The sequence below is a fragment of the Mustela nivalis genome (genome assembly GCF_964662115.1).
Source record: "Mustela nivalis genome assembly, chromosome: 16".
In the NCBI taxonomy this organism is placed as follows: domain Eukaryota; kingdom Metazoa; phylum Chordata; class Mammalia; order Carnivora; family Mustelidae; genus Mustela; species Mustela nivalis.
This window is the reverse complement of record NC_139035.1, coordinates 110,562-181,212: the sequence shown is the minus strand read 5'-3', so window position 1 is coordinate 181,212 and position 70,651 is coordinate 110,562. Positions and strand designations below refer to the sequence as shown.

The 70,651-nt window shown below is 51.3% G+C and overlaps 2 protein-coding genes across 4 annotated transcripts in view; one reads left to right on the top strand and one right to left on the bottom strand.

The window, feature by feature from the left end:
• The window catches only part of ADCY10 (adenylate cyclase 10), a 68,835-nt gene extending 66,952 nt beyond the window's left edge, over positions 1–1,883 (top strand). Inside the window, exons 33-34 of the mRNA XM_082702618.1 lie at positions 621–809; positions 1,479–1,883. Coding sequence (XP_082558744.1) covers positions 621–809; positions 1,479–1,640 — 351 coding nt within the window. The 3' untranslated portion in view covers positions 1,641–1,883. The remainder of the gene's footprint in view (positions 1–620; positions 810–1,478) is intronic.
• Positions 1,884–17,239: 15,356 nt separating this feature from the next.
• MPZL1 (myelin protein zero like 1) lies at positions 17,240–70,416 on the bottom strand. 3 transcript variants are annotated; one of them, XR_014303884.1, is made up of 7 exons: positions 70,230–70,416; positions 35,510–35,676; positions 31,676–31,889; positions 30,844–30,976; positions 29,587–29,684; positions 28,351–28,453; positions 17,240–18,882 (listed from the first exon to the last, which is right to left on the bottom strand). XR_014303884.1 is itself a non-coding variant. In XM_082702619.1 (6 exons), the coding sequence occupies exons 1-6, from the start codon at positions 70,318–70,320 to the stop codon at positions 18,781–18,783; spliced, it is 810 nt and encodes a 269-aa protein (XP_082558745.1). In that variant the 5' UTR covers positions 70,321–70,414; the 3' UTR covers positions 17,240–18,780. The 3 variants fall into 3 exon arrangements, 2 of the variants coding, with proteins under 2 accessions (XP_082558745.1, XP_082558746.1); XM_082702619.1 differs by lacking the exon at positions 29,587–29,684 and having other exon boundaries at positions 70,230–70,414; XM_082702620.1 differs by lacking the exons at positions 28,351–28,453; positions 29,587–29,684.
• Between the last annotated feature and the right edge of the window lie 235 nt (positions 70,417–70,651).

Here is a 70,651-nt window from a genome sequence, read left to right as displayed (position 1 = left end):
CTTTCTTTCCCAAATAAATAAATTAATTAACCCCCCCCAAAGCAAAACTATATATACTTCACAAAGAAGTCTTGGTTAAGCTGGACACGGTGCATTCAAACACTGGGATATTCGACATAAAAATTCTGAATTTCCGATTCTTTTAAACACTGGTGTATCTGGTGAGTCCAGGCCCACATTCCTAGAGGGCAGCCGTTGGCCGGGACTGAAAGATGACACGTCTCCTGTCACCTCTGCTTCCTACCAGGCTCCATCCAGCCTGCTTGCTTTGTTTTCAGAGACGGGGAAGGACGGAGGAACGAGTGGGGAGCCGGTAACCCAGCGTGACAACGCGCTCTTTCTGGCTGCTAGGCTTCCGGGCGCTCTCAGGCTAAGCTCCGAGTTCCGAACAGTAACTTCTGCGGCTTTGGTCATCAGAATAAGAGTATTCTCAGCGAGCCCCCACCTCTCACTCTCGGTCTGGCCGTCAGCTGAGACTCCCCCCTGCGCGTGTCCCCTCCTGGCCGCGGCTTCCACGGAGGCCTCCGGAACGCACCTGGCCGGAAGCTTTGGAATGTTCCAGGTGGTCCGGGCCGGAGCCGCGACCGCTTTCTGATTCGGGTTTGCCGTGTCTCCTTCAGAGCCTGGAGAGTCTGGTGGCCCAGAACACCACCGGCCCCGTCTTCTACCCTCGGCTCTACCACCTGATGGCCTACGCGTGCATCCTGATGGGGGACGGGCAGAACTGCGACCTGTTCCTCAACACGGCCCTGCAGCTGTCCGAGACGCAGGGGAACGTGCTGGAGAGGTGCTGGCTGAACATGAGCAAGGTAGGCGCGGCCGGCCGGGACGGGACAGCCGCCTCCGGGGCCGCGGGAGCTCGCGGCGGTCCGGCTTCCCAGGCCCGGAGGCCTTCCCGGCCCGTGTGGGCGCGGCGGGCCCGTGCGCCACCGCGTCTTTCCCTCGCGGCCCGTGGAGCGTCCCTCGCCCTCCGTGGCCCTCGCCGCGTCCCCGCCCTGCCCCCGGGCCCGTCCCTCCTCCGGAGCCCCACGCGGCGCCCCCCCGAGCCCTCCCCGGGCTGGTTGCGCGCGGGCGGCCGGGCGGGGTCGGCGTCTGTCGGTGGGCGCGCGGGGCCCCGAGGCTCGAGGGCCCGGACCCGCGCTGACCCCGCGCTGACCCCGGCCCCCCCGCGCTGACCCCGACCCCGCCCTCAATGACCCCCGTGCTGGCCCCGTGCTGACCCTGCCCCGCCCGCGCTGACCCTGCCCTGCCCGCGCTGACCCCGGCCCCGCCCGCACTGACCCCCGTGCTGACCCCGGCCCCGCCCTCAATGACCCCCGTGCTGGCCCCGTGCTGACCCTGCCCCCCCGCGCTGACCCTGCCCTGCCGGCGCTGACCCCAACCCCGCCCGCGCTGACCCTGTGCTGACCCCGGCCCCGCCCGCGCTGACCCCGTGCTGACCCCGGCCCGCCCGCGCTGACCCCGCCCCGCCCGCGCAGGAGCGCTGGTACTCGAGTTCGGAGCGCACGGACGACCGCTGGCCGCAGACGCTCGCCCGCCTCCCGTCCTGGGAGAAGGTGGCGGCCGGCGAGGCGAGCGCGCAGGACGTGCAGAAAAACAAGTTCCTCATGAGGGTCAACATCCTGGACAATCCGTTCTAGCCCCGCGGACGGCAGCTCCGGCCGGATGCGAGGACCCGGTCCGCCGCCTTCCCCGCTGCCGGTGTCCCCAGGTTCCCGCGTCCCCCGCCGCTCCCTGAGGGTCCGCAGGGCCCGTGGGGTCACGCCCTGCCCCCCTCGCCCAACCGCCCCTCGTCCCCGGCTCACCCAGCTCACTGCGGCCCACGCAGCCCGTGCGGGGACAGACACACTCCGGGTGAACCCATTAAACCGACGGTTACTCACGCGTCTCGGCGTCCGTCTGTTGTGCGCGCAGCAGCCGCTCTTGGTGGAACCGGGTTTCGCTGCGGTTGAAACACCAGCGGCTCCAAGGTGGGCACAGGCGCAGCTCAGAGCCCGCTTGTTTGACCTAAGAAAGTGACCGCGCTCGGGCGCCGTCCGTGGGTGAAGCCTCTGCCTTCGGCTCAGGTCATGGTCTCAGGGTCCTGGGATCGAGCCCCACCTCGGGCTCTCTGCCCGGCAGCGGGCCTGTTTCCCCCCGGCCCTGCCTGCCTCTCTGCCTGCTTGTGATCTCTCTCTGTCAAATAAATAAATAACATCTTAAAAAAAAGGTGGGGGGAGGCGGTAGCACTCAGGTGCGTGTCCCAGACGCGGGGAGCCACCTGCAGACAGTCTCTCTCCTGCTGGCAGACAGAACAGTTGTTTTGTATCAGCTTTTCACAGAGAGTGAGCGAGAGCACGGCTTCGGGGATCCTGACCTGAACCCGGCGCAGCCCCAGGGGCGCCACAGACAGCAGTGTTCTCAGTGGCATTTCGTGCCCCTGCGTGTGTGGGACCCATGGAGACCCAGCCCACCGCGGCACGGCCCAGCCGCTGTGCCGGATCCCCCCACGGGCCCCAGCGGCAGTCTCAAGCAGGTGCCCCAGGATTTCCACTCGTGGGTTCCAGCCGTCTTCTGGTCCCGGAGCAGGTTCCCCTGGAACCTGTACAGGAGGGACCTGCCCTCCTGTCGTGCGCGCCCAGATTTCTCCCGGTGACTTCCACGGCAGTGCCCCCAGGCCGGTATCTCACTGTCCTGCTAAGTGAGGGTATGTTTTTCATCCTGGTGGCACAGCTGTGCTGCAGAGGCCTGGGGGCCTGGGACGGTGGGAAGACGAGCAGCCCGGGAAATTACAGGGTTGAACTCCAGCCGCTCTGCCGCACTCAAGCTCGATTCCCGTGGCTTGTCTCCGAACCTCCCTGTCTCCGCACACGTGTGAGGCTCGCCGGTGACAGAGGGGAAAGGTGTTGGAAAAGGCGACGTGCCGTCCAAGTAAAAAACGTTATTTGACAGAGGACTGCTTTTAAAATAAACACATCCAAGGGTAGGGGCGCCTGGGTGGCTCAGTGGGTTAAGCCTCTGCCTTCGGCCCGGGTCATGGTTTCAGGGTCCTGGGATCGAGTCCTGCATCGGGCTCTCTGCTCAGCGGGGAGCCTGCTTCCTGCTCTCTCTCCGCCTGCCTCTCTGCCTACTTGTGATCTCTCTCTGTCAAATAAATAAAATCTTAAAAAAAAACCCCACACATCCAAGGGTAACCTGCATGGGAGTATCATCCCCTTCAAAGCTTTTGGGTCATCTGGAAGCTGGGGACTCGCTACATAAAAATTACTTGTTTTCTTACTTCATGATTTCGTACATCATTGTATTCACTCACTCACCCAACCAACACGTCTCGACAGTCCCAACGTACCAGGAACGGATTATGGAGGGGAGGCTGGGACACAAAGACATAAAGGGCCGATCCTTGCCCTTGACCAGCTCATGAAGCCGCTAGAGGAAGCAGGCCACCAGTGAAGCCCCCGCCGTGGGCAGGGTAAGAATCGAGTGGTTGGGAGCAGCACCCAGGAAAGCCTCTCAGAAGGCTTAGCTGAGCTGCCTCAGAAAGGAGTCCTTTGGGTTCCATTGTCTCTTCCTGGTGTAAGGGCCCGCCCCTCCCAGTGCAACGTGCTTGTGGACCCCGGATGTAGGGGCGGGGCAGGCCAGGTGGAGATGTCCAATCGGTGCGGCATGTGTATATCCACTAGGGTGAATTGAGATCCGATTGGCCACCTGTGTAGGGGCGGGGCTCAACTAACCCCATAAAGGTCGCTGTGTGAGGCTCGCAGGAGAGGAGAGCTGTAGCGGGAGCAGAAGGAAGAGTGGGAGGAGTGGAGGAGCTGTAACAGCTCTTGTAAGAGCTAGAACCGCTGCCAGCGGTCCCGCCACAAGTGGTCCCTGCGCCCGCAATCTCCAGCCGCCTGCAGCCCGGCCTCTGGTGGTTCTGCCTCCGGTGGCCCCGAGCCACAGCCTGCAGCTTCCAGCCGCCTGCGGTCCTGCTTCTGGCAGTCCCACCTCCGGCGGCCCCGAGCCGCCGCCTGCACCCCGCAGCTTCGAGCCACCTGTGGTCCCGCCTCCAGCGGCCCCGAACCACCTGCAGCCTTCAGCTGCCTGCAGCTTCCAGCGGCCCCGAGCCACCGGCGGCCCTGCCTTCAGTAGCCCAGAGCTGCAGAGACACCAGCGGTCCAGCGGTCCAGTGGTCAGCAGTCCCGACACCTGCAGCCCCTAGACGCCAGCGGTCCTGAGACACCAGCAGACCGCAGTCAGCGGTCCCGACGTCTGCAGCCCTGGATGCCAGCGGTCCCGAGACGCCAGCAACCCTGAGATGCCAATGGCCCCTAGCCACCAGCAGCCTCGCTGCAAAATGCCTCGCCACCCTGAGCCATGAGTGGCCTTGTCTGCAGCAGTGGCTTCCTCTGGGTGGCAGCCTTGTCAGAGTGGCATTGTGAGGAGCAGAGTCTGTGTCATCCGGGTTGTCCTCTGTCATTGTCGCTGTCATCGTTGTCTCTGTTGTTGCGAGCGGCCTCATCTGGGAAGCAGTCTTGTCCAGAATGGCCTCTTCTTGGGAGCGGCCTTGTCCGGGGAGCAACCTCATCGAGCAGCGGCCTTATCTTGGGAGTGGCCTCTTCTTGGGAGTGGCTCCAATCATGGAGCGGCCTCCTCTGCAGAGCAGCCTCATCTAGAGCAGCCTCGTCCAGAGCGGCCTTCTTGGGAGTGACCTTGTCAGGATCATCGTTGTCACCTTTTTGTAAGAGATAGTCCTGACTGGTTGATTCTTGATGCTTGGTGTGAAATAAAGTTTAGTTTGACCTTTGCTTTGTATCAGTCTCGTTCCTTTGATCACGGACCCTAACATTTGGGGGCTTGTCCGGGATCAAACGATGAGAACTGAGCCAGCATCAGAATTTTTAGGAAAAGCCTCTGGAGGTATTGGGATCAGAGGTATTGGGATCGGAAACATTGGGATCTGAGGTATTGGGGATCGGAGGTATTGGGATCGGAAGCATTGGGATCTAAGGTATTGGGGATCGGAGGTATTGGGATCCTATCTGTCTGGTTGGAGCTCCAGGGTATAGCCTACCGGGGAGAAGCTGGATGCAGCCATGCTCCCCAGGGCTAGAGTGGATGCAGGGATGCCCCATCCCTCTGCTGATAGATCGACAGGGGGTTTGAGTCCCCCTGGGCAGTCGGGGGGTTTGAGTCTCCTGGACAGTTGGGGGGTATGAGTCCCCTGCCTAACCTTAGACAGTTGAGGGGTTCGAGTCCCCTTAGGCAGTTGGGGGATAAAGATAGCCCCCACCAGTGGCAAGTTCTGGGTAGGAATCGCTGGGTCTGCAGTTGTTTTTGTCTGGTTCTTTTGTTTATTGTGTGGTTTGTTGTGTTTGCAGGGGACCAAGAAAGTCCCCCCCCCCCAGCAGCAGGCTCTGGATGAGGACCACTGGGGTTGTGGTTGTTTGGTTTTGTCTTTTTGTTGTCTATTGTGTTTGTTATGGTTGAAGGAATGTGGCAAGCAGAGAGTAAGGGGACGTTGGCTTTCATCTCTCTGTTCCTCATAATAGATGTGGGGCTTCTCCTTCACTCATTTCGTGTGTTAAGGGCTATAATGAGCCACCTGGAGTTAGTCAAATGCCGGGTTGAGGTGTCCAATGCTGATGCTCATTAGAGCCGGGCGTGGAATATGAGTGCCTAGTGGGCCACTTTTGGTAAGCAGAACTGGCACTGTGGGATGGACCGACCTCAAGACCGACTGTAAGGAATATTCCCAAGCAGCTGCCGAAACTCCCTTTGTTTTGAGGAATTCCTTGTCTTCTCTGGCCTGATGTGGACTGCCTGGCCCCTCCCCCTTGCTGGCAGGGAAAGCATGGCATCTGAAGTGGAATGGGCCCAGGTGGAACATGAGGTCTGTTGGTGAAGGGATGGCTGGGCTGATGGTTAACGGTCTCAAGGTTTTAATGAGTAATTGTTAAAGTGGCTTCTGAAGTCTTTGGTAACCTGAAACTGTTAAGGGTTGCTTGAATGACAAATGGGGTTAAATTTGTTGGACATGTAGGTCTTAACCAAATGGGATGAAGTGCTAGGGCGCTGGTTGCTGGAACTAGGTTTGTACTTTTGAAATCTGCTGGTGAACACATTCTGTGCTTAACTGATAAATTTGCCATCTAAAGAATTCTGTTGTAACAACTCACAATTGGTTTATATTTAGTCTTCAGTAGAGGTTAAGGTATTTCTAAGAGTACAAAATTCTGTTAAATGTAATTAAGACTGATGGAAATGAGAAAAGCAACTCCGTATGTAAAAAGTAGGCGATATGTAAAAGTTTGAATCTGGAGAGTGCCTGACTGTGAATGTATCTCTGTGGCTCCACCGCTTCTGCTATGGAGTCTGAATGGACTGCACCCTGAATCTCATGGGGCGTCATGTGGCATAACGGTCATCTACTCCACGGAGTAGCCTGGTCCAGGGTTTATACAGACAGACCTTAGATAAGATGGTCCTAAGTTCCCACAAGGGACGCGAGCAGGACAGCATCCAGGGACGGCCCTGCTCTGATGGCAAAACAGACCACAGCTGTTCTCTCTGGGCTCCTCCACCCAGAATCTGGGAGATGGAACAGGGGAAATTCTGTGCAATGAATTTGGACTCTGGCTCAGCACCCAGCAGAGGTGTGTAGGCTCAAAGGTGTGCCTACGTGCCTTCGTCCATCGTCAGGAACTTGGGATCAGTAGCCAGCAGCAGGGCCGGGTAGCCTCCCCTTGCTGAGTGTTGCTGCTCCTGGGAGCACAGCCTGGGGAGTGGGCGGTGTGGGTTCAGGCGAGGCAGCACTGCTGCCAGGTGGCCGATACCCCCATGCTAGAGCATGCATGCCCGTGAGCCTCAGCACCTCTGTGTTGGCTTTCAGACCTAGAAAAATGAGAGTCTGAGGGTCCACTTTGAGTCTAGGAAGCCATCTTCCAAGGGGAAGAAAACTCTCTGAAGTTCCATGAGCTGCCCGTCCCTCTTCTCTGATGTCTGGACTTGATGGGTCACACAAGGACCCATGGGAGGAGCTCGGGAGTCAAGGCTTCAAATCTTGGCCATTGGAGGCTGCCAGGGACCTGTCCCGAGTGATACACGTGCAGCTGCTGGCACGTTCCTGAATATGCTGGCTCTCTGCAGCCTCCATCTTTGAACGACATGTCCATCTGTCTGAAACATCATTCTGTTCCAAGCACTTAGAAACCCTCCACTACCTCCTCCTTTGTACAGAATGGGTATGACCACAAGGCATCAGTAGCCCAAGAAGGCCAGGGACAACGTAACTGTGAACAAGAGAGATATGGTAGCTAACCAAGCCTAGACAGATTAAGGGAACAGTAAGGTCTGAGAAAGTTCAGCTTCCTCCAGCAAGGGGAGGACGGTTCCATGTTACATAGTGTGTCGCATACACTCATCTGAAAATATATGGTAAGACCTTATGATTTCTACGGCCATACCACCCTGAATGTGCCCGATCTCCTCTGATCTCGGAAGCTAAGCAGGGTTGGGCCTGGTTAGTACTTGGATGGAAGACTGCCAGGGAATACCGGTTGCTTTCGCTTTGATCTCCAAGAGGGAATTTCTTGGGAACGTGGGCTACTGCTGGCTGTGGATGCTGCCTTCATGGAGATGGCACAACCTCTCTACAAACTGGCTAAGGGAGGACTCACTATGGTAGAGTGTGGACAGCTGAGGCAGAAGGAGCATTTTGGGAATTACAAAGATACAAAAAGCCTTACTGTGTGCCCCAGCATTGGTCATCCCAGATGTTACCAAGTCCTTCCACTTCTATGTGGATGGAAAGGCAGGGCTGACTAAAGGAGTTTTGACTCAGACTCTGGGGCCTTGGTGAAGGCCAGTGACCTATCTTAGCAAGAAACTAGATCCAGTAGCAGCTGGGTTCCCCCCTTGTTTCTGCATAATTGCTGCCATGGCCCTCCTGGTCAAGGATGCATGCAAATTGACTCTGGATCAAAATCTCATATTGACTACCACCCACGTTATCGAGGGCCTTCTCTGGACTCCACCATACCGGTGGATAACAAATGCCTGAGTCACGGGCTATCAGGCCCTCCTCCTGAACGAAAAAGTGATCTTCCGGCCCCCGACAGTGCTAAATCCAGCCACATTGCTACCAGAGGTGCTGGCTGACCACCCACACAACTGCAGGAAGGTCCTAACCCAAGTCATGGGGAGAAGGTTGGATCTCAGAGACACTCCCCTCCCGGATGCGAAAATGACTCTGTTCACAGAAGGGAGTAGTTACATGGTCAGTGGAAAGAGGTATGTGGGGGCTGCAATGGTTTCTCCTGAGCAGGGACTCTGGACAACAGCCCTGCCACACAGGACCTCGGTGGAAAAGCAAAGCTGATTGCATTCACCAAGGCGCTACAGATGGCCAAGGCCGCGGGCACTAATTGGAAACTACAGTGTGCCTACTGGCTCCAGAGCTCTGAGCAAGGAGAGAATGAACCAGACTCTCGAAGAGACCTTGACAAAGTTAATTCTGGAGGCTGGCAGTGGATGGATGGATCTCCTTCCTTTTGCTCTCCTCAGGGCACGATGTACACCCTATTTAAACAAGGTGACCCCCATTTGAAATAATGTTTGGGAGGACACCTGCCCCCCCGCCCCCGCTCTGTCCTAGGCTACAGGAGGTTGCCCTAGCAGAAATGACTGATCAGTCTATACCCCAGTCACTGCAGGCATTACAATCTGTCTTAAAAAGAAGGGATCCAAACTGCCCACACTGGGACAGAGACAGTGGTGGAACCACATCCCAGGGACTTGATTTGGATACGTCACTATCAAGTGGGGAACTTGAAGCCTCGCTAGAAGGGACAATTTACTGTTATCCTAACCACCCCCATGGCAGTAAAAGTAGAAGGTATTAGGGCCTGGGTTCATGCGGGTCACGTCAAACGAGCCGAGAGTAAGGATGCCCCCCAGAGATGGCAGCGGCAGCTGACAGACCCTGTTGACCATGGACTAAAAACTAAGACTAAAAAAACTGTAAGTTTATTGTTGCTATACTAAAGAAAATTGGGGCGATAAAATGTTAGTTTTATATGTTCAATATAAGATAGAACTATCTGAAAAGTCAAGGATTTGACTAATCTCCAAAGAAAAGGGGAGAATGTAAGGGCCTGCCCCTCGCAGAGGAATGTGCTTGTGGACCCTGGATGTAGTAGGGGCGGGGCAGGCCGGGTGGAGATGTCCAATCGGTGTGGCATGTGTATATCCACTATGGTGAATTGAGATCCGATTGGCTACCTGTGTAGGGGTGGGGCTCAACCAACCGCATAAAGGTCGCTGTGCGAGGAGAGCAGGAGAGCTGTGGTGGGAGCAGAGGGAAGAGTTGGTGGGAGCGGAAGAGTCCGTTGGGTGGAGGAGCTGTCACAGTGGAGCACGTGGGGGGCACATGGGTGGGTGTCCAGGACAGCCTCGCATGAGCCCCTCTGGGCCAGCAGACGCTCTGGAGCTGCCCCGCCCTGAAGTGAGCCAGGCCCCCCTCCCTAGCCACCCCCCCTCCCCCTTGCAAAGATGGGCAAGGCTGGGAGGTGGAGCAGGTGGACAGGGAGAAGGCAGGGGTTCTTGGAGGTGCAGCCCCGGAACTCCCAGACCCCGCTGGGAAGATGCGCCGTGGCACTCACGCAGCCCAGAGGGGAGTGTGTCCGGCTGTACAGGAACCCTGCACTTCCGGCCCCCAGCCTGCCTCAAACCAGTTATGTGACCTTCCTGTCACTTTCCCCACATCCAGAACACTCACACTGGGCGCCGTCCGGGCCTGCTTCCCACCCACAGGACGGGCGTGGGCACGTCCCCTCTCTGGCCAGCAGATGGCAGCGCCGCTTTCCGCTGTGGCCGCGGTCGCAGCGTCCCCCCCCCCCCCCCCACCTTCTGGTCCCGCCCCGGCTCGCGACCCTTTGAACCACTTCCGCGTCCAGGGCAGCCCCCACCCCGCCTGCAACACCACGGGAGCCGGTGTGTCCGGCCAAGAGTTCCCCGGAGAAGGCGCCGAATCCCTGAGGCTTCAGGAGCGCAGGGAACGGACAAGACCGGACATCCGCTTCTTTCTTTAAGCACGACCTTTGACCCCCCTTCCCTCTGCAGGTCGCTGGAGGCCGGAGCTCTGTCCCCCTCCTCCACCGCCAGGCGGGGGGCGCAGGGGCTGGGCGCGCGGGAAGTGGGCGGGAAGAGCTCGCAGATGGCGGGAGGCGCTCGCGTTTCCACAGGCCCCGGAGAGGTTTGACGCGTCGTGCACTGAGCGGGTGAGACGCGTGGACCCTAACGGAGATGAGCGAAGGTGGCCCGCAGGGGCTCTGGGCTGGGGCCGCGAGGACAGGCCCGTGAGGACCCGTCTGCCTGGTCGTTACCGACGCGTGGGTCCAGGACGTCTCTGAACGGGATCCCCGCACGGCCAGGCGCCCGTTTTGTGTCCTTGGGCAGGGTCACCTCTTCGTGGGCAGTTCCCTTGTTTTTATTTTTTAAGATTTTATTCATTTGACAGACGGAGACCACAAGTAGACAGGCAGGCAGAGAGGGGGGGGGCAGGCCCCCTGCTGAGCAGAGAGCCCGATGCGGGGCTCGATCCCAGGACCCCGGGATCATGACCCGAGCGAAGGCAGAGCCCCCAGGCGCCCCCGTTCCCGTGTGTTAAACGGGGACGGTAACACCGGCCGGCCTTGCGGGCTGGTAGGAGTTAGTTCAGGGAAGCTCCCTGCAGAGGGAATAAACAGGCAATTAAACCCAGGATTTGGGGGAGAACCACACAGGGCTTGTGGGAGGACGACATGGAGAGCCGCGCACCCTCACGGCTTGCGACGTTTCTCGGAAGCTTCCTGGAAGACGGCCGGCCGCCGGGGGAGCCTTGCCAGGCGGGGGTAAGGTGTTCAGGCTGGGGAAGCGGTTGCGGAAGCCACAGGGAGCCTGGGCCTCCCTCAGGGTCTGCACCGAGCTCGGGAGCGCGCGGGACCGACGTCGCTCGAGGCCGAGGACCTGGCGGCTGAGGGGCTGCGAGCTCCGCAGGGGACGCGGTGACTTCCCCGAGGACGCGACGCGCCGCCTTGTTTCAGAAACTCCGTTCGGGGAGCGCGGGGTGGCAGCGGCGGCCGCGCGGACGCGGGGAGACGCGGTGCGGGCCTGGAGCCGGCGCGGCCGCCGAGGGGTCAGCCCCGTCGGAGACGCGGGAGGAAGCGCTGAAGCCGGAGGAGGACGCTCGCCGGCGGCCCGCACGCAGGGAGAGGCCCCGTCCGCTGGGGACGCGGCGCTCCGAGCACTTGGTCATCCTGGGACCCACCGAGCGGACTGTTCCATCGCCACCTGTCGCCTGGGCCACAGCCCTGAGGCCCTCAGGAGCCCCCGCCCGCGAGCGGCTGCCCGTCTCTTCCTCTCTTCGCGGTGCTGCCGCTGCTCTTCCCGGGCCGTCTCTCCCCCGCCCGCCCGTCGCTCTTCGCACCCCTCCCCCCGCCCTCCCCAGACCCTCCTGGCCATCCTCACTCCCACCGCTCTGACGATCCTGCTGGTTGGTGACGGGCGTCCCCGACAGCCACCTAACAGATCTCTGGCCGCCACCCCACAGGCGGGCAGGTGCGCTCCCTCCCTACGAATTCCCGCTCGCTGCTGCTCTGCTAAAGCCCTTTGCCTTCAGGGCGGCCGTCCCGTTTCTCAGCCTGGACCGCAAGGCTGTCAGGGCCCACTCCCTGCCAAATCCGTCGTGGCCATCGCGCTGGCCCCTCTCTCCCCCAGCCCGAGGCTCTGGGCTGTCCCCTCCGACTGGAACGGCCTCCGCCGGTCGGAGAGTGTGTGGGGGCACCACGGACTGAAAGGCAGCCGGCTCCTGCGAGGTCTGCCCTGGGGCTGTCCGACAGAACTCCCTGTGCTGAAGGAAAGCTGCTGTCCCCGCGTGTGTCCCGTCCTCTGCACCTGCAGCTACCAGGCACCTGCAATGTGGTTAGTACGACGGAGGATGTGAACTGTAAATTCTATTTCACTTCACGTAATTTTCATGTCAGTGGTTGCATGTGGCCACTGGCGACCATAGGGGGCCGTGCACTAACTTCATTGACCTTAAAATGCCAAGGCAAAACCATCAAAGATGGACCGGGAGCATCTGTAAAGAGTAATACCAGCTTGGATCGAAGGGGAATCACTAATACGTAGGAGAGCAGGTATCACGTTGCATGGGCTACAATTCTCGGCGGGATGGATCTCTGCTGGGACGCCTGGGCGGCTCAGTCCGTTGAACGTGCAGACGTTCGGCTCAGGTCATGATCTTGGGGTCCTGGGATCTGAGTCCCTGCTCAGCGGGGAGCCTGCTGCCTCCACGGCATGTGTACTCTCTCTCTCTGACAAATAAAATACTTACACAAAAAAGATGTATTTCTCCAATTAACGGGATTCCAGATACCAAACCAGTGCTTGACAATAGCTCTGATGTCCATCCGATGCCAGGTCACACACTGGCTAGCCTGCTTTATACTTCTACCCTCCTTCCTACCCGCCCTTGGCCTCCAGGGGAAGGGACTGCCTTTTGCAATGAATTGAACACATGCCTGTGGACAGGGAGGAGGAGGTGGCGTGCAAGGGAACCCTGGAAAAACCCAGAATGAACTGAAATGGACAAAATGTACACAAGGCACCCAAATCTCTCATCTTCCTCACGGTATCAGCCCAGGTATTTCCAGCCAGGTGTGGGCACACCTGCTTCCTCCTCCTTGCTCACCCTCACTTAGCCAGCAGAAGTCATTACTCTCCGCACCCCTGCGTGTCCTGAGGTGTCCGTGTCTGAGGGGTTCAGGCTGTGCCTTCTATATGTACTCCTTTCTCGGGGTGTGATGCTGTTCCACAGGCTTGACCCTGGAGCTTCCCTGAAGGGAAGGACTCCGCGTGGTGTGGCCCTTGCTGGCCACCAGCACCTACTTGGTCCACAGATATTTTACATTCTTTGGGACCAAAACGCCCAGGCAAACTTTCCAGAAACTCGGCTCCCTCTGGCAGAGCAACTACCTTCAGGAAAGGCTTCTGGGCAGGAAAGTCCAGGCCTTTGACTCTGATAGAAACGTCCAGATGCATTAGAAACAAAGCCTCTGGGGTTCCATGGGGCCCGCGAGAGCAAGAGCTTCTTTGTTCCCTGCTCCACATTCCTCCGGGTCTCTTGTACATTTTAAGAGATTCCCTACAAAATGAAGTAAACATATTTCTTTTTTTTTTTTTTTTTAAAGATTTTATTTATTTGTCAGAGAGAGCAAGCGAGAGCGAGCACAGGCAGACAGAGTGGAAGGCAGAGTCAGATGGAGAAGCAGGCTCCCCGCGGAGCAAGGAGCCCGATATGGGACTCGATCCCAGGACGCTGGGATCATGACCTGAGCCGAAGGCAGCTGCTTAACCAACTGAGCCACCCAGGCGTCCCTAAACATATTTCTTTTATTGAGAGGAAAGACACTGTTGTTAAAAATCAAAGAAACAAAAACAAAACCCTAAGAAAGAACGAGAATGGATCTAGAGTCAAAGTTGTGTCCTTGGAGTCTGTGGCAGGTGAAGGCAAACCTCGGGCCCTCAGCCAGCTGGCCTGAGCTGGGCCCTGTCCCCCATTCCCTCAGCAGAGTGGCGATCTGGGCACAGGAGCCCAAAGTAGACCCCGTGTGTCCGCCACGCAGCACTGGAGGGCAGGGCTCCGAAGCAGACGTAGGGATGTTAAACCTGCCAGACTTCCTCGGCCCAACTGTGGACATGAAAAAAAAAAAAAAAAAAAGAAAAGAACCAGCCCTTCCTCTTCATGCTCAGGAGCCCTGCAGGCTGGGGCCACGAGGCTCCCAGCAAAGGAATGACGGACCCAACCCAAACCTGAGCCAAGAAGGAACAATGGTCCCACACCCTGTCTGCAGGAGGAAAGGGAAGCCGGAAGCAGCAGCTCCTCAGGGACTTGGGGGCTTGAAAGGTTTACGTTTCAGTCCTTGCGAGCACAGCCAGGGCCTGCAGGTGTGGGGGCCTCCGCCAGCCTCCTACCCCCTACCCCCCGCTGTTGTTCTTACAGTCCAGTCCGTGGCCCTTCTGCCAGCCGCGGGGCCTTCAGAAGGATGTGGTGGGGACAGGGAGCCCGAAGGGGGCTAGAAGGCCACCACCATCGACCCCTCCGACTCCCTTTCCAAGGGGGCTTGTCTCATCCCACGCCCCTGCCCCGGGCTACAAATTTTTCAGTCACGAGAGCAGGTGACGCTTGCAGGAGCACTTGGGTCAACAGAAACAAGACAAGTAGAACAAAAGCCAGGAAGTCAGAAATGGTTTCCAATATGGTGCATCGACCCAAGAGCAGGCTCCCTAGGTGTTACCGGCTGAGGGCCTGGGGCTTTCTGTGCTTGCACAGAGGCTGCTCCGAACCACGCTGAGGGAAGAAAACAAACCACAGAGGTCCGTGGTCCTGTCTTTGTTTCGGACACAGGCATGATGTCACTGGAGCTGTGTGTGCATGGGTCCTGATCCGAAGAAACCGTTTGTAAATGCCATTTTTGAGATGGGGGAATTTCAATATGAACAGGTTTTAGATGATATTAAGGAATTCTTGTCATTATTTTTTAAGACAGATTTTTTTTGAGAGTGAGCGAGAGAGAGCACAAGCAGGGGCCCAGGGAGAGGGACACACAGGCCTCCCGCTGAGCAAAGAACCCCACGTGGGGCTCGATCCCAGGACACTGGGATCATGACCCGAGCAGAAAGCAGAGGCTTAACCGACTGAGCCACCCAAGCGCTCCTATAGTCAAAGAATTGTTTAAATGTGTTTTTAAAATTTAATTCAACTAATATACAGTGTATTACTTGTTACAGAAGTACAGGCTGGTGATTCGTCAGGCATACAAAATCGCAACAATCGCAAGGTGAGCCCTCCTTAGTGTCCATCCCCAGTCACCCCTCCCCCGCCAGCAAACCTGTTTGATTAAGAGTCTCTTATGGTTTGTCTCCTGCTTTCGTCCGGTTTGATTTTTCCTTCTCTTCCCCCATGATCCTGTCTTGTTTTTCAACTTCCTGGTATCGGAGAGATCATAGATTTGTATTTCTCCGATTGACTTATTTCTCTCAGCATAACACCCTCTAGTGCCATCCACGTCGTTGCAAATGGCAAGATTTCTTTTTTTTTTTTTTTAATGTGTGGTTTTTCTTTACACGTTTCCGTTAGGGGTGCCTGGGGTGCTTTGTCAGTGGGCATCCGGGCTCTTGGTGTCCGCTAAGATCTTGATCTCTGGGTCATGGGATCAAGCCCATGTCTGGCTCAGAGCTCTTCCTCTACCCCTCCCCCTGCTCTCTTAAATAAATTAAAAAAAAAAAAAGTTTCTGTTAAATGTAATAAGACATTACGGTTATGTAACAAAATTTACCTATTTTTAGACATAACCAGAGAACGTCAGGTAAATGGACATGTTTTGGGATTTGTTTTCAAATAATTCAGAAAAGAGGAAGAAGGAGAAAGGGGCAGCTGAAGCATCACTGAGGCGGATGTATGGAAGTGGGTTTTACCCTCCCCTCTCGTGCCAGTTTGAAATCCTTCACAGAAAACGTGGATATACAGGGAGAACGTGAGTGTGGGAACCCGCCATAGAGACAGACGGGCAGTGCCTTGCCTCACCTCCACCAACGACACCTGCCACTGTCCTGCCCGGCAAGAGCGCTCCCTCCGCTGTCCCAGGCACTCGGGGGAGGATGAAGTCATCGGTTCTTCACCCCAACCGGGCCGGCACGGCAGTCACCCAGAAGGATGCGGAGGGAGCCTCGAGGGGTGGCGGGGGGGTGTTAGAGAATCTGAGGTTTCCACTTAAATACTGCCAAGCCCGTCCGCCTGGGGCTGGGGCCGCCTCAGCAATCACGAGAGTGTATTTGGCTGGTGCACTCCCCGTGCAGCCTGGAAACCAGAGCCCCCGTGGGAGCAACTTCCCCAGACCCAGTTCCCGGTACTCTGCCTGTGTGCTGAAGGAGGGTCTCTCTTCCTGGCGCCGCATCACATTCCCGTGAGATCCTCTCCCACGGCCGGCCTGAGCTCCGACCCTCTCCCACTCAGGAGAGCGTGAAGGCTGGCCAGCCAGCCGCCTGTGCGTCTGTGGTAATTTTAGCAAGTTAATAAATCCCTAGAAAACATCATGGCTTATAAGACATTATAGCATTTGTTTTTTTAAAGATTTTTATTTATCTGACAGAGCACAAATAGAGGCAGGCAGAGAGAGAGAGGAGGAAGCAAGGCTCCCCGCCGAGCAGAGAGCCCGATGCGGGGCTCGATCCCAGGACCCTGAGATCATGACCTGAGCTGTATGCAGACACCCAACAACTGAGCCACACAAGCACCTTCATTACTTGTGACACAGCTCTCAACAGACTGTCACCATATTTGTCTTCCAAACTGAGTGTGGCTCCTGATCCCTGTGTCTGTACCACACCGCCCTCGCGTCAGCCCCACCGAGCTCCTCCTGAACACGAGGACTGCCTTTCAGGCACGTGGCACATTGACTCAAATGAAGAAGTTCTTTTATTTATTTGCTTATCTTGGTGAGCTAGGTCACAGGGCAGTGTTTCAGAACAAGCCCAGTCCTGCCTCTCTGGACACTATTCGCTGAGTAACCTCAGGCAAGGACTACACCGCAAGCATGACACTCTTTCTACAAGTGGGGTGAAGAGTTGTCCAAGTAGCATGTGCACCGTGCGACGCAGCGTGAGAAATGCCGAGTGCCGGGCCCACCGCTCAGTCGGTGCTGGCTGGCGCCGTTATGCCCTGTCAGGCCTGCTCTGTGGCAAGGGCCTGCAGCTTGGCTGCTTCATTTCAGTCTCCCGGCCGGCACAGCCCCTGGGGCAGGGCCATTCTCATTCTAAACGTGCTGAAGGAACGGCATCCACCTTCCCACCCGTCGGGGCTCATGAGCCCCGGCTAAGCACCAGGTACTGGTCTGTGCCCTGAAGATGGAGCTGCGAGCCAGAGCCGTGCTCTGGGGCTCGTGCTCCCACGGGCAGAGCTGGCCAAGCACACAGCAGTGGGACCCAGGGGGCCGGGGAGCCGGCCAAGGGGGTGAGGCGGCTGTTCTGCACGCGGCCGAAGGTCTCTCTGAGGGGAGCGGACGCTTACAGGAAGTGGGGGATTAAGCCACCCAGACAGGTGCCAAGTGCAAGCTCCAGGCCGAGGGGACAGCAGGTGCACAGGGCCTGAAGCGGGCAGTGCATGGTGCTCCTGAAGAGTGAGGAGCCCAGTGCGGCCCGAGGGGGACGAACGGTAAAGAAGGAAGACATGACACGATTCAGTAATTGAAAAAGATGTATTAAGATATTCACAAAGGTACAACAATTCTGAAGAAGTAAAAAACAAAAAATAATAATGAACTAGATGGGTTTTCCCGAGCTGGATACATTTCACCAAAAACCGAGAGGTGGTCTGGGATTTTCGTCTCTTAAGAAATGCCTTCTGGGTGTCTCCTGATCACATGGAGTGTTAAAAGGTCTCGTCCTGCCACTAATAAGGCACAGGAAGGGCAGCTCTGCCAGCTGAGAGCAACCCCACCATTGTCCTCTGCAGCAGGCACAAGCACACTGGGACACAAGAGGAAGGGCTAGGAGGCGCCTGCCTTCAGGGCCAGGGGGCTGGTTGGGCGGCAAGGGGGCCGGGGGCCAGCGGCTGTTGCCGAGCTCTCAGTTTTAATCGATTCCACGTACTGGGGGAAGTAGGGGGTGGAGTAAAAATAAAAAAAAGAACCCCCCCCCAAAACTCCACCCCAAACTTCAAAACAGTGATAGAGACGGGAACCCCAGAGTAGAAGTGCTAATAACCCGACCCTGATTCACAAAAGTCTAGACTATCTTCAGCCTCTTGAGACACCGGGAAGCTATCACAGAGCTATGACTGACGCCACGTCTCGCCAGACATGCCGGAAGCTCTTCCAAAGAGGATCGTCTCGCGACAGCTCCGGGTGCCACAGACTGGCTTTGTAATGACCCCATTTGTGCCCACTTAAAAGGAAAGGAAACTCCTCTCCTTCGGCTGGATGGAGACCCTTACTTCAAGCAGGAAGGACCTGGGCAAAGAATGTTAAGCAGTACTTCTTACTCTCCAAATGCTACCCACTCCTTAAACAAGGCCTAGGCTTCCTATGTCAACGGTGTTTATGGTATCGATCTGAAAGCATCGAGGAAGCGGTGGCCTCGGCATTTACCCTTTGCTGGTCTCACTGTGCCAGATCCACAAACTGAGAGGGTTAGGGTGTAACATGAAAGTCGGTCTCACAACATACAAAGCGAAAGACCACCCTGTATTCTAGAGAGAAATACACCAACAAAGACTTCTCAAGCTGTGTCCAAGGGGCACGCGAGATGAGGTTTTCCAACTCCTACAGCCCAGCAGGGGTGCCGACACTGGTCAGCGTCTCCGCTCTCCGACCACGATAAATGCTAAGACTGGCTAAGCCCTGAGACCACAGGGCCACGTCTACTGGAACACTAAGGATCTGCACTGTCTCCACGAAGGCAAACCGCACGTAAATGACAGCAACAGGAATGTTTTGGACTTTTCCCAACTGTAAATGACCCTGGAAGACAGCACAGAACAGCAAGGCAGTTCATATATACGTAGAATCATAGCATCTTTTCGTCATGCAGCACTGGCTCCCCGTATCAGATTAAATAAAATGTTTATATATATCCTTTATACAATCTTTTTCTCCTCCCGTGAATAAACGTGTTTGTCCTTGCCCAGCTCTCCCAGGCCACACGGGGTTTGGGCTCCGTTTTCTGCACAAGTGTCCCATTTCATTTATTTCTTGCTTAGGGTATGTTCTGGGTCTTCTCTTAATTCTTCCGGATGTCCGCATACACCACAGACTCTGACTTGTTAATCTTGTCACTGTGATGTCCACCAGAGTGGTCTAACTGCGCATATATGACTGGGCCCTGGAGAAGAGAAGGACAGTTAGGGGTTTAGGAAAACCGGGGGTCCCTCCAAGGGCAGGTGCAGAAGCAATCATTGAAGAGGTAACATTAGGGTTCCAGAGTCATGAGTTCCTCCTTTTAGACGTCTTGGAGGAGACCTCTTAGGAACAGCGTGTCCAGGGAAGACCCTAAAACAAGTCTGGGGACTGTTAAAGCTGGTGCCTGGGGGCACGTTACCTTATGCCATCTACTTCTTTATCTGTTTGGGGATTTCTGTACAGCAGAATGTTCCTCCTCAGGAATTACCCTTACCTCAATACCTGCCACAGAATTCCTCAGCCCTTGGAACTGGGATCTGAGTTTTAAGGACTAAGATGGGCACTTACCCCAACCCGAGACGCCCTGAAATCATGAGCATCAGACTAATGCCAGTAAGAAACCAGCATCCTGGGTATCACTCAAAGATATGCCCAGTCTGAACCAGTCACTTTGTACAAACAGGTGCTTAAAAACATTTCAAATACTCTCTCAAAACATTTCAAATACTCTCTCATGTGCCTACTTAGAGTATAACCCTTTCGGTCTGATCCTGTCATAACTAATAAAGATATTGCTTCGTTGACATCTAAGACCATGTAACTATTTTTCCTGTTTTAAAATAAAAAACCAAAAGGCTACAACTGAAGCAACGTGAAGAAAACTCTGCGGACCAGTGTGGAAGTCCTCCCTTTGGCCTCAGCATGAGGAAGGGGGCTCCATAGTCTCAGGCAGGGCAGCCAGGGAAGGCGGGTGGCGGGGGGCAGGGGCGCAGAGCAGGGCACAGGAGTCCCTCTGCTCCGGGGAGGCTGTCGAGCAGAGGCCGGAGACGGTGCCTGCACTTCACAACCCTTATTGTCCCTCCCTTCCGACCCAGAGGTTCTGAAGTTACAAACAACACCACCACAATAGCTCTGATTGCAAAAGACAAGTTCAGTATAACCCAAAGTCAACTTTTCTCCCAATCTAGGAAACTCTCCTGGGAAGTCCAATATTGTGCTTAAACTTTCACCTCTGGAATCCTAAGCTCAGTGGCCAGACGCCTGTAGTTTCAACTGAACAAGCATACGCCCACCTAGGAGCCCCTGAGCCTGCCTCCTCTAATGTGACCCGGGGGCTCCCGAGGAGTGCAGGCCCTCCAAGCGCTCCAGAAGGGACACGTCGGCTGTTGGGGCTGCACCACGTGCAACTGCAGTGAAAAGTGGATCACAGAACAACACCCCAGGGCTGCCTCTCGGGCCCACAGCCTGTCCCTGAACAGACCATGACCAAGACCACTGCGAACGGCTGTGGGTGTGTGGGTGAGCCCGAGGACACGGCTGCACTCTCCCGGCCAGACCTACAGAACCGGGAACCAAATAAACACGGTACCGTGTTCTAGGGTTTTGGGGTGGTCTGTTACACGGCAATAGGCCACTGGTCCACCAGGTGAGTGGAAGAGAGAAGAGAGAAAACAAAGACGAGAAAGAACACGGAACAAGCTGAGAATCAGCCAGCAGATGCTGACACACCAGTACGGTGTCTCATGCGAGACAGCGTTGTCTTTCCTGGCAAGAGGACACAACATTTGTCAAAAGCAACTGGGAAACACTGAAAGATACAAGGAATCCCCTCCTGTTGGTGGATTTGTGGTTTTTTTTCCTTCAACTGCTTACCACTATGCCCTGTCCTCACTCCCTTTCCCTCTTAGAATGGGCTCCCGAGATCCGGGATCTTGTGAGTTCAGTGCCTGCGGCGGGACCAGCAGACCCAGGAGCGCCGGTGAAAGGGCAGATGATGCAACGGGCCCAGAGGAATTCTGGGATGTCGGCCAAGCTCAGGCACATGCTGACAGATCTAGCGCAATCCAGAAGAGCTCTCGGAAGTCGGTCCAGAAGGCCGTCTGGAAGCTGAAAGCAGCCTGGGTCCCTGCGGAACATGCAAGTCGGAACATGCAAGTCCTACGCAAGGGAACGAAGACGGACGTGGAGATGACTCAGCCGCCGTGAAGAGAGTCACTTTTGGGTGTTCGAGAATTAAGACAACACCAGGAACCGCACCTGTGCTGACGTGGATGTCCACCGTACATCTCGGCACTCACCCCTCCAGCCTCCCCTTTCCTTCGGTGGGGTGCGGCTGGGGACTGCTTTACCACAAAGAATTACAATAATCGAGTAAGAAGCTGCTCTGGATACGTTTTCCCCGATTAATTACTACACAAACTGTCTTTAACTAGAAAATGTTTCAAGAAACAATCTGCTTGACTCAAGTCTCTCCTTTTAGTGCTGGTAGGAGATAAAATTACTCCTGAGTTCCATGTGTATGAAAAGTTTTCCAATATGAAGACACAGGGGTACAGGTGGGGGCAGAGGGTTCATGGAGAAAGGGTTGCCCCAAATGCACATTAATCACACGACTTAAGCTACCGTGTTCTGTCCTGCCGTCCACTGGCCGCCGTCTCTGCGGCCCTTTCTGGTCTCAGTCATGACCGATCTGTCAGCCCAGGCACCACCAGAAGAGAACATCTGCTTTCACCACATGCTCGGCGACCGCTCACAAAACAGCTTTTTCAGTATTTATGTCCTGCCAGAAATAAGTGTGACACACAGCCACGTGTTAGGATGAGATCAATGGGCTCGAGTGTGTCGCGGACTTGACAAGAACGGGACAGGCCGGAGAAAACAAGCAGCTGCCTCCAAGCCAGACAGATCTGGACGGGACAGCAGCTCCGCCACCCAGCAACAGAGCAAGCTTCCCTTTGTCCACGTGCAACGCGGGACACAGAAGATCAAGCTGCGCAGGGCCATGCCGAGTGCTGCTCGAGCTGATGCACCCGCACCTCAAAGGCTGCTACGTCCCCACGGCCCGGCCACAGGGCACAAACTGGGTCATTGCGTCCCTGCGCCCCACCAATGCCTGCCTCCTGCACACAGAACACTAACCGCCTCTAGCACGGGGTTCAGGAAAGATGCCCACAAAAATGATTTTAAACTCAACTTCCCAAAGGTAGCGTTTTACTTGTCATCCCCGACGCAGGATACTCGAAGCAGTGCCCACCTCGTGCCCTTCCCGACCAGGCCGCCGGCTCACGCTCTGCTGAGCCCCCACCCTGTGTGTGCTGCTCACCCTCCGCCTGCTCAGGTAAATGACCTGGACGGGAAGAGCCATTAGGGTGACCCACTCCCTGTGGGACTCAGAGAAGCCTACGGGTGAACTTCTGGGGAAGGTTTTCCTCCACAACAAAACCGCACGGGAGGCGAGTCGGCTCTTCTCCCACGGCCTCTGCTCCACGGGAGAAACCACGGCAGCCATCTGGAAGCTGCGGGAAGGAGCCCAAGAACAAGACGATATGCAGAGACTGAAAGAGTACAGTGGGTCGGGGCGTCTGGGGGGCTCAGTCTTCAAGCATCTGCCTTTGGCTTGGGTCATGATCCCAGGATCCCGGGATGGAGCCCCGCATTGGGCTCCCTGCTCGGCGGGGAGCCTGCTTCTCCCTCTCCCACTCCCCCTGCTGTGTTCCCTCTCTCACTGTGTCAGTCTCTGTCGGAGAAATAAATAGCATCTTAAGAAAAAAGAATATGGTGGAAAGAACTATGTTGTTGATGACACTGTGGGGCCACTGAACTAAAGAACACAGAAGTACCTTCCTTGGGACCCCTTGTGAATAAATAAACCTCTATTAAAGCTACTTTTACTCAAGCCTTCCAATTATAACAAAAATAGTGACCAAAGCAAGATGAATGAAACAGCAAACTTAGTGTCTTGGTTGGGTGTTACGTCTCATCTTTTGTAAATATCCTCCTTAGGTTCTCCTGCTGCTTCTCTTCTGATAAAATAGCACGGATGTATTTATTTCTCCCAGTAGTAACTACAAATGCTACCAGGTTCTCAGATGGTGCCTGCAGGTAGGAAACGGAAGGTTTTGGTGATCAGGGAACATGTCATGATAAAATCCCAGAAGAAGGTACAAAGGTATAGTTTGCACATATTCCTACCCACACCCCCACTTCACCGGTCTGACTGCCAGCGTGCTGGGCAACCGCCTACCCCATCCTTATAAAAGCACAGAGCACCACAGGCCCTTATAACTAAAAAGAGAAAAATGAGAAGATCGACTTGCCCCAACCCATCATTTCAGAGATGACAAACAGATGCTGAGATGAAATAATTCTCCCCACGTTACCACCACCACTGGCTGGCCCCAAGTCAGTGCCAGTCTGTAACACATCACTAGTTCTTTTATTTTTTTAAATACTTCATTTATTCATTTGACAGAGACAGACACAGTGAGAGAGGGAACACAAGCAGGGGGAGTGGGAGAGGGAGAAGCAGACTGCCCGCTGAGCAGGGAGCCCGATGCAGGGCTCGATCCCAGGACCCTGGATCATGACCTGAACTGAAGCAGATGCTTAGTGACTGAGCCGCCCAGGCGCCCCCATATACCACTAATTCTTAACGCACTACCTTAGAATTCATCTAAATACGAAGATCTCCTCAAGGATGTTTGCCGGTATATTCAAAAAAACAAAAACTAAATAACCCCCCCTCAAATATTCATTAGGACTAAAAAAAAAAATTCAGGACATCACAGAAAAGCCTAAAAGTGATCCCAATAATCCAGGAGACCCTAAGGTTTTGGGAGGGCAGGGTGGGTGCCAATCATGGCCTGCACGGCCAGTACCCACGTGCCTGTGGAACGGCTCACACCAGAACATACAGATCAGACTCTTAAGAGAATCCTGATGTTTGGTTGCATTCAACTGATAGAAGATGATTAGTCTAGGGCGCCTGGGGGCTCAGGAGGTTAAGCGTCTGCTTTAGCCTCAGGTCATGATCCCTGGGTCCTGGGATCAAGTCCTGCATTGGGCTCCCTGCTTGGTGGGGAGTCTGCATCTCCCTCTCCAATTCGCCCTACTTGTGCTCTGTCAAATGAATAAACAAAATCTAAAAAAAAAAAAGGGTAATTAATCTCATAAATTCCCTAATAAGATGGACATACCAGGTCAAGTACGTTTTCCCTAAACTGTGAAGATCTTTGCAGCCTCCATCTAAACAAGCTGAGGGAGAGTGTATGTCACAAGGGATCTGGCGAAAACAACTTCCATCAAAAACTCCGATGCTCAGAGAGGCATCGCTCTGGAACCTGAAGATAGCACTTGAGTGACGGTGAATAAAAGCACATGCCAGGGGTGCCCGGGGCTAGGGGCTGCAGGGGAACAGGGCTCAGTCAGTTGAGCATCACATTTGATTTCGGGATTGTGAGATCCAGCCCTGTGTTGGGCTCCACGCTCAGAGGGGAGTCTGGCTGGAGACTCTCTCTCTCTCGGCCCCTCCCCTGCTCTCGCTCTCTAAAAAGGAACAAATAAATCTTTCGAGAAAAAAAGCACAGACTAGGATCACCTGTTAATGCTCTATGGCACTTGGGAACTTTATGGTGTGAAGGAAGCAAACATTTTTGCCTTCGGAGAACAGTCCCTGTTGTGAGTTGACATGGCCACAAGATGCAACGCCAAACAAAACAAAAGCTAGAAGAGAAGTCTGCTAGGAAATCACATGATCTACGTCTAAGCCTGGCCCTAACTGGCAGAGGATGTGTAAGTGCCAGAAACAGGTAAGGCAGAAACTAGTCTGAACAAGCACAACTGCAAAATAAAAGGTACAGTATGACTTGGTAAAAATAAGTGAGTCAGACAAAGGGTACTCAGGTGCACGCCACCGAACAGAAACCCTGATGTGCAGTTGATGGGGACAGAAGAGGCCTTCAGGGCTTTGCCCTGGGCACAAAGGGAACCACCCAGGAATCAACTGTGGGGAATGCTCCAATTCTGCTCCCAAAGCTAGTCTGCTCTTACCTTGCAGATGCTGAAAAATGCCCCTACTGGTCGACACTGTGGTTGGGTTATTTCTCACCAACTTCGGCCTGGGCAGAACCCTGGGGGCTGACTCGCAGGAAGGGAGGCAGCCTCTGACTCAGGGGCAGCAGGCATGGGAGGGGGAGGTGTTGGCCCTCCAAACAGTGTGGGCAAGTCTGCCTACAGAGCAAGGAGCCCTTGTGTCTCCTTCCTCTGCTCCACTCCCAGCAGGGACTTCCTTCTGGAGAAAGTGACGAACCCAAGAAGAGACTCCCAGCAGCGGGTTCAGAGGTCCCCCGGTGGAAGAAAACAGCACCTCATACCAACAGGGAAGCCCGTGACCCAGGAAGCTCTGTCCCTACACAAGCAGCTTCGGGTCAGATCTGAGCACCTTCACTATCAATGGGTAACCAGGGGTCACTAAGCGTTTGAGTAAAGCTTCTAACATCAAAGAAACGATAAGAGAAAAAGGTAACTGAAAAGAAACAGCAAAATCAAGTGACAGAAGAAAACATTTTTTAAAAATCACATAAAATATATGAAAAAATGGTATGTGCAGAGAGAAGAAAATGCATTCATGAAAACAAGTGCAGGATGTTATAGCGAGAGTAAGAAAAAGCTTTTGAAAATTATTAAAGGGGCACCTGCGTGGCTCAGTCAGTCAAGTGTCTGCCTCCAGCTCAGGTCATGATCTCAGGGGCCTGGGAATGAGCCCTGAGTTGGGCTCTCTGCTCAGCGGGGAGCTTGCTTCTCCCTCTCCTTCTGCCCCTCTCTCAAATAAGTAAAATTTTTGAAATACATACATACATACATACATACATACATGCGTACTTGGAAAACTGCAAATAAAAAGGCAAATATTGACTCCATGAAAAATAAAAAATTATAAAAGGAAGCAAATATATGTGGTACAATGGTGGGAAAAAAGGTTCACTCGACTCTGAAATGTCCCTAAATACAGTGACATAACCATGTCGGGAAGAGGCCCGTGTGCATGTATGTGCACAGAATGTGTGTGAGGGAAAAAGACTGGGAGAAAAAGAAATGTATATTTTCATTTTCCATAGTAGGGGGTCAGTAGAGAATATCTAAAACTGAAGAATCTAGAAGTAGTAGTATAATAACGTTGTTTAGAAACATGAAGTTCCGTCTGGGAACTGCCTCAGGGCAGTAAGCGCAGAGTGTCACAGGGCTCCTCTTACTCAAGAAAAAATAGTTAAAAGAATGGAAAGCATTCGGCTATTATGTCATTTTTTTCCTTATTCTCTTCTCTTTCCTTCCCTTTTCTGACTCTGGTCAGTTGTGGCCCATCTCCTCTAGTGAACCCTAGAGGTTCATTCTTCGTGCTTCATTGTGGGTAGTTTCTATTGCTGTCTTCGAGCTTTCTGATCTTTTCTTCTTTGGGTTATGCCATCCAATGCTGCTGCTGCTGTTCACGCCCCGCCCCCTGCCCTGTTTTGGTCTTTTTTATGTGTCTCGTTATGTCAAGGTTTCCTTTACATCATTAAAGTTATTTCTAAGATTTTCATGCTTGCTTAAATGTCCTGGTTCTATGTCCATTGTCTGTCATTTCTCGTTTTGTTTCTATTGATTGGCTTTTCTCCTGGTTATGTTATTATCTTCCTGCTTCTCTGTATGTGTGGTAATTTTTGATTGGTGCTAGACATCGTAAACTTTGCATTGCTGGGTGCTGCATTTTGTTGTATTCTTGTAAAGAGTGTCGGATTTTTGTTCTTGCATGTAGCTAAAATACTTTTACTTTAGTCTGATTCTTCAAAGGCCTCCTTTGAAGCTTTGTTATGGTGGGCTCACGGTGTCCACATGCTGGTGCTGCACTAGTTCTACTACTAAGGCATGACCAATTGTGAGGACTGCAACCAAAGCTCTGTGTAACACCAGGTCTCTGCATTCTGGCCTTTAGGAACATAACTCAAGGGAGTCCCACCACTGCACATCTCTTTTTCTCTGTGGTTTCTTCTTCTCTGGTACTTTGCTTCATAAATCCTAGAAACCTTGGCCTCCCCAAATACTGACTTCTGCTCCTCAACTCACCGAGACAACTGAATTCCGGTTTGCCTCCCCTCCCAGCACTGCCGCCTGGGAACTGCCTCAAGGCAGTAAGCTCAGAGTGTCGCAGGGCTCCTCTTCTTTGTGTCCTTTCTCTCAGGGATCAGAGTACCACACTGCGTTGTTTCATTTTCCAATGTCCAAACACCATTCTGGTTTTTATCTCCTTGTTTGTTTTGAACAGGTAAGCAATGCCCACAGCACTTAAAGCAGAAGAAAAAGTTTCCAAGCCTTCTTCAGATGTTATGCCTAACTCTCAAGCCTTTATTCATAACCCTATTCCCATTTGCAACCCAAATTTGTGAGCTGAGGTATCTGAGACATAGTATGTTCTCTGAAAGAGACAGACTAGGAATTAGTCATGAGCCCTGATGCTATGATATGACAGAGAATGTGCCAGAACCTGAGTTTTAGGCCCAGTTCTGTGAACTGCTGGGTGTGTGCTTTTAGGGTGTGACCATCACAGTGTCTCAGTAAAAGCTGTGGAATAAGAGCATGGTGGGGCACCTGGGTGGCTCAGTGGGTTAAGCCTCTGCCTTCGGCTCAGGTCATGGTCTCAGGGTCGTGGGATCGAGCCCCCGTAAGGCTCTCTGCACAGCAGGGAGCTTCCCCCCCACCCCCTCTGCCTGCCTCTCTGCCTACTTGTGATCTCTCTCTCTGTTAAATAAAGAAATAAAAAAAATCTTAAAAAAAGAAACATGAGTGCTGTGAAGTGTGTAAACCTGGCGATTCACAGATCTGTACCCCGGGGATAAAAATACATTATATGTTTATTAAAAAAAATTAATTAAAAAAAAAAAAGAAAAGAAAAAAGAGCATGAGTATATCACCCTCCACAGAACACTGTCATTCTGTCCTTCAGTTCCCTTTAAATCCACTGGAGCTCCAAAACACCTCAGGGAAAAACTGGAATTGGCCAAATTCCTTAGAATGCTTTCTACCCCAGAAGGACAGAATTGGTCCTAAGCTCTGGAATTCTGCCGTGCTGCAGTTAGAGTCCCAACAACACAGCCGGAACACATTATCAAGCACGACGCTAGATCCCATGCTGAGCTCCAAATCATAGTTACTTCTCCTCTGTGCTTTCCATAGGAAGTCCACCTCCACGCCGCGCCCTGTTCATCGAGCTTACCGGTTACTCACACACATCTTTACTTTCAGATTCTTCTAGAGAACTCATACAAAATAATGGTTCCCGTTTTATTTTCAATACCAAGAATATCACTTTTTCCTGCTAATTCCTTGTCTTGCAGGTGCCTCAAGCATAATTTAGTTCACTGGGCTTGTTTCCTTAAGCAGTTAAGGAATTACATCTGACAAGGCCATCCCCTAATTTCATCGGGCCGAGAGGAGCGGCATGACTAGTACAATCTAAACGGTGGAACCCTTTGCGGGCCTGATCCTTCTCCATGTGTTCCCGTGGCCCTCCTCAGCCAGCTCTTGCTTCCCCCTTCCTGGGTGGCTCTCTTTCCTGCCGCAGGGCTCAGTACTGTTTCCGGCACCAGGAAAGTGCCAGGATGCAGAGCGGGGGGTCAGAGCTGCAACTAGCCGTTACCTGGTGGGATCCGGAAGGCAGGCTCTTTACCAGACCCTCTGCGTCGGAGGGCGACTTCCGTGGCGCCTCCTTAAGTGGGGACGCGCTCTCTGACGTACTGCAGCTGGTGAGTTGGCAGTTTGGAGAACAAATGTAAAAAAAAAAGAAAATAAAATAAATGGAAAAAAATATATAGACAGGCAAGTGATGACAAGATGAAGCAGCAGATAACACACAACACAACAGAACGATGAGGGTCAAAATGGTCACAGACTCGAGGCTGTTTCTCGTCCCTGACACTACTTCTCTCAAGTTGATGAACCCACTGTGTGTGCGCAGAAACCAGCGTGGCGCAACCTCTTGGCCCCACATTGCAATCACGCTACCTGCTGAGGGGGCTCTGGCTCTCAGGGTCACGTATGCTTCCGCTGCTCTGTGTCTTCCCTCTGCTGTCATCCACCTCGGCGAGCAAGCCCAGCCTTCCGGCCAGCGGCCCGAGGCAGGTCTCTGCTGAGTGCTCCAGAAGTCACCAGACCCGCACCCAGGCGCGCCTCCTTCCTTCCGCCCCATAGTTCCCCAGACTCAGTTTCCCCACGAAGGCTGCAGCCCAACCAAAGAGAACCCAGGAGGTCACGAACACTAAGAAACTGGGATGTCGCATGACACCGGCTGAACTTGGTCAGGCCTCTGGGGGTCTTTCAGAACGAGCATTACCTCATAAATAAAGGCAGAGTGACTGCAGGAGGAAACTCATTAGGGATTCCCTAATGGTACTTGTTGGAGCGTAAGTCCTTTATGATGCATTTTTTAAAGCAACTCTCAGGACTGGGGGTGGGGTGGGGGGTCACGTTCAAGACCAGAGGGAACAGGAATGGCGCTCTTCTCCGAAACAGGAAGCTCTGAGCTCTGACCCCAAACCAAAATGGTCTGGGGATCTGACACAAAGAGGGTCTCAATCACCAACACCACCATTCACATATGAAAGAACACGGACACACACACGCAACCACACACGCACCGCCGCTCCACACGAAGCACATACATACTCCGATGCACAGACCCTCTAGGAACCCTGACAGCCCAGGTCCCGGGGATGGTACACTCGACAAGGGGCCCATGCAGACACAGGACGTGTCCGTGGACAAACCGCAGTAACTGCCGGGTTAGCTCAGAGCTAGCGGGTTAGCTGTCGACAAGGGCGAGGGACGGAACACACACTCACGTCGATGTTACAGCAACGGCAGTGTGATCAGTTACCATGTGTCTAGTGGGGGTGGAAGAGGACCCCAGCCCTGCCACAGTCCCAGGGTGTCGTCTACGTCAGCTTTTCTTAAGAAGTGGCAGATAAGCAGGATCTGATCCCGGCACACCACGGCAGAAAGAGCAGGGGAGGGAAAAAACCACAGTAAGAAGAAAAGCAGCATTCACGGTGCCATGCAGGATTCTAGGCACAGTTCTGCCCCCTTCTGAGCCCCAAAGCAAGAGCTACAGACCCAGGTGAGTCACCACCCAGCGTGAGTCTCCCGCTGAAAACCAGCCCTCTAGTCACAGGTCTTCGTAAAGCACTCACCATGCAAAGGGGAAGACAGAGTGAGCAGGACAGAGCATTCCAAGCAAACAAGATCTGAATTTGAACAGTCAAACTTGTTAGAACACGGCACTCCTAAAGACCAGAGCAGCGGAGCCGGGTTCCCACCGTCCAGCAGCAGGGGGGTCCGGCGCACGCCATCCTCTCGGAGCACAATCCCCGATTCAGGCTGCTGCCGGCCAGCCCGTGCACAGGAGGCCCGGCTCGTGCTGCAGCCTGAACCTGGCCTCCGCTCAGTCTTACCCTGGGAGTCGTACCTAGCGTGCGTGGGCTGCCTGTCCAGCTGGAGCCAGGGAGAAGGTCCTTCAGTTAGACACGTACCCTCTGCTACGAGGTACTCTCTTTCCGAAGCCATAAACAAAAAGACAATCTACTTCTCTTTATTGCTCGTACACTCTGCTGTTCAGCTCTTACTAGCCGGGTTTAGAAGAGTCCAGCCGTGCATTCGAGAATGATCAAAGCAGTAAAACTGCTCACCAAGCAGGAAGAGTGGGAAAGCCCTCCCGTCACAGCGCTGCAGCCGTCAGCGCCGTGCTCTGAGACTAGCGATTCATCTTCACCTAACTGCAAAGGAGAGCCTCGTGAGACCACTACCAGAGACTCAAACCACACTCAGAGCGGGAAAGGAACGTGCGTGGCCTCGCAGTCCTAACTGTGGTCAGGGGGCTGCGACGGCCGTGCTGATCACTGAACCCAGGATGGGCCTTCTGGAGCGGGGCGGAGGCACAGCCCGTGCTCACCCACAGGCCTCCGCGCTCTGCTGGCCCCTGCGGGACACAGGGACACACTCCCCCACTCCGATGTGAAAGCAAACAGTAGCTAATACTTCACCATTCTTTCTCCCAAAACATTCACGTTTTTTAAATTCCTTTCCTTCCCCCAACCTCTCCCCACCCTGCCCCCGCCCCCGAAGCAGCTTTTCTTACCCCATATAATCCCGTTTAGAGTTTCTCCTTCTGTAGAGAACAGCCAGGGTCGTGCTGACGAGCAGAGTGAGACCCAGGACCACAGCAGCAACTATCCCCACCACCACCCAAACCGGAAACACGGGCAAGACCTCTGGAGAGAAAGAACAAAATCGTTTTAAGGTACTTTGCTACCAAGAGAAGAAGCAGGGTTTTATTAAATCACTAAGTGAGTGCTTTAGGGGCTTCCACGTCCTCTTTAGTGTCCGCATTATGAGCTCCTGGCGTCTGACTGACGACGTGCACACGCTCACGGGTGAAGGAGGCACGGGTGAGGCACGTCTGCCACACACACCTCCCTCCCGATGCTCTAAAGCCAGAGAAATTCCAGGGCTGCGAATTTACCGCAATTTGCTCTCCAACAAAGCAGACTTTGTCTCAAAGGAGACACCAAATGCAGAACCTGCATTTCCTGCTTCTTTTCCAAGAAAGGGAAGGAAAACACTGTCCTGCTTTTGCAAATGTGGAAACTCTCCCTCGAAGGACATGGAAGCTGTACTCACCTTCTTCCCCACGGCCCACCCCTTCCACCCACTGTGAGTTCGGTCTTACTTCCAATTAATACTGAAGAAGGACATTCCTGAATTTGGGTCAGTGGGCTCCAAGGATACAGATGGGGAACCCGGCTCAAGCAGCTGGAGAAGCAGGGGCTCCCCGACCTCGCATCCAGAGGTACATAGGGGCAGGGCACCTAACTGCAGACAAACATACTCGGAAATGTCACTCCTGCTCTTCAACTGAACCTGAGACAAAGGGGACTGCGTTACCACTGCCAAAACACTCAGGGAAGTACCTTTCTCTACGACATAGAGCCTAATGTGTCCCGGCTGGGCAACAATGTCAGGAGGGTTTTTGACGTCACAAATATAGGTGCCGTTGTGGATAAACTGCATATTTTCTATGTTGATGGACGCGTCCTTCTTGTCCAGGTCTCCAGCCCAGCTGGTCCTGTCCTTAAATGGTGGATAATTCCCAGGATACACTTGCCCTTGGGAGTAGTGGAAAAACTGCAACCAGAGAAAAAAGACACATGAGCTCCCCTCACAGGCAGGCACCCGACACGCCGTAATGGGCGAAGACTTCATAGAGAAAGGCATACAACTCCATATGACAACTGAGCTATGGGACAGAAGCCAGACCAGCGTTTAGAAAGCACAGGGATTGACACTATTTCAGCTGAAGCCATAAACTCGTATATCATCTCAAATCTTCTCAATATGTCACTGGTGGAGTGATTACTGCCCATTCTTCAAACATAAGGAAAAGGAGACTCAAAGAAGCCATCTGTTCAGGGTCACAGTGACAACAGGGGGTGGACCCAAAGTCAAAGTCAGGACCATCTGACCCTTCAGAGCCAGTGATCACACCATGACAGAGACTGTGAATCCAAAGGTTTCGGTCTGAATTCACAAAGTTTACCACTTAGTTCTAGAAAGCCCTGAAGCAGGTAAAGCCTTAATATCACAGAGCAGTTAGTTAATCTGACGGGCTTCTCCCTCTTACGTACTGGTTTCCCAGGGAAATGTTACTGGTGCGTGAGAGGAAGCCCAGATACCCCGATGTCCTCACTTCTCTTCAAGCATCAGCCTTCAGCTAACTTTCCTCACACCTGCTTTTTAGCAAAGGAACTCATTTCTCAAAGAAGCCTTGTTAAGCCCAGCACCTTGGAAGCTAGGCATGGTCTAGGGGCCGGGGATCTCTCCTGATTCTGGGCTTCGATCCAAGCAGCTCTTTCTCCTTACTCCCAGGGGAAACCTATAAAAACCAAAGCAACCAGCTCATCTTATTAAACATATTCTGATGCTTTTGAGTTAAAAGATCTTGTATCAACAGCTAAGCGTTCAGGAATTGCCTGTGATCAGGGTGGTGTGTAAGTATAAACTGCTCAGCTAAATACGCTAATGAACACAGCATGTTCTCCACAGTAAGTCTTGTAGACTTGCTTGAAGCCACTTGACAAGACTGTCTCGAGCATAAATGGAGCCGACTTTTTGAGAGAAAGTTATTACCACTGGGTATCTTCCTGGTGAAAAGGAACGTGGACTGAACGATGCCCCTCACGCCCACTCTTACCGAAGACTTCAGGTGGGGAACCCTCACAGGTTTGGACTCATTTGAGTAAACTCATGTGTGCTCCATTTTGCGTCTGTGGGAAGCATCTTCTGCAGCGAGGCCGTGTTCCCATAAAGACGCAGACCGCTTTCCCCCGGACGTCCGCATGACTCCTGCCCTCACTCCTACGCAAACTCACGCACAGTCACCCCCAGCTGTACCCAGGGAGTAAGTTATCTAACATCTGCACTCGTGGACTTGACCTCAGCCTGCCTTCCTTCTCTGGCATAACATCGAGGGCGGCTTCCTTTTTAATGAAAATCCCGGAAGACATAGGTCCACTTAAGGATTTGGAAGTCAGGTGTGATATATTCCAACCTGGAGCAACAGGTCTTGTTTTGGAGACTTAATTCAACAGTGAACATGCAGCTTTCCCGACATCGCATGTCGGGAAGTGAAGCCACTCAGGCTGAAGTTTATTCCCAGGGCTCCAGTCATCTCGACACACCGCTGGCTCCCAAAGGAGACCCTCAGGAGCTCATGATCTAGAGATAATGGACAGGCAGTCACTCTGTTCTTTCAGGAAAGGCATCAAGGGTACATTTTTTGCACAAAGACTCTCCGTTAAAAAAAAAAAAAAAAAAAAAAAAATCTCTCCACTTCCACAGATGACCAAATAGCAGCTTCCAGAGCTTCTAAACCATACGTTCTCAACAGGGGTGGCACCTCTCACCGCGGGGGGCAAATACTGGTTCTGAGGACAGAAAACAATAAGAAAAAAAGCCTACTCTTTTTTACATATAAAACAGATTTAACAGTGTATCTGTGGTCTCAAGATTTCATAGAAGGAGGACAAATTAGGAAAGCATGTTTCAAAGACACTCCGTAGGAAGGGGATAATGAATAATAAGACTGAGAGACACAGCTTGAAGCAATCCCTAAAGCCTAGAGACAGTAAACATTATAAACAAATGTTTCCCTCGGGGTGCCTGGGTGGCTCAGTGGGTTAAGCCTCTGCCTTCCGCTCAGGTCATGATCCCAGGGTCCTGGGATCGACCCCCACATCGGGCTCTCTACACAGCGAGGAGCCTGCTTCCTCCTCTCTGCCTGCCTCTCTGCCTACTTGTGATCTCTCTCTGTTGAATAAATAAAATCTTTAAAAACGAAACAAACAAACAAATAAAAAAAAAACAAATTGTTTCCCTCTGAGTGAAGGGAGACATAGTGGAAATAACAGAGCAACCAGAGGGGAACAAAACAGGGTTTGAACAATTCCCGCCTGTTTGGTGTGACATGGGGTAGGTCACGACCCTCTGAGCAGTTTCCCATGCCCCCCCCCCAGTCTGCAGTGGGAAACACACATGTTCCTCGCGAGGGTGAGGAGGCGATGAGACAGGCGTGCGAGGAGCACAGCCTCCAGAGGGTGCTCGGGGATGCAACCCATCATCACGCAGAATTTATCTTAGAGAGAAGCAGCAGACTCTGTCCCTGCTGAGTACGGACACCCTGAAAAGGGAAACCCACTAGAGCACGTCCATGTGCAGATGGAACCACAGAAACAGGACAAACTGTGCACATTAGCCCCTCAGGAGCCAGACACGGTCCCAAGCACTTGATGTGACAATCCTCTGCGACCCTCACAGCAGCCCCAGGGGGAAGGCTGCTTGTCCCCAACTTGCAGACACGAATCAGGGGGGCCGGAGTGCCGGGAGGGCTCAGTGGGTTAAGCGTCTGCCTTCAGCTCAGGTCATGATCTCGGGTCCTGGGATGGAGCCCCGCGTTGGGCTCCCTGCTCAGCAGGGAGCCTGCTTCTCCCTCTGCCTCTGACCCTCCCTCTGCTTGTGCTCTCTTACATGCTCTCTCTCAAATAAATAAATAATATGTCTTAAAAGTACATTAAAAAAAGAACCAGACGGTCCATCCACGTGGAATCCCCACACTGCTTGGTCCGCACTCAGCTGCTGACAGATGAACCTTCCTGTCAGCTCTCTGGCGCTCATCTATCTCTGTTCGGCCACTCACCTTAGTCTGAAGTCCCCCCCCCGCCCCGGACCATTCCTACCCCCAATTTTTCCAGAGCGAGAGCACACGACTGAGGACCTGCTGCACAGGAAGGCCCACGACTGCCGTGGAAGCAGATGGACTCTAAATAAAAACCCTCATACTTAAATCAGAAAGGAGTGTGTGTGTGTGTGTAAAACAGGAATAGTTCAAAGAAATACAAATAAAAATGGGGCAAATGAAAGTTGAAATGGGGATGATCAACCAGGATGGGTCAGCAGGGTCGACCGGAAGCTGCTCCATGGAAGAGAATCCCATAAGGGGATGAGACGGAGAAGAACAGGGGCCGGTGAGGGGGCAGTGCCACCTGCGCAAGGCCAAGGAAAGAACTGCATTTCAAGGACGCTGAATTATTTCTTCCCGGAGAGTCTGAAGCAAGAGAAGGGCCCTGGAATCTGATTGTCAGCACAGCCCTTGGGGAAGCGAACCGGCCTTTGGAGAACGTACATTCACGACAGGACAGCAGGGGAGAAGCGGGGAGGGAGGCTCGGCAGGAGGATGTGAGCATTCCTACCGACACAGTGGTGTCGGTCCCCTCTGGCTGGAAGCTCCAGGAGACCGAGGTCGACGTGCCTGTGGTGTTCGCGGACTTGAACTTGCAAGTCAGCTTCCCTTGTGTCCCATTTGCCACGAAGATTTCCTTTGGCGTATACACCTCCAAGGCTGGCACGCCAGTGGCCACTGGAGAGAGAAGACCAAAGAGAGGCTGAGTCGGACTTAGCGCGTACCACCATGCCGACCTATGAGGGAAGACGGCAAAGACAAGCAGAGTTACCCGAGGTCTACAGCACATCTGCGGCCGTCGTGGACTACGCGCGTCTGGCAGAATGTTCCACTGCCAGGCACTGCCCGCAAGCAGGGTGAACTGCTGACCACCCAGGACTTTGTTCCTGTTTCTCACTATTCAGCTATACCTAATGTCTATCTATGTTTTCTTTTAAATTAACCAGACTTGGGGCACCTGGGTGGCTCAGTGGGTGAAGCCTCTGCCTTCGGCTCAGGTCATGATCTCGGGGTCCTGGGATCGAGCCCAGCATTGGGCTCTCTGCTCAGCAGGGAGCCTGCTTCCCCACCGGCTTGCCTCTCTGCCTGCTTGTGATCTCTGTCAAATAAATCTTATATATATATATATATATATATATATATACGTATATATATATATATGTATATGCATATATATATATAAATAAAATTAACCAGACTTACAGAAATGATGAGCAAGAAGCAGAGGATTCCCATCTCTTCCCTCACTCCCTCCCCCTGTCCAAGTCTCCCTATTAGTAACATCTTTTGTTAGTGTAGTACACTGGACCACTGATGAGTCAATATTGTTAACTAAAGCCCACCTTTATATTAAGGCTCACTCTATGCTACCCATTTCATGGGTTTTGACAATGTATCCACTATTACAGTCAAACACAGAATCCTTCTACTGCCCTAAACTCTGTGTCCCGCCTGTTCACTGTCTCCTCTCTGCCCCAAGCCCCTGGCAACCACTCATTTTTTTCTACTGTTTCTTTGCCTTTGCCAGAGACAAAGTTGGTTGGAATCATACAGCAAATGTACCCTTTTTATTTTTATGGATTTTTATTTATTTATTTGACAGGCAGAGATCACAAGCAGGCAGAGAGGCAGGCAGAGAGAGAGGGGAAAGCAGACTCCCCTCTGAGTCGATCCCAGGACCCTGAGATCATGACCTGAGCCGAAGGCAGAGGCTTTAACCCACTGAGCCACCCAGGCGCCCCCAAATGTAGCCTTTTCAAATTAGCTGCTATCACTTAGTAATATTTAAGTTTCTTCCATGTCATTTTATAGCATTTCTTTTTATTGCTGAATAATGGATATATTTATGGATATTCACCTCCTGAAGGACATCTTGGTTGCTTCCCTGATGGTCTATTTTTAATAATGTTGAGGGCATGTTTTTTTCCACTTCTTTAAACAGTTCTACCTGTTAAATTTCAACCACGATCACACTAAACTTTTCTCATCTTCTATATTTAATGTAATTCAAACTATTCTGGGTACGGTATTGCTTCATTTAGAGCCATATTAAGAACACCTGGGTGGCTCAGTCATTAAGCACTGGACTGGAGCTCAGCTCAGGTCAGGGTCTCGGACTCTTGGGATCAAGCCCCCACTGGACCCCGCGATTGGTGGGGACTCTGCTTGAGGCTGTTTTTGTCTTTCCCTCTGCCCCTCCCCTTCCCTGCACTATAATAAACAAATAAATCTTTAAAAAAAAAAAAAAGCCAGGGCCCCCTGTGTGGCCCAGAAAGTGAAGCGTCCGCCTTCCGCTGGGCTGGAGGCCCGAGCCAGCCGTGAAGAGCCTGCTTTTCCCTCTGCCCCTCCCTGCAGCCCCTCCTCCACTGTGGACACGGGCTCTCTCTCCCTCTCCTGCAAAAATAAACAAAATCTTAAAAAAAAAAAAAAAAAAGCCAAGTTTATTGTTTAACTGACCTTTTTTCCTTTAAGGGATTTAAGGCGAAAATATGCACAACACAATCTGCTTTCCTTAGTGAAACCGTTATTCTACTGCTACGTTTCTGCACGCCATAGAACAACCAGCTGCACACGCTGGGTCACATTTTCACTTCACCCACTGAGTTCATGCAGTTAGCCTAAGCCCAGAAATAGTCATTAAAATGTCTATCACTTATAATATAAAAATAGCTCCTTTTTTTCAAATCTGTAAGCAGAGCCAACTGTAAGACTTTTAAGGATTGCTGCTAAAATAAAATAATCTTCACTCAAAAAAGACATGTTCATGGATCAAATGAAGGTTACAAAGAAAGTAATTTAGCCTAAAAATGAAACCAATTAAAGCTAACATAGAAAAGATCATCTTCCAAATAAAGATATTTTTTAAGGTCACAGTTTGGGAAGAATCTGTACCCGCAGTGTCCCGATTCTTCTTCAACCTAACAGATGAGCACAACAGGGAAGGACACTGTCTACCAGCCAGGCCTGACGACCGTGCGCGGGACGTTTTCTTCCTGAGTCTTAACCAGGACTCTCGGCCGCGGAGAGCAAGTCCTCCCCCAGTCCTCCCAACCGTCTTCCAAATGTTTATTCTCAGGACACAATGGGCACTTTCGGCTATTCTCTTAAATCAACCGATAGCCACACTGCATCAAGCAGACTTTTTCTGCTAAGGAGGGTGGATTATTATTACAGAGAACAATGGATTATTATTTGTGGTCCAAACCTCAAAACAAGCCCTTCTTTCAAACAAGAAGCCAACAAAAGACGTTCCCTGCCATTGTGGGTAGGCAGAAAAGCACGCCAAGGCATCTGAGTTCAAAATGAAGGACAAAGCACAAGACCAGGCCATCTGACCAGGTTATTCCAGGAAGCAGCACTGGTTTATAACCCTTACTTACGCTGCGTCATTTTGACTGGTTTTCTCCACAGTGGTGAGCACTGCAATGGAAGCCAATCTACAACGCCAATTAATAAAGGTCTCCTCAAGGGTTTTCTTCGGCCAGATCCCTCCCTCAAGGCTGGCGTGCAAAATCTGACACCTGAGAGGTTATTCAGAGATGGAACTGGGCCAAGGGTCCGAGTTTACAGTCACTGAATTTTGACCATAAAGAAAAACCAAATCCCCAAGTGGCTTTTAGACACTCTAAGACAGACTTAATGATATCACTTGTTAATGAACAAGTGACTTAAAAAAAAGGTCACTCTTGGGCTGATTAGGACAGGAAGCTCTTACAGCCAGGATTCGGAATTCCAACTCTGGCCAATCAGCAGTTCCAATAAAATAAAACAAAACGGCTCCGTACAGACCTAGTTAACACCCTCTCATCCCTGGCTCGCTCCTTCTCAGCAGCACCACCCTTGCCCCAGCTCTTGGAGAGCCCATTAGTCTTAAAATGAACCTTCCAAAGCCCCAGCCTCTTTGTTTATCTTCTCTCTCCCTGTGATCTTATCCTCAGGCCTATTCCAGCTTCTATACAGAAGGATGTGCTCATTCCCACATCCTTCCCCAGGCCCTGCTGAAAACCGGGCTGCCCTGCTCCCTGCTCAGGGGCTGTCCCTGCAGAACAGGGTGTTTAGCACTGACCCTGACCTCTACTAGATGTCAGTGGCATCCTCTCCCCTTCCAGCCATGGCAATCAAAAAATGTCCCCAGACTCTGAAACAGCTTCTCGGGGCCAAACTACCCATAGCTGAGAACCACGGCCCCAGACCCTATTATTAATATGAACACACCCTCCACAATCTCATGCTTCTCTACTCTCTGACTCCACCTCCTGTCTTTCCAGGGCACGTCCCCCAAGACCCTGACTTGGCCGATCCTTCAGCTGCAGCTGAACCTAAAAATCCATCCACCCTCCAGTCTCTTCATGGTCTCTCCTGCTCAGCACGTCTTCGTTTTGTCCTACTCAGGCTGGTTCCCGGGCATATGACTGGACCCATCCCGACTCTCTCCCCTCTGTGCATTCAACCCAATCCTGTACTCCCCCCAGGCCCCTCATCTCCACCGAGACAGCGGAGCACAGATGGAGAAAAGGACACAATCCCACAGGCTGGTTTCACCTGAAACTCATGACCACTAACTTAAAAGGGGGCTCTTCATGCTGCCCAGCAATCCTTCCCCACTTCCCTAGTGCATCTGCTTTGCCACTTTCACATCTTCCTCTCTAACTTCGACTCTCCCCCGAACACTGTGCTTCCTATTTCACTGAGAAAGCAGAAGCAAGCAGCAGAGAACTTGCCCAGTCCCCACAGGAAACCTCTGTGCTCCTCTCCAGGGCTGGCCCCTCTACACGGGACCTCTTCTCTGGCCTAACTAAGGATGTCAGTCAGCAACTCTTCCTCTTTCTCTGGACTGTTTCACTCTCCTGAGTCACTGCCAGCAGCCACATATACACCCACATCTATACTTATACCCCAGCTGTATGGAAAAACCTTGACCTGCATCTCCCCACCGTGATGGCTTTTTTGTTCTCTTCTATTTTACAGATCTTCAAAGAATGGCCCACATTTACTGTGCCAAGGCCTCTCCTCCCATATTCTCTTGAATAAACCCAACCCAGGCTTTTATTCTCAGTTCCCCACTGACGCTCTTCTTGTCAAAGAATCCGATGATTCCATGGGGCTAAATGGACAGCCAGTTCTCAGTCCTCACATGGCACACAGCTGAAGGCTTCCCACTGGCACAGCTGGTCTTTCGCAGTTTGACTTCTGAAATGCCACTTGCTAGTTCTCGTATCTCACTGCCTGCTCCTTTTCTGGTTCTCCTGACCTCTGCAGTCGGAGTTCTAGACCCTCCTGCTGACCCCTTATCTCTTCTCTTCTCTTGATGACCTCATCTAGTCTTAAGGCTGTAATTATCCCCTAAATGCTGGACACACACACACACATACACACACACCATGCCATCAACTGCCTCACTTGGCTCTAACTGGCATCTCAAACTTCCTATGTGCGGACCGACTTCCTGACTCCCGCTCTCAAACCCACTGCTCTGCGGCCCCTTCCAGCTCAGCAAGCGGCGAGGCCAGCCTTCCAGCGGCTGAGGCTTCTTGACCCTGCACTTTCTCACACTCACCTCCATGCTGTCACCAAACATGCTGTGTCTACTTAGAAACATCTCTCAAGGGGCGCCTGGGTGGCTCCGTGGTTGGGCGTCTCCCTTCATCTCAGGTTATGATCTCAGGGTCCTGGGATGGAGCCCCGCATCAGGCTCCCTGCTCCGCAGGAAGCCTGCTTCTCCCTCTCCCATTCCCCCTGCTTGTGTTCCCTCTTTCACTCTTTGTCAAATAGTGCTCCGTCCTTGCGTCTCCCAGCGCCGCTGTCCTGGTTCCAGCCAGGGTGCCTGACGGCTTCCCCAACTGGTGCCTCCGCCCCACCTCCGCCCAGCTCGCGGCAGCCAGTCCACGGGGGGCTGCGCAGATCTTGTAAAATACGTATGGGAGCATATCACTGCTCTGCCCAAGACACTCCACGGTTCTCCGCGTGAGCCAGCATCGGGCGGGAGCCCTCACAGGCCCGTGAAGCCCCCAAGCGTGAACTCCTGGCCACTGCTCAGGCCGTCCCGCCCAGGCTTCTCCCTTGGCCTGGCCTTGGGCAGAGTTGCAGCAGCCGTCCTGGTCATGTCGTGGCCTCTCAGCCTGTGAGCGCCCCCAAGGGCAGAGAGATGGGAGGGAACCCGGGAAGCTGCGGGGCCAGGAGAGGCCAGGGCAGAGCCGGCGGCGCTGGGGAGGCCGAGCCGGGCACTCTGCCCAGGCCTCCTGGGGAGGACCTTCAGTGGGCCCCCACGCTTGCAGAGCCGCGGTCAGCCATGGGCTCCGCCCCGCCTGCGACCAGCGAGAAAGGTGCTGCTCCCGGTGGGCCGAGGCTGGCACCCTGGGTGAAGGGCAGGTTTCACCGACACGAGGCAGCCCACGCCGCTCCTGCAAGGCCCGAGTTCAGTGGTTTCTGAAACAACCGGGCACGGTGCGCTCTGTGCAGACTCTCCCCAAGCCCCCTCCGCAGGAGTGCTGTAAATACACAGTAAAATCACTCCAGAACTCAGAGGGCCTGTCTTCACAGTCATGAAAGAGAGTCCCCTAGAATGGCTAGAAATGCAAATGGAAAGCACACTGAGATGAGGGAAAATACTGCTGTAAACCTGTCACTCCTCACCACTGCGGACTGGGTCCCAGCCTGAGCCAGACAGTCAATAGGGCTCGTTTAGGCTGAAGATTTAGGTTGGTGGCAAACATTGCTGTGAGAACTAAAGCTTTAATTCAAAAGTTCAGATGGGGAAAAGTCTCCTCTTGAATCCTGGAAAAACCAACTGCCTCAGGAATAAAAACACAGAAGTGAAACGAAACAAAATAAAAGGTTAAGGGAGGTCTAAACGTTTTTCTGTCTAGCAACTTGGATTCTGAGTTATATATTAACTTACACGCAAATTTCAAAACAGTAACAGGCGCTGAGTTTACTTTCTTCCTGGGGGGAAGGAATCCTGCTAAGCTACACTTGCCTTCAAAGGGCAAGACACCGGACCAAAGACAACCCTTTTCCTGGGAGATTAATTCAAATGAAAAAAGCCTGAAAAATCATCTGATGAGGAATCAAAGAGTTTGCAAAATCAACTCACCAGGAGTGATTTCTACAGTAATCAACTATGAGACCCACCATTTGGATATTCTTCTATTTCAGAGGGAGAACCACAACAGCTGAGGAAAAAAACAAAACAACAAAACAGCATCCACTGCAATCACACACAAAAAAAGCCAATTCAAGAATAGTTTGGCCAAGAGTCTATATTTTGACATGATCCATTTCTTTTTTTTTTTTTTAATTACTTATTTGACAGAGCGGGTGAAGAGAGAGTACAAGCAGGGGGAGTGGCAGGCAGAGGGAGAGGGAGATGCAGGCCCCCACAGAGCAGAGGTCCAGGCATCATGACCTGAGCCAAAGGCAGGCGCTTAACCCACGAGCCACCCAGGAACACTGACAGGATCTATTTCAGTATTTTGAATCACTGAAGTAATGCAATGTCAATAATGCCTCCTAATTAACATGCCAAATGGTCTTATGCCAAGTAAATTCAAATTCTCATACCATGAAATCATTAGAAATACACGGGAACAGCATTATTATGAATGAATACACACTTTCAAAGCCTAGACAGGGACCCTGAAACTTAAGGAGGGAAGCAGCTCCTTGTCGTTATCACTACTGGTCGGTAGGGCCCTGCTTTGTCAAAACCTCGCCCTTTCAACAACCCCCCCTGTTTTTCCTTGAAACTGAAATAAGGCTTTTGTTTTGAAATTTTTTGGAAACACTTTGATGTTACCAGTTTATTCTCCTGCCTAAAAGAGTACAATCAAGCAGTTTATTTAAATAGCTTTCTGGCCTATCTCTTGTTGGCTATTTGCACACAATGTTAATCTGATATCATAATATCTCCTAACACAAGCATAAATATGACCTTTTAAAACATACAGAAAGAGAAAAACAAAAGAGCATGAAACACAATTCAGACGGGGGTTCTAAGTGGAAGAGGGTGGAGGGACAGAGGACAGAGGCACGCTGTTGGTAACGTTCCAGTTCCTAGGGTAGGTAGTGAGGGCATGGAAGCACGTTTTTTTTTTTTTTAAGATTTTATTTATTTATTTGACAGACAGATCACAAGCAGGCAGAGAGGCAGGCAGAGAGAGAGGAGGAAGCAGGCTCCCTGCTGAGCAGAGAGCCCGATGTGGGGCTCAATCCCAGGACCCTGAGACCATGACCCAAGCCGACGGCAGCGGCTTCACTGAGCCACCCAGGCGCCCTGGAAGCGCGTTTTAACCTTAGCTCCGTTAGCTCCTCGGGGGCGCCTGGGTGGCACAGTTGTTGAGTGTCTGCCTTTGGCTCAGGTCACCATTCCAGGAGGGATCTGGCCTTGCGTAGTGCTCTCCACGTCTCCCTCTCCCACTCCCCCTCCTTGTGTTTCCTCTCCTGCTGTCTCTCTCAGTCAAAAAAATAAACAAAATCTTAAAAAACAAAAACAAAAACAAAAAACATTGGCTTTGTAAACTGAAAGCACACACGTACACTCCTCTGTATTTAATTTTTCATAATAAAAATTGTCTTTTTAAAGAAATGAAGACAACAGTAGCTAATAAGAGATTTACTTTTTAAATTCCAGAATGTGGGATCCCTGGGTGGCTCTGCTGAGCGTATGCCTTCAGCTCAGGTCATGATCCCAGATTCTTGGGATGAGGTCCCATGTTGGGCTCCCTGCTCAGTGGGGAGCCTGTGTCTCCGTCTGCCTGCCGCTCCCCCTGCTTGTGCTCTCTTTCTCCCTCTCTCTTGCAAATAAATAAAATCTTTTTTTTTTTTTTAAGATTTTTTTTATCCATTTGAAAGATAGAGAGTGTACAAGCAGGGGTAGTGCAGAGGGAGAGAAAGAAGCAGACTCCGCACTGAGCAGAGAGCCTCATGTGGGGCTCCATCCCAGGACCCTGAGATCACGACCTGAGCCAAAGACAGATGCCCAACCATCTGAGCCACCCAGACGCCCCATAAATAAATAAAATCTTTAAAAAAAAAAAAAAAAAGCTTGTCACGTGTCAGGAACACACTCCTCTACACTGTCTGCAGTTATGCTCCAGGCCTCAATCTAAAAGTGACTTCCTGCCGGCGCCTGCCCACACTCTGCGCCCTGTGCTCCTGGCATCTGGCCCGGCCGGGCCCCGCAACGGCCCCTCACATATCTGCTGGAGTGACCCTCTGTCTGTAGCCAGGAGAGAAGGGACTGCATCCACCTGGTTCATCATCATGGTCTTGTCCCCTCACAAATGCCTGTGTTAAGGTGTTCAACAAACGTTTGTTTGAAAAAGGAAGGAAAGAAGGACAGAGAGAGAGAAAAACAAGACCTGCCAACTAAACCAGCTACAGAGAGCACACTCGCTGCACAACAATGCCCTGAGGGTAAGGCCCCAGTGCTCGCAGGGTTGCTGGGGCCTGGGTTAGGACGCTGAGGGCGATCCTGGAGGAAGCTTACACAGGGTTCAAGAGTCTTCTTCCAATCTAGATGAGGGAATCCCAAAGGAGACTCACCTTTTGAAATGTTCAATAAGAAAGGGGTATGTACTACTTTTAGACCCCAAATAGACAAGCAACCTTGAAAAAGAAAAACAAAACTGAAGGCATCACAATTCCGGACTTCAAGTTACATGACAGAGCTGTAGTGATCAAACCAGCATGGGAGCGACACAGAAACGCACGGATCAATGAACAGAGCAGAGAGCTCAGAATGAAACCCCACAGTCACATGGCCAATCAACGCACAACAGGAAGAGTATGTGACGGGGAAAATTCTCTTCAACGAACAGTGTTGGGAAAACTGGTCAGCTGCATGCAGAAGAATGACATGAGACCACTTTCTCACACCACACACAAAAATAAACTCAAAATGGGTTAAGGACCTAAATGTAAGACCTGAAACCCTAAAAAAATCCTGGAAGGAGCACAGGCAGTAATTTCTCTGACATCAGCTGTAACAACATCTTTCTAGATTAGTCTCCTAAGGCAATGGGAACAAAAGTAACAATAAACTATTGAAACTACATCAAAATAAAAACCTTCTGCACAGTAAAGGAAATAAGCAACAAAACTAAAAGATGACCTACTTAGTGTCATTTGCAAATGACATGTCTGATAAAGGGTTAGTATCCAAAATATATTAACAACTGTTACAAGAATACCACAAAGAAACCCCACAAATAATCCAATAAAAAATGGACAGAAGAGGGGTGTCTGGGTGGCTCAGTGGGTTAAAGTCTCTGCCTTCGGCTCAGGTCATGGTCCCAGGGTCCTGGGATCGAGTCCCACATTGGGCTCTCTGCTTAGCAGGGAGCCTGCTTCCCCCTTTCTATCTGCCTGTTTCTCTGCCTACTTGTGATCTCTGTCAAATTAAAAACAAAAAACAAAAAAACCCCAAATGGACGGAACAGATATCTCGTTAAAGAAGATCTCCAGATGGCCAACAGACACATGAAAAAGATGCCCCACATCACTCATCATCAGGGAAATGCAAATCAAAACTATAATGAGATATCACCTCACACTTGTCAGAATGGTTAACATTAAAAAAAAAAAAAAGAAAGAAAGAAGTGTTGGTGAGGATGTGGAGAAAGGGGAACCCTCGTGCACTGTTGGTGGGAATGCAAACTGGCGCAACCCTATGGGAAACAGTACGGAGGCTCCTCAAAAAAGTTGAACACTGAACTATCATATATTCCAGTAACTCCATTACTGGGTATTTACCTCAAAAAAATTCAGAGGGATACATGCTCCCCTGTGTTTACTGTAGCATTACTTACAATAGATACATTATGGAAGCAACCTAAGTGTCCATCAGTAGACAAATGGATAAAGATGTAGTATGTATAATACAATGGAATATTACTTGGCCATAAAAAAGAATGAAATCTTGCCCTTTATAAAACATGACTAGATCCAGAGAGTAAGTAAAATAAGCCAGTGAGAGAAAGACTATGACTTCACTCACACGTGGAATTTAAGAATCAAAACTAACGGGGGGAAAAGAGAGACAAACCAAGAAGGAGACTGTTAACTACGGAGAACAAACTGATGGTCACCAGTGGGCCGGAGGGTGTGGGGACAGAGGAAGCAGGTGAAGGTGTCAAGAGTACACTCACCACGGTGAGCACTGAGTAGTGTGCAGAACTGCTAGTCACTGTCTTGTAACCCTGACACTAACCAACACTGGATGCTAAGCATACCGGAATTTAAAAAAAAAAAAAAAAACCTTTATCTCGGAGAAAATAATGATAAAAGAAGGTCTGTGCACTTTCACAAACACACAGGATCACTGAACTCCTCTGAGCCACTCCTTCCACTCACAAGCAATGTCCAGCTGGCCACATCTCTATCTTTAACATTTTTTGCACCAACAAAGGTCTTTCTGTTTCTCAAATGGGAGGCATTCAAAAGGTCCTGAATCAGGCCAGTCATTAACTAATCATATGACTCCTTAAAGCCCTAGTATTTCTTCTCTGCCCTCCTCTATGTATGGACTGTTCATCCTCTCTCCTGCTGCTGCTTTTCTTTTGTCCGTCAGCAGCTCATTCTTTCAAACCACACAGGGACTCAGCCTCTGCCCCATAAGGACTGACCATCTCCTGGAGAATGAACAAGTATCTGCAGGCTGTGGCCAGGGCATGGCGCTGGCCCCCCAGGTTGCGCCCAGTCCCAGTGCAGACTTGGCATAGTGCAGGGCCTCCATCAAAGGCCAAAACGGGGCACCCAGGCAGCTCAGTCAGAGAAGCCACTGCCTTTGGCTCAGGTCATGATCTTCGAGTCCCAAGATTGAGTCCTACGTCGGGCTCCTTGCTCAGTGGGAAGCCCTCTCCCTGCTTCTCCCTCTGCCTGCTGCTCCCCTACTTGTGGTCTCTGTCAAATAAATAAATAAATCTTTTAAAAATTTTTTAAATTAATTTTTAAAAGGCCAAATGTCCAGTCAAGCAATCAACACAAATGCCGTGACCACAGCCAACCCGAACTGCATCCCCACATCAGGTGTCCCAGCTTTATCAGTTCTTAGCAAACGGATAAAAGTGAAAATCAGATCATGTCACTTCCAATAGATTCTAGTGGACTAAAGAGCTCTGTGTAAAGGACATGCGGAAGCCTCCGGGGGACCCATCTTACGATGAAAAAATAACACTCTCATGTAGTTTATATTTCTCATGTGCTGAAACGGCTTATATAATTTCATGCAAACAGGAGACCACTGTACTTAAATCTATCTTTCTGAGCACTCAGATCTTCTCAGAAGGTCTACATTATGTTAGAAGATACCTGAACCATGATTTAATCCAAATCAGAAAAAAAAAACCCACAAAGTATTACAGCCAACAACAGAACATGTGACTTGGAGAAAAATATGCCTGTGGTCAGTGACGAGAAGGGCATTCCTCACCTCCAAAATAAGGCAATAAGGATGCAATGAGAAAACCACCATTTACTGAGTGCTTCTTATGGGTAAAGCATTACTGAACTAGGGGACATTTAGTATTTTTCAACAACCCTGTTGGGTGTTATCTACTGGACAGAAGTTCAGAGAGAGGCCAAGGAGCTTGCCCAAATCACTTATCCGACCAATGCGGAGCCAAAAGTTGACTCTCGGATATTCTTACCCCAAAGCACCACTCTCTTCAATATGCTGATTATCAAGCTCTAACTGAATCTTTTATTCAAATAAAACGTGGGCTCTTATGTATAAAGATGTATAAAGAAGACAGAGGGAGTTTTCACATACAAGTCAGAATAATAAATAAGGCCCAGAACTACAAGACCGCGCAGTGGTCCTGGGCCTTGGCTGCACAGTGGAATCACCTAGAGAGCTTTAAGAGGTACTGATGCCTGCCGAAACTACTGAAACGCTCCGCTTGGCAATGATGGATACAAGGCACTATGCACTTGTCCAAGCCCACAGAAGGTACAACATCAGAGTGAACCCTAATGGAAATCATGGATCACAGGTGGTTATGATCTATCAGTGCAGGTTTATCGATTGTAACAAGTGCATCACGCTGGCGGGGAGGTGGACCACGATATGGGTATATGGCACACGGATATATAAACTTTCTCTCAATTTTGCTATGAAAAACAGTCTATGAAAGGCAAATGCTGGTGTCCACATTCACCTCTAGCCCCAGGAACTGTGATTTAATTGGAAAGGGGTGTGGCTTGGGCTCCAGGGTTTTTAAAAAGCCCTCAGGTGATTCTCAACTGGTAACCGCTGAGCTATCAGGCTCCACTTCTGTCCTGCAGTACGGTAAGACTGTGTCGGAAGCACATGAGCCAAACCTTGCCTGGCATCTGGCTGAGTGTAGGTACAGGTATGTTCCACTGTAAAACTCTATTAGAGTATACACACAGACGGGAACTTCTTAAAAATGACTAGGGCGGTGCACTACTGTATTCTTAATCACACACAAGTTTAAATGTATACACAGTAATTACAAAAATCTGCTTTACTCAGAAGAATGCGTTAGCTGCTGGAATTAAGGTGGCAGTGGTCTCAGGTCCCCAAATTATTCCTGTGACTTCATATCTATATATATTGTCCTTTTATTATTATTCTAATCGTTAAAAATGAACTTTAGGAAAGGGGCTCCTGGGTGGCTCAGTGAGTTAAGCCTCTGCCTTCGGCTCTGGTTGTGATCTCAGGGTCCTGGGATCGAGTCCCACATCGGACTCTCTGCTCAGAGGGGAGCCTGGTTCTCCCTCTCTCTCTACCCCTGCTTGTGTTCCCTCACCCGCTATGTCTCTGTCAAATAAATAAAATCTTAAAAAAACAAACAAACAGGGCGCCTGGGTGGCTCAGTGGGTTGGGCTGCTGCCTTCGGCTCGGGTCGTGATCTCAGGGTCCTGGGATCGAGTCCCGCATCGGGCTCTCTGCTCAGAGGGGAGCCTGGTTCTCCCTCTCTCTCTACCCCCTGCTTGTGTTCCCTCACCCGCTATGTCTCTGTCAAATAAATAAAATCTTAAAAAAACAAACAAACAGGGCGCCTGGGTGGCTCAGTGGGTTGGGCTGCTGCCTTCGGCTCGGGTCGTGATCTCAGGGTCCTGGGATCGAGTCCCGCATCGGGCTCTCTGCTCAGAGGGGAGCCTGGTTCTCCCTCTCTCTCTACCCCTGCTTGTGTTCCCTCACCCGCTATGTCTCTGTCAAATAAATAAAATCTTAAAAAAACAAACAAACAGGGCGCCTGGGTGGCTCAGTGGGTTGGGCTGCTGCCTTCGGCTCGGGTCGTGATCTCAGGGTCCTGGGATCGAGTCCCGCATCGGGCTCTCTGCTCAGAGGGGAGCCTGGTTCTCCCTCTCTCTCTACCCCTGCTTGTGTTCCCTCACCCGCTATGTCTCTGTCAAATAAATAAAATCTTAAAAAAACAAACAAACAGGGCGCCTGGGTGGCTCAGTGGGTTGGGCCGCTGCCTCCAGCTCGGGCCCTGATCTCAGGTCCTGGGATCGAGTCCCGCATTGGGCTCTCTGCTCAGCGGGGAGCCTGCTTCCTTCTCTCTCTCTCTCTGCCTGCCTCTCAGTGTACTTGTGATTTCTCTCTGTCAAATAAATAAATAAAATCTTTAAAAAAACAAACAAAAACAAACAAACAACAATTTTAGTGGAAAAACAGAAATGTACGTCGAGTGTTGAGAAGCCCTGCAGCAGAGGAGCCAGAAAGCCCCAGGAGTCCGAGAGCCTGGAAACTGCTGTCCTGCTGGGTTCTGAAGCGGACTACAGAGCTGTAAGACCAGAGTCTGTCCCAGGGCAGTGGAAAGCTAGAAAACAGACTAGCCACATTTTTAACCACACAGGGGAAGTGAATCAAACAGAGAAGGAAATACTAAACCTTCTTCTAGAGCTATGGGCACTCTCACAGCTGTGTCTGCTCCCTGGTTATCCTTTGGGCAGAGTCTTCATTAAAATGCAAATTCACCCATGCCAACTGAAAACCCAGTTTCACAGCTGCCCCATTACTGCACCAGGCCCACAGTCCTCCGCACGGCACAGGACTTTGCAAAGTCACACCACCCTTTCCTGCTTTCCACGGGTGAGGGCTTGTCTCCAGGGAGCGGGTATGGGCTTGCTCTCACTTCCCTCAACAGGCCATGCAGATGGCCCAGCTTCAGGGCACACGGCACGCAGACATACAGAGCTGGGGCGGAGGCCGTCTAAAATCACACAGAATCTCAAGAATCCACCCAAACGGGACTTTGGTAAAATCTTCCCTGATCTGACTACCTCTTCTCTTCTGCCCTGCTACTCTGTATTTCTTGTACGTCTCTCTGACTGCTGACTATTGAGGTCACATCTTTCAAGTGAGAGGCAAAACCTTTTTGGTCCTTGTACAGCCATTACCTCGAGCACACCCCCCAGACTCAAGACTTTTGGGGGTGCAGTCACATCTTACCTGGCCTTCGTGGGCCCAACACAGGGTACTTCCTCATGGCCACAAAGCTCTCAAAGAACATTTCAGGAGGAAACAAACTGATAACCGCTGAATTTTTAGGATTCCTATAACACAAACTTATCATTTAGGTATTACTTCATTTTTTTTCCCCTAAATAAACTGAAGAAACCAACTTGCCCTTAAATGGATACTTAACGTCAGTCAACATGATTAATCAGCACCCCCCTGGCACTGCCAGAAAGAGTTCAGAGTACAGGTGCTCCCCCTTACAAAGAAAATAAAATATGAGAGAGAATGGAAAACGTCTGCCCCTTCCCCCACCATCCTGCTGAGATGCTGGCTTTGTTAGAATCAAATAACAACAAAGATAATAAAAAATGTAAAAGATAATAAAAAAAAAAAGGCTAGTATCAATTAAACAACTCATCTCTTGAATAGCCAACGAGGGCTAGCTAGTTCTGTGGGTGATGCAGTCTCGTCAGACACTCTACCTGAACCCACACATGCAGGAATGTGTACAACAGATTCTGAGCGCCAGCAGCTCTGGGGGGTCCGGGCACAAGGCAGGACCCAGGAACATGGTCCTCCAAACAGGGATCACACGCTCCCAGACCTGTACTCCCCTTCCTGCCCGTTTCACCGGCATCTTCCCTAAGAAGCTCCTACAAAAGCATCTCCTTAGAGTAGCAAAGAGACCGCCTGCAGTTACTGAAAGCTGAGTCTGAAGAACTGACGGGTCAGGGAGTGTTTCCCAGACGATGTACCCGGGGTCCAGCCAGCAGGCGGAGAAGAGCCAACACAGAGGGACAGGAAGAGCGTTTCACAGAGAGAAAGGGGATGGTGTTCACCAACACTTTAGGTTATGTGAGGGATATTTTTAAAGATTTTATTTATTCATTTAACAGAGAGGGAGAGCAGCAGGCTCCCTGCCGAGCCAGAGCGGATATGGGATGTGATTCCAGGGTCCTGGGATCGCCACGTGAGCGGAAGGCAGCTGCCTGACCAACTGAGCCACCGAGGCATTGTGAGGGATATTTTTAAAAAACTAAGTAATGTAGATACCTAATTTCTTTGAAAGAATTACGTCTGTCCTATGGCAGCCACAAGCTCCTTGAAGTTGTTTTGTTTTTAAAGATTTTACTTGAGAGACAGAGAACACGAGTGGGGGCGTTGGGGAGAGAGGGGGGCAGAGGGAGAGGGAGAACCAGACTCCCCGCAAAGCAGGTGCAGGACCCTGGGATCATGACCTCAGCCTAAAGCGGGTGCTAAACCCACTGAGCCAGCCAGGCACCCCGAGTCTGGATTTCTTTATGGAGTAATGAAAGTGTTCTAAAATTAGGTAGTAATGATGGCCAAACTACTCTTGTGACTATACTAAAAACCACTGAACTTTACACTTTAAAGGGGCGAATTCTATAGTAGGTGAATTACGTAAAGCCACTGTTTAAAAAGAGAGAGCTGGTGAACAACATGTTTGGGATGTGAACAACTTACAGGTTTGCTCCCGTCTTCGTAGAACGTCTCTGGAGAGAGACACCGGGAGCTATCATCAGCTTCCTCAGCAAGGACTCTGGAGACAGGGAGGTTGTTTACCACGGACTCTCTTTTTCAACCCAACTATGCCAATACAGCAGTATGCAATTCTTTTTATTAGAAATGAAATGAAATTAGAAAATGTTTGTAATAGACTAGTTCCTGGGGCGCCTGGGTGGCTCAGTTGCGGGGTATCTGCCTTCAGCTCAGGTCATGATCCCAGGGTCCTGGGATCGAGCCCCGCATCAGGCTCCCTGCTCAGCAGGAGGCCTGCTTCTCCCTCTCCCACTCCCCCTGCTTGTGCTCCCTCTCTTGCTGTGTCTCTCTCTGCCAAATAAATAAATAAAATCTTAAAAAAAACCAAAAACACAAAAAAACAAATCACAGACCAGTTCCTTCCCCTAGCTCTGTGTAAAACGATACCCTTGGAGGCTGCAGATGGTGATGAGCGCTACAACTCGCCGGAAGAACAGGAAAACCAGCAACTCTCTGCACGGTTCCATCCGGTTCCATTAATTTTCCTCCCTGGTCTTCTCTTTGTATCTCGGGGGCTCTCTGACGCACAAATTTTCTGTGCCTCTTTTATTTGGAGACCCAAAGTAAATAAATTATCTCCTTAATAGATCAAATTCCCAAACTTGGAAAAAACACAAATCAAGGGACACCCAGGGTTTCAGTGGGGAGAGGGGGCTGGTTCTCTGCCTGCCTGCCAGTCCCCCTGCTTCTGCAGTCTCTCTGTCTCACTAACAAATAAATAAACAAATAAAACCTTAAAACCAAAAATAAAAAACCGAACACCCGCAAACCAAAAACCCATTTTTAAAAAATTCTGTGATAGACTCTTCCTCTACCAGATGTTGTATTTTAGAGAAAAATAAGAATAATAAATGGCTCTTCACTTAGGAATAATTTTCAGAATAAGTGACCCTTAGAAGAAAGCTTAGAAACACCACTTCCTATATGCTTTCCCCAAAATTTCCATCCGAGTGGACTACCACTGCCCCACGAAAGCCATTCTCTCCTTTTCAGCAGCGGCCACGGCACTAGTCCAGAAACAGGCTTCCGGGACAGGCCACAGAACCCCAGCTCACTCTTCCCTGAGGCAGAAGGAAATAGCCCTGCTGGGTGACGTTCTCCCCTCCAGTTAATTCCACAGCACTCAGCTGGTCCCTTCCCTGGGAGAGCTCTGCACGGCTCCTCTTACTGGACAAGCTGCGTCATCTACTCTCTTCTGTTACCGTGGCAATGCTCCCCAGCCCTCACTGAAGCGACAGCGGCCCACTGCTTTATGAGGCTGGGGGGGCATTAATACAAGCTCATCTCCACAGCCTGCCACGCCACGCCACGCCACGCCACGTTCTTCCAAAGCTGGGTCCAGGTCACGGTTCTGACAGTTTATCTGTCTCCCCATCTCGCCCCAGCGCCCACATCTCTCCCATGGCGAACTCCTAACCCTGTCCCCAACACAATACACCCCGCAATGACATCATGCTTTGTGCATGCTACTCTCTCTGTCTAGAATGCCATCTCCACCAACCCACTCGCTCAGCGTGGGCCAACGCCTACTTTTCCGTCAACGCAGGGCCAAGACGATCACATCTGTAAAGTCTCCCCTAACGTGGTTCAGATTGCGGATATTGGTCCTGAAGTTTAAATGAAGTTATGCTGAGAAGACATAAAGTTATAAAAATTAGCATATTTCATCAATTCTAAGATGCCATTGATGGTAAGACACATTATTTTACGTGCCTCTGGCAAGTAAAAATGCTGATTCTAACTCACCAACTGTTGTAAGGCATATCCCAATGTCAGAGACAGTGAAATATGAAAAACTGTCTTAAAATTAAAGATAATGCAGCAAACCACAAATCTTGAAGGTAAAGATGCTGTTTTCCATTGGCCTGTTAACATGTCTCTTGATAATTGTTTCTCTCCCAGGCCTTCGGCATCTAAAAGTCTGAGTTTTATTCACCTTTCATCCCGCCTCCTAACAGACCAGAACCTAAAACCCAAGGTATGCACAGTAAAATAAGAGTCCTACTTATTAAATTTAAAAATGAAAAAATCAAGCATCTACTTAATAGAATACAAAAAGATATCATAAAACTTAAAAATCATTAATGCCAAAAAATTAGACTTTAAAAAAAGCTTCTTTGCCTATAATGATCAAGGGAATACCAATTATTTCAGCATCAGGGTTATTAACCTAAACATATAAGGCATGTTAAATATTTCCAATGTTTTTAAAAGACACAGAGGACATGTGTCCACGGTTCCAAATACATTATTTTTTTTTTTTAAGATTTTATTTATTTATTTGACAGGCAGAGATCACAAGCAGGGAAAGAGGCAGGCAGAGAGAGAGGAGAAAGCAGGCTCCCCACCGAGCAGAGCCTGATGCGGGGCTCGATCCCATGACCCTGAGATCATGACCTGAGCCAAAGGCAGAGGCTTAACCCACTGAGACACCCAGGCGCCTCCTAAATACATTCTCAACATCAGAGTTTGCAGAATCTTCCATTTGCAGTAATAGATTAACGTGATACGGTATTTACTTTAGTCCCTGGACAACATTTCTGCCCCATAATGTATATAAAGATAACCACTTAGAATTATATTTGTGAGGGCACCTGGGTGGCTCAGTGAGTTAAGCCTCTGCCTTCGGCTCAGGTCATCATCTCAGGGTCCTGGGATCCAGCCCCGCATCGAGCTCCCTGCTCAGTGGGGAGCCTGCTTCCTCCTCTCTCTGTGCCTGTCTCTCTGCCTCATTATTACCTCTCTCTGACAAATAAATAAATAAAATCTTTTAAAACATATATATATATACACACATACATACAGATATATATACACATTTGTAATGGAGTCTGATGTTTGCCAACAGCTTCCAAGCTGTCCCACATCCCTGCCCCTAGGCCAGCTGTTAAAGTCCAGGTAATTCCGCCTGTGGGTCAGGCAGGAAGTTCCAACCAAACCCTGGCCCGAGGTTCACATGGGAGCCCACGCCCTAGCCCCACCATTTTATCTCAGTAAAAGTAAAGCCAGTCCCCTCTCCCTGTTCGTTTAAGCCACTTTTGAACCAACCTGGGAAGCCCGCCCTGCTCTTCCCAGCGAGCCTCAGACCCCTCAGACCGCTGAGCAGTCCCTTCCCTACCCTCTTACTGCAAACAACTGAGACATCTTTGTTCCCACATCTGAACCAGATACTGTGGGGATACTTCTTCTGATTTCACTCCCAATTAAAAGGAAACAAACTCTGGGATGCCTGGGTGGCTCAGTTGGTTGCACGACTGCTTTCGGCTCAGGTCATGATCCCGGAGTCCCAGGATGGAGTCCCAGGATCGAGTCCCGCATCCAGCTCTCAGCTCCTTGGGGAGTCTGCTTCTCCCTCTGAACTTCTCTTCGCTCGTGTTCTTTCTCACTGCCTCTCTCTCAAATAAATAAAATCTTAAAAAAAAAAAAAAAAAAAAAAAAAGGAAACAATCTCAATGAACGACGTTCACTTGCTGTTGTAAGGCGCCCATGAAGGGGACCCCTGTGACGGCCCGTCTGTGAACTTGCTTCCGAGGGATGTGGCCGGCGCACCTCCAGTGTACGTGCACGTTCCTACCGAACTCCGGGGCTTCATTGCGTCCCACTTTCTGATGGATCGTATTTGTTTACAGATCACAAGTTGGGCCCCTCGTAAGGTACTTTGTGAAGGGACCTACAGGAAATCGCAATGATGCGTAACCTGGGGCAAAGACCCCTTTGGGTCTCAGCTGCCTTTTTTTTTTTAATTTTTAAAAGATATTATTTATTTATTTGAGAGAGAGAGAGAGAGAGACAGCCTATGAGCAGGGGTGAGGGGCAGAGGGAGGGAAGGTGAAGCAAGACCCTCACTGAGCAGGGAGCCCTACACATGACTCCATTCCAGGGCCCTGGGATCACGGGCTGAAGGCAGACACTCTGACTGGGCCACCCCGGCACCCCTCAGCTTCTTCTGCGATAAATATGTTCTACTAATAGTGCCTACCTCACAGGGTTGTTACAAGCGTGAAATGAGTTAATGTCCCACTAACGGGCTGTAAAGGGCTGAGAGGAATGCCTGGCCCACGGTCAGCTCCCCGCGTGCCTCCGATAAAGAAATGAGCAGTCGCAATACCATTTAGGAATGTTCGTGCAATGCAATGCTTCTGGGCTCTAAAAGGTACCTATCAAAACAGACGATAGCTGTCCTTCCTGGAAAACTGCCGCATTAGTATAGTAATGGGTCCAGAAATGTTGGTCCCATTTATTCCACGCACCTCTGCTCTCTCCAAGCGGACTCTAAGCACCTTGAATGCAGGGGCACATGGGTGGCTCAGTGGGTTAAGCATGTCCGCCTTTGGCTCAGGTCCTGATCCAGGGTCCCAATACCGAGTCCCACGCTGGGCTCCCAGCTCAGCGGAGAGCCTGCTTCTCCCTCTGCCCCCTGCTCATGCTCTCTCTCAAATAAAACCTTAAGAAAAAAATAAGCACCTTGAGTGCAGACATCGGTCACTCCCACCATCTTCACTGTACATGCCACAGAGGAAGTGTTGCCCCTCAGCTGCAGACGGCGACGCCAGTGGGCCGACCGGCTTCTGGATGGTAACCGTGCTAGATAGAAGGAGAGGCCAGGAAGGCCGCCCAGCCCACCTCAGTGAGATCCATCTGTTTTTCTCAAAACAGAAGGCATTCTAATCTGTAATAAAGACTGCTCAGCAATTGTTCATGCAGAGTCCAGAGACAGAGGCCAAGTTAACCAGGATCAGAACACTGGAAAGTAAAACAGTACGGCTTGACTACAGGAAACAAGAGGCATCGTTACGTTTATTTACTTATACTCTGCCTACTTATATGAAGGAGTCGATGCTGCTTACTATAAATACAGATAAATATAGGTACTAAATAAAATATGGAAATCGGAGAAAATGTAAGTTAAAATAAAGGATCAATGTCAGGGGTAGAAGAACAGAACGCAGATGGGCAGGGGATGCGGTCTGTACACTGGCTGAAACAAAGCTTCTCCTGCCTAGTGTTCTAGGAGAGATTTCTCAGGTACCTTCTGCAGGTAGGGTCCGCTGAGTAATGCAAGAGGCATGTCGCCAGGAACAACTTAGAGTAGTAAATAGTAAATTTTTTTTTTTTAAAGATTTTATTTATTTATTTGACAGAGAGAGATCACAGTAGGAGAGAGGAAGGGAAGAGATCACAGAGAGAGAGGAAGGGAAGCAGGCCCCCTGCTGAGCAGAGAGCCCGATGCGGGACTCGATCCCAGGACCCTGAGATCATGACCCGAGTCGAAGGCAGCGGCTTAACCCACTGAGCCACCCAGGCGCCCCAGTAAATAGTAAATTTTATAAAGCAAGCCCTCCAGACACCCTTAAAAAAAAGTAAGTAAAAAAGCTAGCAACATGACACATGGCAAATTCAAAGAAAGTGGTCCTGTAAGGGGCTCAGACACAGGTGTCCAAGCACAAAGTCAAACCAAGGATAAAACAGGGAACCACTACAGAAGTAAATGGGCTGCCTATCACTTCAACAACCCTTTCCAAGTATCGCTTCCCTGAACTAGGCTGCTGACAGAAGTTGTTCGGTGAAACGTTTCCATTACGTTCTTTGCCAGCGTGGTCTGTGTTGGTGATCAAAGGCAGACCACATTCGTAACAGATCAAAGAACAGAGCAGGTTGTAAACACTGGGGCGGCAAATTCAAGCTGCCTGTGGCCATCTCACCCACAGGTGGAGGTGAGCGACAGGCAGGCCCCTTGAAAGCAACAACGGTACTTTTCTTAGCAGCTCTGGGAATGCTCCGGAACAAAGTATGGATGCCTGGTCATGTTGCCAACTCTAGCACACAGAGTGCAGGCAATACATTCTTGGCCCAGAAATTTCCCATGGTGAATTTCGGCCGCATTGTCTGAGGGGCCCAAGCCCGCCGTGGGGAAGGGCCTGGTACCTGGACCAGGAGGGTGAGGGGCCACACTGAATTGTCCACCAAACTCTGAGTGGATGAGAAGAGACGGCAGGAGCTTCCCCAAGGCTGTAGGCCTCATGGAATACAGTGAAGGGACCGAAGGAAAGGAAGGCAGGAGTTGTGCAAGGGACTGAGCCTAACAATGGACCACAGAGTCCAGGCTGGAGAGGGAGAGACGAGCAGCCAGGAAGTGGCCAACGTAAATGAGAGAGTGGGGAAGTATCAGACATGAGTCCCAGAGAGTACTGAAGTCAGACTCGAAGAAGGAGATTGTGTAGAATAGGGTGAGATTTGGGAGTTGGTGCATTTTTCTGGGTAATGACAAGGTTCAGAAGGACAAGAGGGAGGGGCGCCTGGGTGGCTCAGTAGGTAAAAGCCACTGCCTTCGGCTTAGGTCATGATCTCAGGGTCCTGGGATCGAGCCCGGCATCAGGCTTTCTGCTTAGCGGGGAGCCTGCTCCCCCTCCACCGCCTACTTGTGATCTTTGTCAAATAAATAAATAAAATCTTCAAAAAAAAAAAAAAAGACAAGAGGGCAGGAGAGACAGTCAGAATAGCAGATGTTTCTTGCTCTGAGCCCTAAGAAACAACTCCAGAGAGAGCATACACCCAGGGACGCCCTGCAGGTGACAGTGATCAACAGGGATATGACAGAGAACGACTCTACTGCGTTCCCCAGCTCTCCAGCCACTCTGTGGGTTCCCCGAGGCTTTGTGGGGGCGCCAAGGCAGCGCCTATGTGAGGCAACACCTACTGCGAATTGCAAAGCTACCACATTTTTAGAAGGTACATTCATTATTCCTTAAAATGTTAGGAAGTTTTCATTTTTATTTTAAAAATTCAGAGAGCTCATGTATTTCAAGACTTTGAACTAATAAACTTTAATAAAGTATAACAATACTTTGCTACATGGTGACCAAAAATACATCCAACAGACATCTACTGGATTCCTCCTCTGTCCTAGGTACTTTTCTGGGTCTTGGTGTAGGTTCACTCTAGTAGGAGGGCCAAGAAAGAAGAGACAGAAGGCAAAAACAGAACACTCTCAGCTACGAACAGCAGGGAGAGTACTACCAAAGGCAAAGGAGATCGGCAAGAGCGGGGTTAGCGGGAACAGGCCTGCTGCACTCTGGGTCACACTTGTGTTTATTTCTATGCATCCTGACTCCTAAGTCCAGTGTTTTTTCCAGGTAACATTAACATAGGAAATACCCTGAAATCTGATAAAAACTCAATTATTTAAAGAAAAACAAAGAGGTCAATGGATTTTGAAATGAGAAGTATCAACAACACTCAGTGTTCATCTGTACAGAATCCGCTCTAAATGACAGGCTCTCTGGGCACCTGGGTGGCTCAGTGGGTTAAAGCCTCTACCTTCGGCTCAGGTCATGATCCCAGGGTCCTGGAATCGAGCCCCACGTCAGGCTCTCTGCTCAGCGGGGATCCTGCTTCCTCCTCTCTCTCTGCCTGCCTCTCTGCCTCCTTGTGATCTCTTTCAAATAAATAAATAAAATCTTAAAAAAAAAAAAAAATGACCGGCTCTTTGTCTAGGGAAACTCTCAAGATTCAGGACAGTGTACCGTCCGGTCAAGGTTTCTAGGTGGTCTCTCCATGTCTACAGGGTGACGGTCAGCACAGGGTAGCACTCTCCAGTGAGGAGCGTGAAGCAGCCAATCCAAGGCACCCCTCAGTTCTATTCCTACTAGTGTGGGAAACAAAGAAATTAAAATTCTTGTCCCCTGCGGCCGGTTGACAAATACTGGAGAGAGGCAGAGTAGAACACTCGTCCAGGTAGTCCCCACTGTCTTACCCTTTGCTAAAGGGAAAAACCACCTTAGCTTAACAAGAGGATCCTGGGAGTCTTCTTCAGCCTTTGAAAGTCCTTCTGGACACCTCCCTTTGTGCTCATGTCCCCAGGCCCACGAAGTTTATAACCGGCCCTTCCTCACGGCCCCGGTGCAGCTCTTCCTGCGCAATGGTCCTGTCCCCCGGCTTCAAAACAACCACCCTTTTGCACCCAAGATGTCTCAAGCATTCTTTCTTGGCTCTGGACTCTGAACCCCACCGCTTCAAACCACATCACTGCCCTGGAGAGAAAGGTGTCTCAGACTACTTGGGCTTCATGACCACAGCCATTAGTCACTCGCTGAACGTCCTCTGAGCTGGTCCCATTTTCCCTGGGCAGTCTTGGGAGAGCAGTCCGCCTTGCATGGGGGAAGAAGGTCACCAACCTGACCACTTACCATCCTATCCCCCAGCATTCATCATGCTCTCCGTGAGGTAGTAAGCCAACACCAAGCTCTGGCCGGGCATCACGCCCCTGAGGGCTGGGTTAGTTTCCCCTGAGCCCTATCACTGTCAAACCCAGTGTCTGGACTCCCTGCATCTTCAAGTCCCAAGGCCTAGGCGGACCTGCCTTCTTATTTTCACAGCTTTCTGCTCTAAGGTTTATAGTTCCCACCTGGGTTTTGGTTTAACAGTTCACCAGGTATCTACTAAACACTTACCACGTTCTAGACACTGCCCTAAGTGTTGGAGACCTAGAGATTTCTAAGACACAGTTTCTGCATGTGAAGAGGCAATCCTATAAAAAGTTAATTTCAGGGGCACCTGCGTGGCTCAGTCGGTTAAGGGTCTGCCTTCACCTCAGGTCATGATCTCAGGTTCCCAGAATCGACCCCCCGTGGGATCGAACCCCCATGGCAGGCTCCCTGCTCAGCGGGAAGTCTGCTTCTCCCTCTGCCTCTGTCCCTTCTCTCAAGCCCCTTGTGCGCTTTCTCTCAAATAAATAAAATCTTTAAAAAAATAAACAAAGATAATTTTATGTAAAGTGACAGAGAGGAAGCTCAGACGCAGGCTACTTGGCTTTAGCTGGGGGTACCTGCAGATACGAGCGCTGCAGACCGGCTAAGGGGGTTAGGCAGGTACATAAACACGAAGGGCACCTGGGCAGGAGAGTGCGTGTGTCGTACATAAAACCAGGAGGACAGAACTCGTAACGTGCAGGAACATGCAAATAGCCAACAAAGTGCAAGGAAGGGGACGGCAGGGGCTGGGGCAGGACAGGAGTCAAGCCGAGCGCCTGAGCTCATCCTAGAGGGAGCAGGGATGGAGGGTTTGGCACAGGAGTGGCAGGATTACACCTGCCCAGGAACGATCCCTCTGGCAGCAGCTGGGAGGGGAGACCTGAGGGGAACATGCAGCCTCAGGAAACCAATTAGGAGGCTCCTACAGTAGCCCGGACTTCAAATGACCGGCGCTCGTCCAAGCACAATGGAAAGGAAGGGGCCGATTCAGAGACAGAAGGGAAACACTGACTGGCGAGACTGATTTAAATCCATGGTGTGTGAGGGAAAGGGAGGAGTCTGAGATGATGCTCAAGCGCTGGTCTTGGGTGACTGAGGGAAAGGCAAAGGGGACAGCAGGAAACAATGGGGGGGGGTAGAGCGGAGGCTCAGTGTGGGGAACAACAGATACGTGGAGAGAGCTTCCAACATACAAAGTTTGGGGTACGTCTGGACATTGTAATGGACACGGACAGTGGGGAAGAGTCTGCAGTTCAGAGTGATGGAGACCTATTTAGGCGTCACCGTTTACAAACCCTTACTGAATGCCTAGATCTAATGAATATGGGTTTGGTAAAAAGAACAAAAGTGGAGACGATCACCCGGTGAGGCGACCAGAGGGCGGAGCGCAGAACCTATGGGAAACCAACGGTGGGATTTAGCAGACTGGGAGGAGCGATGGGAACCAGAAGTCATGTCACAAAGACAAAGCAAGTAAGATCTGACTTGTTAACAATGTCATGGAAAGCAAAGAAGTCCAGAAAAAAAAGGTCTGGAACAGGTCATTGGATTTGGCATTATCAGGTGGCCTTTACCGAAGTGTGGCCACAGTCAGACATCACCGACTTGAGAGGGGAAGAGGAAGTGTTCACGTGGAGAAAAGAACAGAACTGCTTCCCGTCAGGGGAAGTCAGCAACTGGAGATACGGTTTATCTTTTTTAATTCATTACTGCCATGTATCATCTTGGCTTTCAACATTCATCAAACTCATGAAAATGAGGACACTGGTTGACTGTTCCTAATGTCACTAGATAAGGTGGGGAAAGGGACATAGGAGCTCAGGGATTCCAATGCCAAATTCAAGTGCTGAATAAATGGTCAGAAACTTCTCCGTCTATCCTAAAAGAGGCCCTTATCTCCTTTAGCCACAGAGCTGAGACTGCTGAAAACCAAACCCAGAACCTCGTCCTGAGCGTGGCTGAGTGACAAAGCAAACTGAATTCCCAACCGCAGGGGACATCTACTGTTAAAGTGAAGACACTGATCAGGAAGGAACAGACCCTGAAAGCTGGGACCTGATGAACGTGGAGCTGCTGAACCCCTGAACACGGAGCAGTCTTCTCTGCCAGGAAAACAACGCCTCTACTCCTGTCCGAGGAGACTACCGGTGCTTTGCCCAAACCGAGGAAACTGGGACGCCCTCTCCTGAGGCAGTCGCCCTGAGGGACACTGCTAATTCTCCTCAGGACCTACTCTACCGCTCGTCTTTACACCCAGGGTCCTGGGATCGGCCCTGTGCCGGGCTCCCTGCGCAGTGGGAAGTCTGCTTCTCCCTCTCTCTGACAAATAAGTAAGACCTTAAACAAATAGTCATAAAAACAGAAATTTACATCCCCTCAATTCCCAGACTTGAGCCAGTTTACAGACCCAGAACCCCTCAATAATGGGGGAACAGGTCCAAACCACCATAAATTAAGAAAGGAATTTGAATGAAGCCATTTCAGTGGCTTGACTTGATGTACCAAAAACATTTAAAGAACTAAAAATGTATTTTGTAGTTCTTAGTTTTGTAAGAGTAGAAGAAAATGTCAGAGAGCTGATACTGCACAGGCCCACAACCTCTCATCGAAACCCCTTGGTGTCAGATGTGTTTCAGATGTAGAATTTTCCAGATTAAAACAAAAATCAATATAATGCATACACTTTATATCATCTACCAGCCTCAGCAGGGTCCAAGGCAGCATCCCACAATCAAACGCGTGAGTACTTCTGTAGTGAAACACAGATTAATCACACCAAGTGGGATCATGACTAAAAATGGTCTCTCCTTAGTACAGCTCAAATTTTACAGCCACAGCCGTTTGTTATCAAAAGTAGGGGGAAAGTTTCAGCTTTCAGAGATGTGGGGATTCGAAATCACGGATCAGAGACTGTGGCCCTACGATGTGAAAGAAGGACAAGAAATGGGCCCTCAGCATGTTCTGTTCGGAGCTCTGTATACTCGAGTCTGGTTACAGTCGGTACCACCTCTGCTTACGGTCAGGACACGCTCTCTTTTCGCTGCGGTGTAAAACTCAGCAACCCTCACCAGTTCTCCCACTCTCAGTCACTGGGGGGAAAAGAAATTGAACTCTGCAGAGCTGGAAGTGGCTAAGAGCCAGTGCCCACAGGGTACAAGCCCAAGGCTTGAGCTCCGGCTCGCGGCGGGCAGCAAGGTGGCCAAGCTTCGGAGCCTCTGCTGGGGGGTTAGGGGGCTCGGCAAAGGTGCCGGCAAGGAAGGAGCCTCCGGTGCGAAGACCCAGAGCCTGTGTGGATGTCCTGCGGGGCGAGCCTGCCGGAAGTCTGCGCGTAGACTGACCTGCACAGACTCCAGGGGAGGATGCAACCCAAGCAGAAAGGTAAGGCTCAGTGGCGTGGTCCCTAGGTCGTGCCTCCTGACGAGGGGGCAAGGGACCTTTCAGAGCCTAGCGTGGTGTCAGATGCATGGTTAAACGGAGTCATGCGGTGTCCCAGGCAGATCAGTGTAAGAGTGAAAAGAATCTAGAAAAACCACAGCATTACAAATGCTGTGAGGCAGTCAGAACACTGGGGGCTCAGACTCTGCCGCTAGCAAGGATGCCTCCAACACGGCAGCTGTCTCCACAGCAGGCAGCAGGGGCCCAGCCATCACAGTTCTTGCACAAACGTTACCATGAAGGGAACGATGAAGGGAAGTAGACTGGACACCCCGGGACAGAATAAAGACTCTCTGAAAACATTTCAGAGATGCCAAAGACTCCTAAAAAATGGCTGGACCCTGAAGGAGAAATTCTGCAATATGGCAGAGAGGCTGCATATAGATACTTTGAGTCCCAGCTCTATCCTGTATTAGCTTTTTGTGACCTTGGACAAGTTACACAACCTACCAGATTCTTAGCTTCCTCATCTGTAAAATTCAGAAAAATAGTGATTATTGGGCGCCTGGGTGGCTGGCTTTGGCTTAGGTCATGACCCCAGGCTGCTGGGATTGAGGCCTGCTTCTGCCTCTCCCACTCCCCCTGCTTGTGTTTCCTTGCTCTCTGCATTTCTGTCAAATAAATAAATAAAATCTTTAAAAAAGAAAAACAGTGATTATCACCCAGAATAGTCAATGAGATAAAGCATGTAAGTTGCTTAGTAGAGGCTTAGCACATAGGAAGCACTCAGTCAATGAGGGCAGAGCAACATAAGTAACATGAAACTGGTTTTATATCCAGATTTTTTTTTTTTAAGATTTTATTTATTTGACAGAGATACAGAGAGGGAACACAAGCAGGGGGAGTGGAAGAGGGAGAAGCAGGCTTCCCACTGAGCAGGGAGCCCGATGCGGGCTCGATCCCAGGACCCTGGGACACAACCTGAGCCAAAGGCAGACGCTTAACGACTGAGCCCCCCTGCCAGCCCTATATCCCAATTTCTAAGGGCTAAGAAACAGGAACTATACCTGACAGAAGAGACACACAGGATCCGTATCTGTATCTATACAGGCAGATATAGTATCAGTTAATTAACTCAAAATTTCTCCTTCCTTATATACTCATTCTCTCTCTGCCATTCTTGGCCATTTAGGGGATCTCAAATATTTGCATCTTAACACATTCTTCTCTGAGGAAATGGAGTCCTTTACCGGTGTTTCTGAGCAACACCCTTTGAAGAAGAATATTTAGCACATATAACCTGGATGTGACTGGAGAGGGAGTAACTGTAAGATACCTTCTGGTACAGGGTCATATAAAGTTCTCCCTGAGGCTTAGTCTATGATACAGCACCTTCGCTTTTTTAGGTGCTATCTAGAAAAAGCACAAGATTATTTTAAAGTGACATAATTCAACACTGTGCTCCTTAATGTTTGACCATTTCTTAATTTTGATAAAAACATTTTTTTAACGTTTTTAGGCCAGCATTTCTAGATGGAGGGCATGCAATAATATTTTTGAAAAAAGTCTTCCCCAATCAAAGCACATTTTAAAAACTCAGTAGGAAAGATCAGCCATTAATGAAATCCCACAGTGTATCCTTTGTAAATTTAAAAAATATCTATTTTGTAATAAAAATAAGTGTTCTAAAGTTTTTTTTTTTTTTAATTCTGCAAAGTTTTATAACATGTGAATCATATTTTCCTAAACAGGTGAATCATTTTCTTTAAAGTGGTGACTGCCAGGAATTTAATCGGTCTTTACTATTCATTTTCAGTATGTGAATCGTGTAGAATCCAGTCTCCCTACAGCATCCCCAGAATTAAAATGACACAGGGCACCCAACAGGTGTTCATTTAGTGCCTGTGCTCTATAAAAACACAAATCTTCATTTCACGTACTTTTCACATAGATCTCTCTTTCACTTAAGATTCGTCTTTATTTCTTCTTTTGGCAGTCTCTGAGCCTAGTGATTATCCTAGAGTAAGGGTAAAAACAAGTGACAGAATTTTTTTTAAGGGCTAAGTTATTTTTTAACTTTCTTCAAGATTTTATTTATTTATTTATTAGAAAGAGAGAGTACAAGCAAGGAGAGGGATCTGCTGGGGGCAGATCCCAGGACCCTGGGATCATGACCTGAGGTGTAAGGCAGATGCTTAACGACTGAGCCGCCCAGACACCCCTGGAATGTTTGTTTTAGTATCCCAACTGGTAAATAAGAACAAAGCTGAGGGAATTAGTACTGAAATTTGTGGCTTTCTGACTGAAGAAGTAGTGTCTCAAGTCTGAATTTTGTCAACAAGCATCAGATAAAAGTCCTATTGATGAAACACTTGAGGGCTACAACAAACATGATAAAAAAAATTTAAATATATATAATAACTACTAATTCTGAAACCAGTAGTTGAAGTAGTTGAAGAATGTTAATTCATTGCATACATTTCTTTTTTTTTTTTTTTAAGATTTTGTTTATTTATTTGACAGACAGAGATCACAAGCAGGCAGAAAGGCAGGCAGAGAGAGAGAGGAGGAAGCAGGTTCCCTGCCGAGCAGAGAGCCCAATGTGGGGCTCGATCGCAGGACCCTGGGATCATGACCTGAGCCTAAGGCAGACGCTTAACGACTGAGCCACCCAGGTGCACTGCATACATTTCTGAAGAAATATGAAATGGTATTTAAAAAATGAAAATAACCAGATAATACATAAATTCACACTTGGGAAAAAGATTCCTTTTTTCAAGACACATTTATTGGGTACGCACCATATGCCAGGCTAATTCCTATTTACTTCAAACTACTAACAAACTGTTATGGAGACATACCTGTGCCTCATTGCCCTTTAACAAACATTAGCGTCCATCATATCCACTGTGCTAAGCACTAGGAATATTTCTTTAATAAGTTTTTTCAAAAGATTTTATCTATTTATTTGTCAGCGAGAAAAAGAGCACAAGTAGGGGAGCAGCAGGCAGAGGGAGAAGCAGACTCGCTGCCGAGCAAGGAGCCCAACGCAGGACTCAATCCCACCATCCGGGGATCATAACCCAAGCTGAAGGCAGATGCTTAACCGACTGAGCCACCAGTGTCCCAGCACTAAGAATATTTCTATAAATAAGACAAAGACTGTCTCTGTCCTGGATTCTCAGAGAGGAAAAAAGAAAAACCAAGTAGTTACAAATTACAACAAAGAAGAAAACAAAGGACCAGAAAATGACAACTGGGAACTCCTCTGGGCAGGTGGCTGGAAGGAGGCCTCTGGAAAAGCGAAATTATGCCCTTGCGGATGAGGAGGAGACAGCTCCCGGCATTCCGGGGAAAGAGCAGGAAGAGGCGGCAAGAACCGCAGGTGCGCGGGAGCAGAGCCCGGAACAAACGTCGAAGAGCGGAAGATGGTGGTGCAGCCTGACTACAGTGCACAAGGGCAGGCATAAGTGGAAGGCAGAGAGGCAGAAACCAGATCCCGCAGAGCACTGCAGCCCATGGGGAGAAGCTAGTGCGCCATTCGGAGCGTAAGGAGAAGCCATTAAGGCTTTTTAACAGGAAAGCAAAATGATCTGATTCCATTTTCATAAAAATCATTCTTGCAGGGGCTCCTGGGGGGCTGTCGTTAGGCCTCTGCCTTCGGCTCAGGTCATGATCTCAGGGTCCTGGGATGGAGCCCCGCATCCTGCATCGGGCTCTCCACTCAGTGGGAAGCCCGCTTCTCCCACTCCCACTCCCCTGCTTGTGTTTCCTCTTGCTGTGTCTGCACATTTTGCAGATGTGGGGCCTGATGAAGAACCGGGAGGAACTGCAGGTGGACCCTAGGCTCCTGGGCCGAGCAGTTAGGCGAGTGGCGGTGCCGCTTACTGAGGAGGGTGGTGCGGACTTCTGAGATCCAGGCTTCATACACTGTGTGCTCGCTCCCTTCTGCTTTTTACACTTTTTATTTATTTATTTATTTATTTATTTGCGAGAGGGAAAGCGCAAGTAGGCAGAGAGGTGGGGGGGGGGGGGTGAGCAGAGAGCCTGATGGGGAACTTGATCCCAGGATGGTCCTGGGATCGTGACCTGAGCCGAAGGCAGAGGCTTAACCCACGGAGCCCCCCAGGCGCCCTGTGTGTTCACTCCTACAGATGGGCTGCCAAAGACACGACAATTGGCCAACCCAGTGAACCCTCCTCCTATTTCATCGCTTCTGACACGGTTAACCACTCCCTCTTGCTTGAAACTTCATTCCCTCTTGGGGTGCCTGGGTGGCTCCATGGGGTTAAGCTTCTTTCCTCAGCAGAGCACCTGCTCCCCCTGCCCTACCTGCCTCTCTGCCTACTTGTGACCTCTCTCTGTCAAATAAATACATAAAATCTTAAGGAAAAAAAACCAAACTTCATTCCCTCTTGATTTCTAAGACGCCTCATTCTTTCAGTTCATGTACTCATCGGACCTCCTTCTTGGTTCCACGTACCCCCCGCTCTGTCCCTGGCCCTCTCTATTTCCTTCGACACACTTGGTGGTGACCTCATCGAAACAATCCACAGCTCTAACTACTAACTACATGATACCTTCCAAATCTGTATTTCCAGCCCGAACTTTCTCACCTCCAGGCCTACCTATCCCACCGTCGTCCGCCCACTTCTATTCGGATGTCTCAGCAGCATCTGGAACTCACCAAACCCGAAGGTAACTTCGTCATCACTGCTCCCTCAATCCCACATTCATCTGTGAGAAGCCCCACTTGCCAAAAATGGGCCCAGCCTCCCTAGCCCCAAACCTGAGGATCACCCTCCGCTCAAGCAAATCAATGTGCAAGCCCGATCCAACGTACTTTCTAACGAGCTCACCAGCGTGTGCCCCTTTCACAGCTAGCTCCCAGCTTTAATCCACGTCTCCGGTCTCCTCCGGATTATTAAAGCCTCTGGTTTCTTCCGTCTCTCCACTCCAACCCATCCCTGGCGTCCCCACAGAGAACGAAATCCTTCGTCCAGCCTCACATAGGCCAACTCGGTCCTTAGGGAGTTACTGCCTCTGCTGGCTCTCCCGCCTCAACTGCCCCACCTCCCTCGCCGGGTAACTCCAAGCTCCCACCGCAGTGACCGACCCACAGGTCCATTCAGGACCCCGTTTCCTTGCCCCACGCCTACGCAGCGAAGCGCGTCTTCCTCCGGCGGCCCCGGCCAGTGTGGGAGGAGGGCCCTCCTCAGGGATCTCGGGGCACACGGATCTCCACGGGGGTTTCTCATCTCACCGCCGGTGCTTCTCCCACTGAGGTAAAGTACGGAGGGCAGGGACTGTCCTTCCCGGAGCACTTCTGGTGCTTAATAAATGTGTGCCGGATAACGGCATCCCGACCGAACTCTGCAGGGTGTTCCACGGAGGTGGACTGCTCTCGGCGCGCCGTCTACGGCCAGAAAAGGGGATTTTGAAGACGAGGGCAAGTTTTTTCTTGCCAAGTCTTCCAAAATTAAGCCAGCACGACCACTGCTTCATGAGACAGCCTCCTGTCCACCCTCTTCCCCGACTGCGGCGCGGGGCGCGTCCGAGCCGCGCGAAGCTGCTGCTCTGACCGTCCCCCACAGGACCCCACGAACACCCAGTGTTCGTCCTGCGGGCGTTGCTCGAGCCTGACGAGACCGCCTCAGGGCCGCGCCCTCAGGAGCAGCGCCCGACCCCTCCCGTCGGAGCACAGCGTTTCTCATCCCCTCATTTTCAGTCTATTTCCTCACTTGTGGCTTAAAACACAAGGACTGGGGGCGCCTGGGTGGCTCCGTGGGTCAAGCCTCTGCCTCCCGCTCAGGTCTTCCTCTCGGGGTCACGGGATCGAGCCCCGCATCGGGCTCTTCGCTCGGCGGGGAGCCTGCGTCCCCCTCCCCCTCTGCCAACTTGTGCTCTTCTCTGTCAAATAAGCAAGTAACACTGAAAACCCAGAACCGGTCTCACCCCCCGGGCCGCACTCTGAACCCCTCCTCAAAGGAGACGAGACGGAGCACAGACCTGCGGACCCGCGGAGGCGAGGCGAGGCCTCGGCGCGTCGCCGCCGCCGGGATTCCCCCGCCCGGAATCCCCCCCCCAAGACGCCCCCCCCTCCCGGATCGCCCCGCGAACGAGCCCGCCCGGGTCCGGAGACCACAGCAAGGGCCGCCCCGCCGGGAAAGCCCGAGCGCAGACGCTGCGACGCACCCGGCGCTTCGCGAACGAGAGAAACGGGGACGGCGGCGGGTCGGGGCCTGCGGGCGAGCCCGACTCGACCGAACCGCACCTCCGAGGCGAGACCAAACGTTCCCTCAGGCCGACAAAACCGCCCACAAGGCCCCGCGCAAGGAACCCCGCGACCTGCCGCCGGCGCCCACAGGCGGCGACCGCGCCACCCCCGGCCGCCCGAACCCGAACCCCCGGAGCGGGGCCGGGCCGCCCCCGGGCCACAAGCGGGCAGGGCGGGCGGGAGCAAGGCGGGGAGCCCGCCCCTCGCCCCGCAGCCGCAGGCCCCGGGAGCCCCCCGCCGCGCCCTCCCCTCTCGGCGCCCCTCCCCCCGCCCCGCCGCGCCCCTCCCCCCGCCCCGCCGTCCCCCCCCACCCCGCCCCGGCCGCGGCACCACTCACACAGCCCGAGCGCCGCCGCCAACAGCGACCACAGCCAGCGCCTGCGGGCAGCGTCTGCCCGCCCCGCCCCGACTCCCGCGGGCGCTGCCATCGTCCCCCGCCGCCGCCGCCGCTGCGCCCCGGGCCGCCGTCCCCACTGCGCTCCGCTCGGCTCCCGACAGCGTCCGGTCCTCGTCGCCGCCCGCGCCCGCGCCCCCGGCCCCTGCGCGCCGCGCGCCCGCCCCCGGCCCCGCCCCCGCGCTCCGCTCACTGGCCTGCGCTGCGCCCGGGGGAGGACGCCATTGGAGGACACCGACTGTCCATCACCCCTCGCCCCCTCCCCGGATCCCCCCCGTCCTCGGGTCTCCCCCCCCCCCCCGCCTGGCCCCTTCTCCGAGCGCCGGAGGCCGGGCTCGGGAGGCGCCCGGTTCCCGCCGCCCGGC

Coding starts and splice junctions, on each gene's coding strand:
- MPZL1 (XM_082702619.1), bottom strand. CDS start 70,320: ATGGCAGCGCCCGCGGGAGTCGGGGCGGGGCGGGCAGACGCTGCCCGC. Junction 30,977..31,675: donor GCTCTATGTCGTAGAGAAAG/GTACTTCCCTGA, acceptor CTTTCTCTCCAG/AGGTCTTGCCCGTGTTTCCG. Junction 18,883..28,350: donor TGCCTTCCGGATCCCACCAG/GTAACGGCTAGT, acceptor TCTCTTCTCCAG/GGCCCAGTCATATATGCGCA.